The following is a 72,089-nucleotide window of genomic DNA, read 5'->3' as shown; positions in this document are numbered from 1 at the left end:
ACTTTGGTAATTGTAGTGAGTACGTCAGTATATCCCATCTCGTACATCATTGAGAATAGCTTATTCGTTGTGATAAAGTCCGGTGAGATTACAGAGGAATTGATGGCAAGATTCAAAATCGAACAAAACTTCACCTTCGAAATCAATGCCTTCTTATCATGGATGACAAAGTAGATGTGTTCTTTGTTTTTTCATAAGTCGTCGTAGAATAAACCTGTGATAATAGCGACAGTGGTACGGATTCAACCTGTGTTAGGGCTAAAACCAGGGGGAATACTTCAAACATTCCACTACATGCAGCATATATGAATCATACAAGAATGGATTAAGTTCGATGATCATATTTTGGTTAGGTTTAATGGTGAGGAAGGATGAGGATGCATTTTGATCATGTGCTGAAGAAGAGGTCGCCATTGATGAACGAAGAAGGAAGATGAACAGTGTAAACTTGTCGTAAAAGTTTGAGAGAATTTGGTGCTGGTAAAAGACAAATAAAACGAGAAACCCTTTATATACCATTGCCAGGAGAGAGAAAACCATGATGATAATGACGTGATCACTAAAACGTCGCCTGAAAAAGCGCGATGTGACAGTGTGGTTACTCCCAGGGATACGTCAGCATGCGTGGGTTTATAGACCGTTCAAATTCACACGCCTTAATCTTATCTTCAAAAGTCATTTGAAATTCCATTATAACCCCTTGTTTGGCTCTACTGGATAAACCAAAATACAAACCAATCAGTAACCAGAATGTGGGAAAATAGAAATTTCTGTGCATTAGTGTGACAAAGATAAAGAAATAAAGCAAATGAGTATGGGATGTGAGTGATGTCTCATTTTAGACAGAAAGCAGAGGATTCCGGGCAAGAATCACTTCCTTCAAAGTCAAGAGAAACTTGAAGTGCTTGTTTGTTTTCCCGAAAAATATGATCAACTGTTTGTTAATAAACATTGAAAGGCTTCTTTTAATCATAGGCTTAGGGTAGCTTATCTTCAACCGAACTTCGAGTCTTAACATAAAACCGAACATTGGAAGAAGTACATGTGAGACCGATGTGATCTATTGAACATGAAGGTTGGATATATTATTTAGTGACAAAAGAGAAAGCAGAAATCTCAAAAAAATAAATTGGATCTCTTTGGGAAGAAATGCCTTGGTAGTAGACAATTTCATAAAAGACCACTAAAAATAAAAAGAGATTTCATTAGGTACTTAGTAAGTGCTTGAATAAATAATTCACCGTCAATTCATTATTGGTGTTGGATTTTGGGTTTCACTCAGCACGTGGTATACGTATCTAAGATCATAAACACAGATGTTGTGTAACCATAAACCTCAGTGGTAAGAACCGAGAGTCTCAAGGGTTTCATTGATGAACCGAGAGTAAATGGAGAATATAAGGGAGGTGGGTAAAGAACGGAAAGTACCTTCTGCTAGATAGATGTGACAAAGAAGAAAAACTCTTAACTCATATGAGAAGAGTAAGGTAGCTCTAGACGGAGTAGTTGTCATCAGCCTGATTGGGAAGAAATGATAGGTATAGATCGAATCATTATGGCTTGCTCACGGTCATAGAGGCTTAGGTCAACATGCAGCAGGATGCTTCTAAGGACCCTTAACTAGTTCTTATGGAAATTAAATATACCTGCATTAGATCGATATTTTGTTGTACTGGTACTCATAACACCTAAGAAGAACAAGAAACACACCATACAGATTAAACAGACAAATAACGTGAAAAAAAAAAATATTTATGAATTTTTTGAATTTTTCTGAAAAAGAATAAAAACAGAAAGATAAAATATTTTTGGATTTTTGAAATTTTCTGAAAAAGAATAAAAACAGAAAGATAAAATATTTTTTTATTTTTGAATTTTTCTCAAAAAGAATAAAAACAGAAAGATAAAATATTTTTTTATTTTTGAATTTTTGTCAAAAAGAATAAAAACAGAAAGATAAAATAATTAAGTTTAAATAAAAGACATGAGAAAAGAATGTACAAGATATACAACTGAAACCTTGTTTAAATAAAAGACATGAGAAAAGAATGTACAAGATATACAACTGAAACCTTATCTTAAATGAGTGAAGCGAAATAGACCGAGCGTCTGGTTCATTTCAGTTTCCTAAAATTCCAAAGCTAAAATAGACCGAGCATTCGATTCATTTCGGTTCCTGAAAATTATGGAGTCGAGATAGACCGAGCGTTCGCTCCATTTCGCCTGTCTAATTTTCAGTGTGAGATTTGAGGATTCGGTACTGACTCTCCTTCCATCATGCCCACGCCTTGTAATATTTTGTTAAATGTAGCTTCAGGTAAGGATTTAGTAAAGATATCATCCAGTTGATCAGCAGATCGAACAAAGTGTACTTCCATGTTCCCGTCTTCTACATGATCATTGATAAAATGATATCGAAGTGCAATATGCTTGGTTTTTGAGTGTTGCACTGGATTGTGACAGATCCTAATTGCACTTTCAGAGTCATAATAGAGAGGAATCTTCTTCATGCTTAGCCCATAGTCTCTCAGTTGACTTTGAATCCATACCACTTGAGAAGTGCAAGATGTTGTAGCAATATATTCAGCTTCAGCTGTCGGTAAAGAAACAGATGTTTGTTTCTTTGAGTGCTAGATAACAAGCTTCTCGTCAAGAAATTGACATCCGCCTGTAGTACTCTTTATGTCCAGTCCACATCCTCCAAGATCAGCATCAGAAAAGGCTTGAATGAAGAATCCAGATCTTGCAGGATACCAGAGACCGAGAGATGAGGTTCTCCTCAGATAACGAAAAATGTTCTTTACAGCAACCATGTGAAGTTCTCTTGGATTGGCTTGAAACCTGGCACAATAACAGACAGAAAACATAATATATGGTCTACTAGCTGTTAAATACATAAGGGATCCTATCATTTGACGATATAGTGTTATGTCCACAGCAGGTTTATCTAGAGATGAGGTTAGCTTAGTGCCAAACGCCATATGAACCTTCACTTTTGGATCACCCTTCATACCGAATTTCGTCAGCAAGTTCTTTGTATAGGCCTCTTGGTTGATAAATATACCTTTTGGTCCCTGTCTAATATTCAAACCAAGGAAAAAATTAATTGGACCCATTGCACTCATTTCAAATTTAGTCTCCATCAACTTCCTGAATTCAGTTGTTAAGCTAGGATTCGTGGAGCCGAAGATGATATCATCAACATAAATCTGAACGATCATCAAATGTTCTCCTTTCTTCTTACGAAAGAAATTTGGGTCAACCGAACCTTGTTTAAATTTTGACATTTTCAAGAAGCGAGTTAGTGTTTCATACCAGGCCCTTGGTGCTTGTTTTAGACCATAGACAGCTTTATCTAGTACATAGCAATGATCAGGGTATTTTTGATTCACAAAACCAGGTGGTTGCTCAACGTAGACTGTTTCTTCTAATTCTCCATTCAAGAAAGCACGTTTGACATCCATTTGGAAAACTTCGAAGTTTTTATGAGTAGCATATGCTAGAAAGATTCTGATAGATTCTAACCTTGCTACTGGAGTGAAGGCTTCCTCATAATCTATGCCTTCCTCTTGACAATATCCTTTTACCACCAACCGAGCCTTGTTACGAATGACATTCCCCTCTTTATCTAGCTTATTTCTAAACACCCATTTTAGGCCGACAACAGAAGCATCTTTCGGTGTGGGAATCAATCTCCAAAATCGGTTACGTTCAAACTCATGGAGCTCATCCTGCATTACTTGAACCCAATCAGAATGATCAAGTGCAACATTAACAGTTTTCGGCTCAATTTTGGAAATAAACGAATTAAACATACAAAATTCAACTTTAGAGAATAATGCAGTTTGTTTCGCCTTCAGTTGAGATCGAGTAAGAACACTTTCTGAAGATTCACCAATAATTTGTTCTTTGGGATGGTCCTTCGTCCATTTCACTAATGGAGGATAGTTTGGATCATATGGTGGATTCAATTCAGCTTCTACTTCTATTTCAACTTCTGATAAATCACCTTCGCCTTCATCAGTAGAACTCTCACTCTCTTTCTCCCCCTCGACTAGCGAAGTGTGTCATGAGGCCGCATCAGAGTCTGCATCCTCTGTGGGAGTTGGATTTTCCCCCTCAATTGTACGACTACCCGATGGTTTTGAATCCGTATGTTTCTTTTCATCTGGACCTTTTTCCGTTGAGAAGGTAGTTGACTTCTCCCCCTCGACAGAGACTTCAGTTGTCTGTGGTGCTGTTTAGTTCTCCCCCTTAATTGTTGAATCTTTGTTTGGAGAGCCAGTTGACGACTAGTACCTGTAGGTTCACTTTCCATCTCTTTAGCAGCTTTGTCTATTACCTTTTTGAGATGATCGATTTTGTTATCTGCTACTTTCGCTTCTGACTGAATCGCCTTTTCTGGTTCATCAAACAGTCGAATGTACTCCTCGAACAGGTTGGATATTGGAACCGAGACTTGTCTAGATTCTGGAAATATGTCACCTAGGTTACCTTCGGTCCTATGAACTTTCTTCATATAATTGTCATCAAAGGTAACATAATAAGTCCCCTCAATCTTTTTGGAGCATTTATTCAACACTTTGTATGCCTTTGATGACATAGAATAACCCATAAATATTCACTCATCAGCTTTGACGTCAAACTTATTTTGGTTCTCTTTAGAGTTAAAAATAAAGCACCTTGAACCGAAGATGTGGAAGAATTTGACATTTGGTTTCCTATTGTTTAAGATCTCATATGGAGTTATAGAGAATCTCTTGTTGAGCATGGACCGATTTTGAGTATAGCAAGTCGTGGCAATTGCATATGCCCAGAAGTATAATGGTAGGGAAGCGAAACTGAACATGGTTCTGGATTCTTTGCATAAAGAACGATTTTGTCTTTCAACAATCCCATTATGCTGTGGTGTATAAGGGGCCGGAAAGTTGTGAGTTATCCCCTTATCCGCCAGAAAGTCCTCAAAATCTTTGTTCTTGAATTCCAGACCATTGTCACTTCTGATGTTTCTCACCGTCTTCCTTAGTTGTGCTTCCACTTGCTTGATGAATACCTTCAGCTTGGGAGTTGCATTAGATTTCTGCTTAAGAAAGAAAACCCAAGTAAAGCGTGTAAAACCATCTACAATGACAAGTATGTACCTACTTCCACCGATACTCACTATATCTGAAGGTCCACACAAGTCAATGTGTAATAGTTCAAGTGCTTCAAATATCTTCGTATTTATGCGTGTGGGGTTGCTTTTATAGCTCTGTTTGCCCATCTCACATGCAGCATATAGATGTTCTTTATCGAACTTGAGAAGAGGAAGGCCTTGAACGTGATCACCAAGCACCAATTTGTTGATGTCTTTGAAGTTTAGATTCGATAGATGTCGATGCCATAACCAGCTTTCATCTGTGTTTGCCTTTGACAGTAGACAAATTGTCGGTTTCCCTCTAATTGGGTTGAGATTCAGAGGGTACATCTCTCCCTTTCGTTCAGATTTCAGCAGAACCTTCTTGGATTGTTTTTCAATTATTTCAGATCCCTCATCATCAAATGATACCTTCAAACCTGTGCCCACAACTAATTGGGACACGCTGCTTGTGTTGCAAACCCTCTACATATGCCACCTTTCTGATAGAGAAGTCTACATTAGTTATCATGCCATATCCTTTGAGTGTTCCATAGGAATTGTTTCCATACTTCACACTCCCACCATCTTTCTGTTGGATTAATGTCTAAGTCCATAACTATAAATGGTAAGACTTGACCCGACCTGGCAAGGTCCATTTGGGTTGCATGGCATCATGCACTTGGATAGACTATAATGAGAGAAATAACACTTAACGTTGATTAATATATTATAAGTTCTAATATATTAATAGGATTATTTAATTAGTATTGATCAAGAATTAATCTAGAATTAATTAAGTGATCAAAAGAATACTAATTAAATATATGGGTTGATTGTGTAAATCATCCATACTTGTATAGTGGGCTAATGCTCCATGGATTATCAAGTTGGGCTAAAACCCATAGGATGCTCCATGGTGTATTTGAACCCATGGATCCAAGAAAAATGGAAAGTCATGACAATTAGGGTTTACACTAATTGCAACAACTATATAAAGATCATACTCTTGGAAAAATCGGCAACTATGTGTGAATAGAGAAGGGTTAGCCGTTTTTAGAAGTGTTCAAGTTTCCCTCAAGTTATTCCAAGTGTATTTGGTGTTGTGTGAGCCATTTGAGGTGTCACACTTGCGGCACTAGGCACTCAAGCTTCTTGAGAACATTCTACACCAAAGAGGTATGTATTCTATCTTGTTATATTCATTGTTTTGTATGCTAGATTAGGATAATACCTTGGATGTTCATATTTGCATGTATAGTAGATAAAACATAGATCCAAGGTATTTAGGGTTGCATGTACACTTAGGAGTGTTAGAATGCTCAAAAACCAATAGTGGCATCAGAGCCTAGGCTTGTTTTCTTGTTATACTTGCAAAACTACTAAAAAAATCGAAGCTGTTTGCTGTCTGATCATCAGTCTCGCGAGTCCATCAAGAGACTCGGCGAGTCCATGCCTAAAAGTGATCAAAACTATCCAACTCGCCGAGTTGGTTCATGCACTCGATGAGTAGGACCCCCAGACAACATAAATTCGACTTTTTTGGCTGGAATTGGACTAGGAACATTACCCTAAGATGTTTTTGGACTTATAAACTTGTTTTTGATGTGGTAATGTTCATACTAATCCAATTTCTAAGATAATTGTCATAATTTCAAGATTTGTATTAGTTTGTATGTTCATGCTAATTTCTTGAAGATTGATGATTTGAATTATCTTGTTCTTAGATTAATAGAAAAGTTGTGTGAAATAGTTGATTTCAATCCATTTCAATCTAAGAGTTGATTCCAAAATGTGTTTTTGTAACTTGTCTTCAATTTATATGAAAAGTCACATTTAAGAATCATAAAACTCATAAAAGTTGGCAAAGGTTACAAAATGAAGAGTCTAGTTCTAATTAAATGCTTTTATTACTCCATAACTTGTCCTCAAGTTATGGAGGTTCAAGAGTCTCTTCATTAAATAATAAATAATAAAAAACGTAACCTTAATTAGTTCCTTAAGTTACAATAAAAAAAATTATTATTTTTATTTATTAATTAGTTTAAAGTCTTCCATAACTTGTCCTCAAGTTATGGAACTTGAAGAGTTTTTAATTAAAATTACTTTAAACTCATAAGTTATGGAATTAATTAGTTTTGAATAGTTTCAAAACTTACCCTCAAGTTTTGGAATTTGAAAAGTTTCACTTATGAATACTTTAATTCCAAGTTAGCCCTTAGAATTTTAAAAGTTAAAATTCAACCCTTATACTTTATAATATTATAAGTTAATAATATATATATATATATATATATATATATATAAGAGTAAAAGTCAGTCTTACTATTAGTAGGCCTCATTCACGAAGCCGGTCTATAAGAGGCGTATAAGGTTACTGCCTATAAAATGACAGTTTAATGGGTGTCCACTCTCACCCACCGCTTCCTTGACTGGTGGAGGGTCGTTAGCCGAACGGGTAGGACAAAGACTATAAGTTCTCCCTTCATTAAAAGTATTAATGATAAATACTAAGTAACTAAACACTTATAATTCCCAATCTTAGTTACTTAGGAAAATGTGAATAAGGTGCTAATCCATGAAATTACACTTTGCACTTTGCTTAAGCCGGTTGGTGGAGCGTGTGTGGTTTACCGGCACACTAGCTTGATTTAACAAGGTAGGCAAAGGGTTTCTTAAAGTTTAATCATAGGCCGGTGGAGCGTGTGTGGTTTACCGGCACATCGTTTGGGTGATAAACATTTAATAGTACCAAGTAATTTGAATGGTTACTTCACACCTTGTTTTGTGATCCTCAGCATCCCAGTCACAAAACCTGAAGGGCACACTCGAGATTGAAACATGCCATTGAGAAGTTCAATGAATCTCAAAAGATCTAGGAGTTTCAAATCCAATTAAAACTTAATAAATTATTTCTTTTTTCCATGGTGGAAATTGATAAATCGTCATTTACCTACCTTCAAATATCTTATAGCTTTTATTACGGCATCCCTCTTCCGAGTTATAAAATAGTTTGTAGGGTCCTAGCCTTAATATTGGGTGTTATATTAAGGACTTTTAATCAACTAAACTTGAATATCTCCCAAAAGATGTCTAGTTCAGACATCTATGATCTTCCCAAATCTCTTAGAACTTCACTTCCTCCACCTCCTCCAATTATTCTCCCTAACCCACAAGTTTAAGGTCACTCAAGCCCTATTGGTAAGGCAAGGTCTAGGTGTGATCACATATTGGAGATGTAGTCACATATTGACTAGCCGGGAGAGTTAGGTGTCAAAGTCTTGAGAAAGTTGGTGGCTCAACTACTTTCGAAGTCACATAGTGAGATCTTTTGGGAATCCTATGAAACAGACTAAGACAAGACCCTTAATGATCTTATCTATTTGCTAAGATCAACTTCCTAAAACGCTGTGGATATTGACAATGATGACATTGGATATCCAATAAAGCTCTCTCTTCCCAATGGAAAGGGATCGGCCATAGTCAACTCGGTTGACCAAATGGTAAAGAGAGAGGCTACGTCTGAGATAGTCCCGTTATCAAGGGTCCATAGGTAACTATTGCCAAAGGAAGGGGCATTGGTTGCGAAGCTGCCAAATTTACCTAAGGATGTTAAAGTCAATAAGTTTGGCTCTACTTCAGGTAAAGTCCATTGTCTAACTCTATTAAGTACATGATGATTCTGATCGCGAAGCTGGATTTCAATCGCATGGTTTGGTGATCAGAATTTTGGGCTATTATTTAAGAGTTATGACATTTATATTGCTTAGGAATAGATAACAACAAGGTTTTCATATGGATTGTAAGGATAAGTTTTTCCGCAAAGTTTTAAAATAAAAGAAAAAGGTTTTGTTTTTATTTATTTTAAGTATCCTTACAATGGCATTTGTGAAAAGTTTTTGCTTATAAGATTCCATTGATAGCAATATTGGAAATATGAAATTGAATCTTTCATTTGTGGTAATGTCAAAATTTACCAAATAAGGAAAGATTCTCATCACCCAAGTTTCAATTGGACCGGAACTTGGAATCATGCAAGTTGTATACTATGATGAATGAGAACTTTCAAGCATTGGAAAATTAAGACTAATTAATTCTTCACATGGATGTGTGATTCAAGTGAAGGGCTAAGGGATCGAGTACACAGCCTTGTGCACTGATCAAGCCCACCACAAATAATCGTTAAGACTATTCTTCATGATTTACTAAAGTTGGAAGTATATTGTTAATATTGGAATGACCATATTGACATAGTTTGAAAAGAGGCAACTTTTGTTGAGAAGTAGTAGTCAAAATGGGAAATAGAGTTGTCTCTATAGATAGAAGCAATCTGTGTAAGATTAGAAAGAACTTAGTGCAAGAAGCATGTTCAAAGGAATACATACTTTGAACATAAGGCTTTGTGTCCATGGAGTAGGTCTTCATTGGAATACTCTGTAATGTTTGTTGTCAAGTCTTTGTGACTTTATGCATAATCATTACAAGAGAATCATTGCATATAAGTTTAGAATCTAACAGATTTTGGTAAAATGGCATGAATTTGGAATTCCTGCATTAAGAATTCGGGAGTGTGAAATTAGAATCATTGAAATTTTGGTCAATTGGTTTATTTCACAAAGTAAGGATCATAGATAAACATAGAGTGCATACTTGGTGTATGGCAAAGCTATTGTTTAGGAAAACATAGTGTACATGTTTGGAGCATGGGATACCTAGTGTTTTAATTCAAGTATAAAGTTGATAAAACTGAAACAATGAATAATGAGAAATCAGTATGGTGATAAATAGAAGTGGTCTATTTATATTCATAGGGTTTGATACCATATTTGATTCATTTATTCATGTGTTTCAATTTGCATGTTTTGACTTCCATAATAACTAGGTTATTCTTCCCGGAATGACAACGCTATTTAAACCATCCACAGTCGGTCATATGTTGGAAGTAGATATGAATCAAGACTGTCATGGGTTGGGTTGTAGAGGTCCAAGTTGGTGGACAAAGTTGTGCTACAACGCTCATGAGTGCTCATGAGTTCTGAGTATTGGATTCAATCCGCACTCATTGGAATCACTTCATGGATTTTATCACGAGTGATCATGAGATGATAATATCTTATATTCTTCAAACCTAGTGATATGAGTTGTTACTATGAGTTGGTTATACATTGATTGCGCGAAACCGCATTGGTAACTCGATGTTATAAAACGTGTCTTTGTGTATGATTCAACAAGTAGCAGAACAAGCAATATGAGTCGAAGTTTATCCATTCCTTTTACCTTCGGGATAAAAGCGATATTTGTGGGCCCCTCGATGATTTAATGATGATACATATGAGTGCTTGGCCAAGCCAGGACTGATTTGATTTGTTCAATCAGTCAGTCATCATAAATCAGAAATCGGGAAACAACAAATGGACAGAGAGAATGATTTACAATCCATTTCTCAGTCCATATGATATTTAGAATGGAGGAATATATGATCCTTTATCTAATGGACAAGTCATTGACAAAGGTCAGAGATCATCGGCAAGGTCAGAGTTCGACGGAAGCTTTTGAGAGCTACAATTTCCAGTCGGTTCTTGAAGTCATTCACAATAATAGTTTTAGACTTATCTAAGTGGGAGACTTTTGGATTAATGTCTAAGTCTATAAATATAATTGGTAAGACTTGACCCGACCTGGCATGGTCCATTTGGGTTGCATGACATCATGCACTTGCATAGACTATAATGAGAAAAATAACACTTAACGTTGATTAATATATTATAAGTTCTAATATATTAATAGGATTATTTAATTAGTATTGATCAAGAATTAATCTAGAATTAATTAAGTTATCAAAAGAAGACTAATTAAATATATGGGTTGATTGTGTAAATCATCCATACTTGTATAGTGGGCTAATACTCCATGGATTATCAAGTTGGGCTAAAACCCATAGGATGCTCCATGGTGTATTTGAACCCATGGATCCAAGGAAAATGGAAATTCATGACAATTAGGGTTTACACTAATTGTAACAACTATATAAAGATCATACTCTTGGAAAAATAGGCAATTATGTGTGAATAGAGAAGGGCTAGCCGTTTTTAGAAGTGTTCAAGTTTCTCTCAAGTTATTCCAAGTGTATTTGGTGTTGTGTGAGTCATTTGAGGTGTCACACTTGGGGCACTAGGAACTCAAGCTTCTTGAGAACATTCTACACCAAAGAGGTATGTATTCTATCTTGTTATATTCATTGTTTTGTATACTAGATTAGGATAATACCTTGAATGTTCATATTTGCATGTATACTAAAGAAAACATAGATCCAAGGTATTTAGGGTTGCATGTATACTTAGGAGTGTTAGAATGCTCAAAACCCAACACTTTCAGGGACCAAAACTCCCTTAGGTCTTCCTTCCTTCTTGTCATGTGACGCGAGCAACCATTATCTATATACCATTCGTCCTCAAACTGCTCATCACTGATTACCTGAAAATTCAAGCAGATTTAGGAACCCAAAGATTCTTGGGTCCTTGTGAGTTTTTTACAGAGAAAGCAATAATAGAAGAAATATCAACCAAATATGTTCTTTTTACTAAAGTGGTATGATCTTTTCTTTTAATGGTATACACATTGATTTTAGTTTTATCTTCTTTAAATTTTGGTGCATTTGTTGGTATGGTGTTAGATGGTTTAGGATTTTTCTTTTGATTCCTAGGGTTAGTTGGTGATTTCTTATTTTCCATCTCAAAGTCTGGTATTAGCTTTCCTTTTTCCTTTACTGTTATTTATAGAATTTGTTTCACCTTGGGACTTTGAGGAACCGAAACTACGTTTAAGACCGAAACTAGATTTAGGACCGAAACTGGATTTAGGACCAAAACTATGTTTAGGATCGAAACTGCGTTTAGGACCAAAACTGCATTGGGAACCGAAACTATGTTTAGGACCGAAACTGCGTTTAGGACCAAAACTGGATTGGGAATCGAAACTCGACTTTTGGTTCTGGGACTTGGAATAGTAGGAATTAGGAATGAAATTTTCCTTCAACTTTTCCTTTCCATTGTCCATTAATCCTTTCCTAGGAGGCTCATAGTTGGAGTTTTGAGAATTCCAGTGCCTTTTTCGTTCATTGAGATTCTTGGCATGTCTTTGATTTCTCAAGCATTTATGTTCGACTAGCTCCTTTAGAGATTTGTGAATATTGATGTTGGCCTTTGGTTGCTCCTTATTTTTTAGAACTTTCGGTTCTTCAATTGGCTCCTCAGGAATTTCTTTGGTTCCACTTGTGCTTGGTTTGTCGAAACCGGAGGGTGTGTCGATGGGTTCTGCAATGTATCTTCCTTTAACCCTCCATGTAGTCTGCTCAGATAGGCCAACGGTTTCATCTGCGTTGTCAATTGGAGCAGACCAGAAGTAGTCATCGCATCCTTCGGCATTATCTTTGTCGACCAAGATTCTTAATTCTGCCATTTGCCTTTGAGTGACCCCAGTAACAGCATAAACCTGATTTGGCACAGTCTGAACCTTTTGATAGATCATGGCCTATTCCTTGAGTTTCAGTTTCTGTTCTTTTGACAGACGAGCAAATTCAATCGAGTTTTCTGATATTAGTGGTTTTTCATTCTTGGTTTCATTTGTCATAAACTCGGAGCAGTCAACTTCGTCTTCTATGGAGATTTCACTCATCTCGCTTTCCATATCAAATTCGGACGTATTTTCTAAGTTTATTTTATGTTCATTGTCAACTTTGGCAGTTGAGAGATCGAATGATTGAATAGTTTCAGATTTAATTTTTAGCCTATCATTTTCATCTAGGATATCTTTTAGCATGCTTTTGTGTTCCTTAGAGTCCATGAAGGTTTCTATCTTTTCCAGACCTAGCCTATAAAACATAGATGTCTCTTCGGAGGACACTACTGATTCACATTCTGCTATGATCTCATCTTCCTTAAATTCAAGATAGGGCAATATCATTTTATGAATTTTCTTTCCAATTTCACAGCCTAAATGTAATTGAGCAATATTAGTATAAAGATGCCTAGCAATTAAACAGAAAACATTTCTTTGTTTTAAAAACTTTAAATTGTCTCTTTGCAAATAAATCCTTTCGTCCCTAGCTCTAAATAACTCTTCTTCCTTTAGCTCAATCTACATTCTTCTTTCCTCACTCTTTGAAGACACCCTGCTGAGTTGGTCAGTTAGGTTAGAATTCGCTAAGCGAGTTTGTATGAGGCTACTACTTAGGTTAGCAAATTTAAAGTTTAATTCATTTAATTCTTCATGATAATCTGTTTTTGGAATATTAAGAGTTTCAAGAAGAGATTGTACCTTTTTGATCAGCCGATCGCAGTCGTTGATCTTCTCACTCACTGGCTTGGCCGCAAAGCACTTATTTTCGGTCAGGTTCGGTTCCTTATTTGCACTTTTGGTTGATGGATCAGCAGTGACAATAAAACACCTTCCAGCCGAACCTTCTTCCTTTGCCACAAAAGCCTTTCCATGAGTGGGTCTTCTAACCTCTTCATCTTCAGATTTGGTTGACTAAACTTCTACGCCACTGAACTCATCTTCCCCAGCATTCTCCTGTACAATCAGGGCATTCATAGAGTTGTTAGTTTCCTTTTTCTTCTTGATTTCCTCTAACTTTCGCATATAATACGTCTCATCATCTTCACCCTCTCTCTTCTCATCCATTTTTCTCAACATGCAATCATTGGCAAAATGGTTCTTGCCATGACAATAGTTACAGTCGTATCCAGAATGTCCTGCAAGCATGCTCTCCTTTTTCTCTTCATCCTTTTGAGAGGAGACTTACGGTTCATCCTTTATCTTCTCAGAACTATAACTTCCCTGCCAATTTCGGTTCTTGTTGACAGGAAATTTTCTCCTTGCAAATTTCTTTGGATTTGTGACCATCATTGCGTACTCCTCACTTGTAAGGTCACATTCAGACATATATGACTCTTCTTCTTCTTCTGCAATACCTTTTCCTTTAGAGACAAGAGCCAACGATCCCACACCAGAAACCACTTTCGCTTCCTTGGTTACTACACTTTCATGGGACTTAAGTATCCCTACAAGTTTAGCCAGAGAATAAGACTTAAACTGTTCATGTGCCTTCATAGTGGAAACTACGGCCATCCATTCCGGTCTCAGTCCGTTCATGAACGTCACTTTCTGTTCGATCAACTTTCTCTCTATTCCATGCATGATCATCTTACTTAGGAGATGATTAAACCGATAAAAAGTCTGAATAAGCTTCTCTTCAGGTTTCTGTTCGAAGACTCCAAATTCAGACAGTAGTAGGGTTTGAATGGAGTGTTCCAAATCTTCATCTGTTGAGTAAATTTCCTTCAGCCTGTCCCAAATTTCTTTAGCCGTTGTGCATGAACCCACCAACCGAAAGGTGTTAGATTGTAGTGTGAATCTTATCATTCGCATGGTATTCACGTTACAAAAGAGCTTATCTTTCTCATCCTGTGGTATCTTCTCTACGTCTGTTACCAGCTTGTTGTAATCCTTTTGGGACTTAACAATCGTGTTTGTTCCTGAATGTACAAATGGTCCAAGAGTGATAGCTTCCCATATGAGATAGCCATTATCTTTAGATCCAACCAAGTAGTCTTCAAAGTGATGATCCCATACTTCGTAATCTTGAGTATAAAGTATGGGTACCCTTGTTGTAGATCCAATGTTGTTTGAGATGTTGATGGGGTTTGTATGCGAATCATCGTGAGACATGGTGAGCTGTTAAAATCGAACCTGTAATCTTAAGATTAGGTTTTTATCAGAAACTAAGTTACCGTCGATATAAAGAAGACGGCTTCTATTTATAAGATAAAAGCGGAAACCCTAAAGCAATCTGAATACAGAAGGAATGTGTATTGGTCACACAATCTCCTGCTATGATACCAATTGTTAGAACTAAGTTCTTTCAGGAGCGAATGATTCTAAACAAGTTAATAAATAATAACGTAATAAAGAACACAAGAATTGTACTGAATATGTTGAATGATTATAACTTCAACACCTCAGATGAGCTCGACGAAGAACTTCAACTGTAGAGGAGTTTAGGGTTACAATAATAAACGTAATGAATGACCGTATTTAATTATGCATACATGCATGCATATTTATACCAAAACCCTATTAGCTAATCTAGATAACTATCAAACTAATCTAGATAACCACGGATGGACAGGCCCAATCCGGGTACAAAACTTATGGCCCAAGACACAACACAAATGGATACAACACCACTCAACAAACAAATATGGAGATCTATAGATCACTACCGCATAACAACATCCTATATACCAGGATACATGATTAACAAATCACTACCGTATAACAACATACTATATACAAGGACATATAATCTATTGGGTCGAAATTGGTGCCTTTGACCTACAATTACAGCGAGGGAAAACTCATTTCTCAGACTGAAAGAATATATGAGCACAGCACAACTCCGTATACGAACTCTATAAGTCACATGTACAACAAATAGTGACCATGTATCAAACTCACCCACCTAGAAGAGGGTCATTTATGGTGTACGGGGACAAACATAGAGTTAATTATGGAATCGTTTCCCTTATGAAATCCATAAAATATTTGTCCAAAGGATGCACTGCATACTTGGCATAGGTAATCAATGCAAAGAAGGAGAATAAGGAGATACAAAGAATACCAGTAGTGTGTGACTACGCGGAAGTCTTTATCAAAGATCTTCTTGGATTGACCCCTGTTAAACAATTACAGTTTCAAATAGACTTGTTGTCAAGATCAACACCAATCACGAAAGCACCATACTGGTTAGCACCGAAAGAGATGAAGGAGCTGATGATGCAAATTCAGGAGTTGTTGGATAACAGTTTCATTAGACTTAGTTCATCACCCTGGGGAGCTTCGGTGTTATTCGTTAAAAGGAAGGATGGAAGCATGATGATGTGCATAGACTATAGTGAGCTGAACAAAGAAACGATAAAGAACAAGTACCCATTACCAAGGATTAACGACATGTTCGATCAGCTGGAAGGTTCAAGCTATTTCTCAAAGATCGACCTCAGGTCAGGATATCACCAGCTGAAGGTGAAAGAGCAAGATATTGAGAAAACCGTATTCAGAATGAGATACAGACACTAAGGATTCTTGGATATGTCGTTTGGACTAACCAATGCTCCAGCAACATTCATGGATTTGATGAGCAGGGTTTGTAAACCATTCCCTTATAAATCTGTGATAGTGTTCATAGATGACATTCTGATATATATTCAAAGAGTCAGCATGAGCACGACAAGCATCTGTGAGATGTATAAGAAGTTTTGAAGAAGGAGAAGTTGTATGCAAAGTTCTCCAAATGTGATTTTTTTATTCGACAAGTCCAATTCTTGAGTCATGTAGTTAACCAAGAAGGAATAATTGTTGACCCAACAAAGATTTAAGTTGTGATGAAGTGGGAACGACCAAAAAGTCCCACAGAGATTCGAAGCTTTCTAGGATTAGGTGGATATTACCGAAGGTTTATCCAAGGCTTTTCTTCAATAGCTACTCCATTGAAAACTGTTGACCCATAAAGAAGCTACATACACATGGAGTGAGAAACACGAAAAGTCATTCGGCAAATAAAAGAAGAAGTTGTGTGAAGCCCCAATTCTTTCTTTACCTGATGGGGTTGAAGACTGATGAATCAATGAATCGAGTATGAAATTAATCAGATTTGATATTGAAGAATGAATGAGTAATTGAACACAAGATGTAAATAAGATTTCGCTTCAGCTATATTACACTTTGAGTGTTTACAGAGAAAAATAGACAAGGCTATTCAAGTTATTTAACTCTAGTAAATGATCCTATTTATAGGATACATAAAGCGTTCAAAAAATATACTAAGGCATTAACACTTAAGCTTCGAATAAAAGCACCCTAGTAAAATAGATTACAATTCATACGAAGAGTACAAAGTAAGCTTCGACTAATTACAACAAAACAACCCTTACAATCTCCCCCTTTGTAATCATAGTCGAAGACTTCAGTTCGTAAGAAGTTGAATGGAATACAACATCACTCTTCGTATCTCGGTGTACCATGAGATAATCTTCTTAAGTTCCTTTTTATCTCCTTCATTATTCTTCTTACAATGATTCATACGAACGATTAAGTTCATATATTGAGAAGTTGAGTACCTTTCCACCTCACTAGCCTAGAACAAAAATAGTTTTGATTTTCCAGACTTGTCCTTCACTGAGAAGACTAAACCAAAAGGCTTCAAGCAAATTTCACCATCAACATACTTCTTTAAATCTACTTGAGTCTTCGAAGGAGCCATAGGAGCTGTAATTTCCAATCCTTTAGCTATAGCCAACTCCACATCAGTTAATGCTAAGCATTTGTAATAATTTTAATTAAAGATCTTGATGTGAGTAACTCCAAGCTTGTACCCATCTGGATCAGTATTCTGAAGATATGAGAAAGATCTTTCCTTCAACAGTAATGCAACTTGTATAAGGTCATACATGTTCATTAAAGGAAACTCAGCAATTGTAAGCTCGCAAACATTCCCATTCGCCCTAGCCACCACATACTTCATATTTTGGACTGTGTTTTCAAAAAAAAAACATCCTTCTTTATGCTGATTACTTTCTTTATTTTCACCAATGACCACACTTCTTCAGTTGGTTTCACAAGAACTGCATGAAACCTGATTTTCATATGAATTCTGTGACATCCCCATTTTCACGGCCAGAAAAGACCGATTTGTTTATGCTTTGTTTTATAAAATCAGAGTAATCTTTTAAAGAAAACGGTTGCGGAATTTGTTCCCAAAACAAGATATGATAATAACTTATCAAAACATTTTCTCAAATAGAATGTATTTTCATTTAATAACAAAACCTCGGGATGTCATGTTCCGATACATACATATAAGCATAAACAGAACTTACATTCAATTACACTAAAGATTTACATCTCCTTTAATCTCTCAGTGCAAAGCAACTTCGTATCGATACCTGTGATACAATTAAACTGAGTGGGTCAGGTTTGGGAGCATGGTGAGCATATAGGGTTTTCAACCCACAATAATATAATTATTATATTCAATCATCAAACAATCAACCTAATTACCCATCCCCATTATCTTCTTTTAATCTTCCCTAAAGATATTATCCTAAGGGTCATCTCCTATATCATATTTACCGCTCATCTCCTTACATCTTATATCCTTATATGCTTGTTCCTAAGAACTTTTCCTAAGGATCATCGCCTGTATCATATATACAATGCTAATTCGGGGATCACTCCCTCAATATATGTCTAGTAAGGGTTAGGGTATCATTGCATGATTACACAGCCACAACATCGTCTGGACTCGTAAATCATAACAAGGGTTACACTATCATCGCATGAATACGCAGCCACAACATCGCATGAATACGCAGCCACAACATCGCCTGGACTCGTAATTCATAATAAGGGATAGACTATCATCACATGAATACGTAGCCACAACATCGCCTGGACTCGTAATTCATCACCTATCTATCATCACCTAATTATCATCACAATTATATCCTCACCTTTCTCTTATCACATTCTTTCAACACACATCAACTATTTCATCTACCCATGTTCTACCCAACATATTTGTAGATATAAATTACATATACAACTTATTTAAAAACTTGTATAAAACATTCATTCAGCATCCATCTCAAGTAAACAAACAATGTATAAACACATAGCATGGATTTCATAGCAAATACTTCATATCTATGTGTAAGATGAAAGTGACTATACACTCACACATATTAACAACTTTATATTATACACATAACACGTATTTCGTATAAAATACTTCATAATTATGCGTTAGAAGAAAGTAACTACACACTCACTTGATCAGAAGATGATCGGACAACACTACGACTTGTAGAAGTAGTATTCTTCGGTAGATCTGGAAGATCTTCACAAAAACCGGACTTCTCGCGGACAGAGCTTCGGCTCGGGAATTGCACTTCTCGGGATCTTTGGTGCCTTAGGACTTGCTTCGGGGCTCGGGAATGATACCGGGGCTTCGGGATATTTCTTGCACGAAAAACGATGCAAAAACGCGAGAGAAGGGGAAGAAATGAGCAAAGAAGTCGGTTGCCCTCGACACCCTTTTATAGGGGGTTGGAAACCCATTTACACTGGGCGTAAATCTACATTACGCTGGGCGTAATGTGGATCAGATCGCTCACTCCCCCCATGGATAATATCGGTTAATTTATAATTAATTTAAATATCAAAAATATTTAATAAATTTCAAAAGTTCATATCTTCCTCATACGAACTCCGTTTTCGACGTTCTTTATATCCCCGCGTAGGTGAGATTATGCTCTACAACTTTCATTTAGACTATGTCGGCTAATTTTGAATTTATTTTTATTATTTATTTTTAGTAGGCCGGGACAGGAAAATTTCGTTATAAAATCATAACTTCTTCATCCGAAGTCCGTTTTCGCCTATCTTTTTATCGTTTTTGTCACACCCCCAAACCAAGGATGGCGGAAACGTCCGGGGGTGGAGGACTTCATGTATAGTATCATAACCACAAATTCAATAGTAATTTAAGCGAAAACAACCAACATATATATAATTGAAAAAGTTACATCACTTGTATGAATTACATGTTTCAAAATCAATTACAATATGTTGACAAAATATGGAAAGTTTGACGTCTTAACGTCCCATCCTCAAAAGCACTTGATTTCCTGTTTAGTGATTTCCTGAGAATACAAGTTGTTTGAAAAGTGTCAACACAAAGGTCGGTGAGTTCATAAATTTTTGTTATGAAACTTAGTAGAAGTCTTTCTCATGTAAATGTCGCGTTTGTTTCAGAAAAATCCGATATTTTCCTTAAAATCCGTATAATGTAGCCTTATGACCAAAGACCAAAATGTATAAGAAATAATTGTTACTTAGTAGAAATGTCATGAGTTTGAATTTATATAAAAAAAAATTTAATTTAAATCAACCTAAAACCTACTTAGGTTTTATGAAATCCCGTAAACTTTATGAATCGTTATTTCCCTACGTGAGTCGCTATAATCATACTATGACTATGTGAACCTGCCACGACGTTTCTCAGGCGTCGCGAAAATGAAATGACATTTGTCACCCGTAGACCTGCAGGTCCCACTGTAGCTAGCAGCAAGGTGTGGGGTGTCAAACCCAATATAGATCTATATACAAGTATCACGTTCTCCTTCCGGGAGACTCTGATTATAACTACCAGGAATTATATTCCGCACTCGGACGTACGGAAAGAGAGAATGTCTCACAATATAGGTTAACAAGTTTACGTGAAATGTGTGTGAATATAAATCTTTTCTGTATGAATGTACCCTTTATGTACGAGTGTGTTGTGTGATGTATCATAAACTATACCTATTATAGTTTATCTAAAACGTATGTAATATGTATGAACTCTTTTATGGAAATGTATTAGTGTTATGAATTTTTAAAACTATACTTTTTATAGTTTATTATACTTGTTCTAAAATGAATGTATACTATTTATTATGAATGACTTAGTTTCAGTTCATGATGATAAACTAACAAAGAAACACATTCAATAATTAGAACTTATGATTATACACTTTGCTCAACATAATACAAAGTGTTATGATATTTGTATGTTGTTGGCTAACTTTAGCCATTCTGCACTATTTTGGAAAAATCATAGAAAAATAATACGAAGTTGAAAACTAGATCCGTAAATTCTGAGAGTTCACAAAATGTGTCTAGTTTACTCATAATTTTTATCACGATATTTAATGACCTCCAACTTGGGTGAAAAAGTCCAAAATCACAGACTGGTCCGGATCATTGTTTGAAATGATAGGCAGTTTTGTAAAAATCACCATAAATTGTAGAAAAATCGTATGGAGATGTGCAAGTAGTCATTTTAAAGCTAGAAACTTGAACTATTTACATCTTGTACAGTTTTGAAAACAAATATGTTTAAGATGCCCAAAACAATCCGTGAATGGAGTTGAACTTTTCTGATGAAGGCTGTTAGAAAAATTTAGTTATGTTCTTGGTGTTTTAACTTGTATTCCTCCCCCCCCCCCCCCCCCTGAAAACTTGAGAAAACATGAAAATGTAGGGGTATGAATTCACCTTGAGTGATTTCAGTAGATGATTGTTGAAGAATGGAAGTGTTTAACTCAAGAACACTTGGAGATGCCTTGAAGATTTTCGAGAATCTAACATCATAGATATGGAGTTTGTGTAAGAAATCAATGATTTGAGTAGAATGAACTGAAATAATCATAAGGAGGATGAATTATACTTACTAAGAGTTGAAGAACACTTGAAAATCAGCCTTGAATCTCGAATTTGGTGGAGAAAAAGTTTGAGAGAAAAGTGGTGTTTGATACTTAGTGAAAGGAGAGCAAATGAGAGAAATGAGGAGAGAGGATGTTTGTTGCAGCTCTAAAAACGTGGGAATGAGTGGAAATTGAGTGTAAGGGACATTGAATTGACCTAGGTAAGGTGGGGAGGTATGGCTGGTCATAGAGTGGGTGTGAGAGTGGTTGCTTGTGTCATAAGGTAAAGCAAAGTCAACACTCCACCTCTTTGTACTTTACCCACATGCTTTTATTATTTAAATAAAGATTTTTATGAAAATATGATTAAATTGTGAATATTTAGAGTTTATTATGTTAAAATATGATTTTGGGTGAAAATCCCACGTTAAAATAATTAGAAACGGGCCTTAAACGCAAAACTACGCGAAAACTGGGAAGAAAAGCATTCCCAGCGAGACCTCTCGGTCCCTAGGCCGAGGTTCGGTCCTTGCTGGGGGCTGTAGCCGGAAACAAAATGAACAGAGGGAAACGAAGGGGGCGTGGAAGCGAAAGGAGGCGAACTGGAAGCGAGAGGCGAAGGCGAGAGGGTTCGGTCCGGAGATAAGAGGCGAACGTGTCCAACCGAAATGAGCCGAATGAACAGTGGTGAACAGTGCCTTCGGGTTCGAGTGGTGCACGAGGTTCGGTTCCTCCTGGCTCGGGTTCGGTTCTTCCTTGCTCGGGTTCGGTTCCTCCTTGCTCTCGGGTTCGGCCCTTCTTGCTCTCGGTCCCTAAGAGGACCTTCAGGTCCTAAGAGGCTTCTCTTCTTATAATGAGGTTTCGGTTCCTAAGGTCCATTTTTCTCGTTTTTACCCCGTTTTAAGCCGTTTTTAACCCGGTTAAGGGTTGGAATGACCCGAATGACTCTAAAAAGTTATGGGAAACTTTTGAGAGAGATTTGGGAGAGATTTCACATACTTGGAGAGATTTGGGAGAGATTTAACATTCTTAGAGAGATTTCTCATACAAAGAGATATTTGAGAGATATTTCACATGCTTGGAGAGATTTCTCATACTAAGAGATATTTGGGAGAGATTTGACATTCTTAGAGAGATTTGGGAGAGATTTGAAATTCTTAGAGAGATTTGGGAGAGATTTCACACACTTGGAGAGATCTTTCATACAAAGAGATATTTGAGAGATATTTCACATGCTTGGAGAGATTTCTCATACGAAGAGATATTTGGGAGAGATTTGACATTCTTAGAGAGATTTGGGAGAGATTTGAAATTCTTAGAGAGATTTGGGAGATATTTAACATTCTTGGAGAGATTTCTCATACAAAGAGATATTTGGGAGAGATTCTTGATAAGAAGAGATAGAGTGAAAACGATTGAGAGAGGTTTCGTGTGTGACAAATGTGAGTGTCCGGCTTCGCAATGAAAGGTTTGTAAACCCTGTTAAGCCTATTTAAGGATCTTACACACCCCCGATGATTATGCAACATGGTTTTATCAGTTTAGTTCATTGATTTGCACTAAGGCTCAGGACATTTTAACACAAGATTTTTCCCAAGTGATGTTTTCCCATTAATATATAAAGTTATACAGTATGAACATAACACAAACCCTAATACACAAGGTTTAATCGAGTTGACCGGTTTGACTTGATGACTCGACTTGACTCAAGATTGACGATTGTCACATCATCCCCCTGTCAGAGGGAATTTCGTCCCGAAATTTAAATTCGGCTGAGACTTCAAGGGTTTGGGAAAAGATGCGGATACTTTTGCTTCATTTGATCTTCACGTTCCCAGGTAAACTCAGGCCCTCGTTTCGCGTTCCAACGAACCTTCACTATGGGAATGCGACTATGTTTCGTTCTCTTGATATCTCGATCCATGATCTCAACGGGTTCCTCCACAAAGTGGAGATTTCCATTAACTTCGATTTCGTCGAGCGGTATTACGAGTGTCTCGTCAGATAGACACTTCTTTAAGTTGGATACGTGGAAGGTAGGGTGTACGTTACTAAGTTCTTGTGGTAGTCGGAGTTTGTATGCCACAGGACCAATCCTAGCAAGGATTTCGAACGGTCTGATGTACCTTGGGTTTAGTTTCCCACATTTACCGAAACGTATCATTCCTTTCCAGGGGGAAACTTTTAGTAGTACTCGGTCTTCGACCTGGAATTCTAAAGGTTTGCGTCGCTAATCCGCGTAACTCTTTTGTCGATCACGAGACGCCTTCAGTCTTTCCCGAATTTGAATGATCTTTACTATGGTTTCCCTTATGATTTCAGGCCCAGTAAGGGTGCTATCAGGGATTTTCCCTCTGGCTAGCTGAGTATCCCCGACTTCGGCCCAACATAGAGGTGATCTACACTTGCAACCATAGAGAGCTTCGAATGGAGCGACTCCAATGTTAGTGTGATAGCTGTTATTATAACAGAATTCGATAAGCGGCAGATGGGTATCCCATGCCCTACCAAAATCTATCACACAGGCTCTCAGCATGTCTTCCAATGTCTGGATGGTTCTCTCGCTTTGTCCGTCGGTTTGTGGATGGTAGGCCGTACTCATGTCAAGCCTAGTTCCCAGAGACTTCTGTAGGGACTGCCAGAACCGCGAGGTGAATCTACTATCTCGGTCAGAGATAGTGGATGTTGGTACACCATGCAGTCGCACGATCTCTTTAATGTACATCCTAGTTAACTTCTCCATCTTGTCTGTTTCCTTTATTGGCAGAAAGTGCGCGGACTTGGTCAATCTGTCCACGATAACCCATATGGTATCCATCCCACCTGATGTCTTAGGCAGTTTGGTTATGAAGTCCATGGTTATTCACTCCCACTTCCACTCGGGTATATCTGGTTGTTGAAGTAGTCCTGATGGCTTTTGATATTCTACCTTGACCTTAGCGCAAGTGAGGCACTTGCTCACATAAGTAGCAATTTCAGCCTTCATGTTTGGCCACCAGTATAACCTTTTGAGGTCTAGATACATCTTATCTGACCCAGGGTGAATGGAGTATCGAGTCTTGTGGGCCTCGTTCATTACAACGTCTCGGTACCCACCAAACTTTGGTGTCCAGATTCGATTCATGAGATAACGAGTTCCATCCTCTTTGACTTCCAAGTTCTTGTCCATCCCTCTTAGTGTTTCGTTTGCCACGTTTTTTGGTCTCAAGGCTTCTAACTAGGCATCCTTGATCTGCGTGGCCAGTTGGGAGTGGATGGTCATGGCTAGGGATTTTACTCGGCGACCCGAGTATTCTTTCCTGCTTAAGGCATCAGCTACTACATTGGCCTTGCCCGGGTGGTAGCGAATTTCACATTCGTAGTCATTCAGCAATTCCACCCATCTTCTTTGGCGCATGTTAAGTTCTTTCTGATTGAGAATGTGCTGAAGACTTTTTTGATCAGTGAAGATGGTGCACTTGGTGCCGTAGAGGTAGTGCCTCCAGATCTTCAGGGCGAACACCACTGCTCCCAGTTCAAGGTCGTTGGTGGTATAATTAACTTCGTGAGTCTTAAGTTGCCTTGATGCGTAAGCGATGGCTTTTCCCCTTTGCATCAGCACACAGCCGAGGCCTTGATTCGAAGCATCACAATACACCACAAAATCATCGGTTCCTTCTGGAAGAGACAAGACTGGTGCGCTGCATAGGGCTTGCTTTAGTTTCTGGAAGGCGACTTCTTTTTTATCTTCCCATTTGAACACCATGCCTTTCTGAGTCAAGGTGGTGAGGGGCTTAGCGATCTTGGAGAAGTTTTGTATGAATCTTCAATAATAGCCTGCGAGTCCTAAGAATTGTCGGATTTCTGTTGGCGTTGTAGGTGCTGACCAATCTTCGATTGCTTTGATCTTTGAGGGATCCACATGTATTCCTTCCTTGCTTACCACGTGGCCAAGGAATCCTACTTCACGGAGCCAAAATTCACACTTTAAGAACTTGGCGTAAAGCTTCTCAGTTCTTAAAATCTCTAGAACTAGTCGTAGGTGTTGTCTGTGGTCTTCTTCGCTTCTCGAATAGACCAAGATATCGTCGATGAATACGATCACGAATTTATCCAAGAAGGGTCGACACACTCGGTTCATCAAATCCATGAACACCGCAGGCGCGTTTGTTAATCCGAATGGCATCACTACAAATTCGTAGTACCCATAGCGAGTTCTGAATGCCGTCTTGGGGATATCCTCTTCCTGAACTCGTAGTTGATGATAGCCCGACCTCAGGTCGATTTTTGAAAAGTAGCTGGCTCCTTGGAGCTAGTCGAAGAGGTCATCGATTCGGGGTAGGGGATAACGGTTCTTGATAGTGAGTTTGTTTAGTTCTCGGTAATCTATGCACATGTGAAAAGATCCATCCTTCTTCTTTACAAATAAGACTGGTGCTCCCCAGGGTGAGAAGCTTGGCCTGATGAACCCTTTGCTCAACAGTTCATTCAACTGGCTGGACAGTTCTTGCATTTCTGCCGGTGCCAAGCGGTATAGAGCCCTGGCGACGGGGGTAGCTCCTGGGATTAAGTCGATCCGAAATTCGACTTGTCGTGTGAGTGGTACACCTGGCAGATCGTCTGGGAATACATCATGGAAGTTGCATACTTATGGAATTTCTTTGATGTCCTTTACCTCTTGTTTCTTGTCTACGATGTGGGCTAAGAATGCATGGTATTGCTTCCGGAGGTACTTTTGGGTGTTAACATAAGAGATGATTTGTAGGTTCGCACTAGGTTTATTGCCATAAACGGTGAGAATGTTGCCATTCGGCAGATTGAGGCAGACGGCCCTTTCGTAACATATAATGTCGACATGATGAAGGCTTAACCAATCCATACCAATGATTATGTGGAAACTTTTTATGGTGACCGGCATAAGGTCAATTTTGAACAAATGGTTGTCTAAAGTGAGAGTACACCCTATGTAAATATCGTTAGCGCGCTCAACCTTTCCATTTGCCATTTCTACAACGTAAGAATCTTCAAGTGGTTGGGAATTTCGCTTAAGTATATGTTTGAATTGGTGACTTACGAAACTTCTTTCTGCCCCACTATCGAAAAGTACGCATGCATAAGAGTTATTGAGGAGGAACGTACCAGTAACCACAGAGGGATCCTTGACAGCTTCTCCCTGCCCTAAAGTTAGGACTCTCCCTACACCCCCAGTATTAAGGGCTCGTGCCTTGGGGTAGTTCCTCCTGAAGTGTCCCGTTTCACCACATCCATAGCAGGTTTGGCTTGCTCCGGTGTTGGCGGTCGTAGCGGCTTGAGCGGCGGGTTGGGTAGTCGCTCTACAGAATTGTGCGGTGTGTCCCTTCTTGTTGCAGTTATTGCAGTGTAACTCTCGACAAGCACCGTTATGGTGGTAGTTACACTTGTTGCACTTGGGAAGAGTTCCCGTGTACTGTTTCGGCAGCGCTGGAGTGACAACAGTAGTGGCGGCACGGACAGCAACAATCTGTTGCTTTTTGGCGGGGTCCTGCATTGGTTGTTTCTTTTTATTGCCCCAGAACCCCCTCTTGTTGTTCCCTCCTTTTGTTCGGTCGGTGGTGGTTATCACGGTACCACGGCTAGCCCTGTGATCTATGAGTTGTTATGCCAATTCCTTGGCACTCTCAAAGGTAGTGGATTTCGAGGCCAATACACTATCTTGAATCTGGGATGACAACCCCCAGAGGTATCGTTCCACCTTCTTCTCTTCTGGAGTGACCATTGTTGGACAGAGGAGTGCTAGGTCATTGAAACGGGCAGTATAAGTTTCAAGATCAGTGCCTGTCATTCTGAGGTTCCAAAGTTCTTCTTCAAGTTTTTGTATTTCACCCCTCGGGCAGTATTCCTTTAACATTAAGGCTTTCAAATCCTCCCAGCTGATAGCGTTAGCTACTGCAGGAGTAAGTGATTTAACTTGGCCATTCCACCAAGTAAGTGCTTTTCCAGTGAAAGTGAATGCCGCATACTTGACCTTGCTCGCTTCGGGACAAGCGCAGATTTCGAAAACTGCCTCGGTCCTTTCGAACCGTTGCACCAGCGTGATGACACCCCCGCTTCCATTGAAAGGGTCGGGTTTGCCATTCGTGAAGTCTTTGTAATAGCACTCCCTCGTACGCCTCGTGATGTCCCCATGAATGGAATTGGTAGCTCCAGATCCAGAACCGCCAGAACCATTGGTACCCATTTGCGACATTGCTGCCGCCACGGCTGCCATTACTGCAGTCTGAAACATCGCAGGATCAAACTGCGGAGGTGGTGGTGGAGGCGGCACTGTGTTGTCGGAAGGTCTTGGTCTTTTCCTTAGTGGCATGGTTCTGTCATAAAAAAAATGACCAATCGGTAAGACTTCAATAGTGATAACGAGTCGAGTGTTACTGGTTTCATCCCTCTTGTATTTTATCAAAACTTTATTATTCATAAATTGTTTGTGTGATCAGGTTATGTTGTCTAGTGCCAAACATTCAATAAATAAAACGCATGCCAAATTTCATTGATAACTTTTAGTACATAACGTTTAGAGGGAAAAGTTTGACCACATAAGGGTCTACATTACATCGTTACCAAAGATAGCCTTGGCATTACAAAAGCCCTTTGAATAGTGTAATCACTTAGTCGTAGGGTCGAACTACATACAAAGAGTAGCACCAACGTGTACTCATAAAATTTTACTACCAAGACGTGAGAATAGTAACGAGTTCTAATCACTGCGACCCTTCTTTGACGGAGGCTGCGATGATGTCGATGCGCCCTGTAGTTCCGCCAATCTCCGTTCGGCTGCAACCATTCTCTCTTCGAGTGCCATGTATCTTTCCCGATACTCTCTTGTTTCTGCTTGAGCAGCGAGAAGGTCTTGAATGAGTTGGTCTCTGTGGTGGGAGTCTCGTTCCAGGTCTCTGGTACGATCAGTAGTAGACTGTACGATGGCGCTTAGCTCCCGGACCTGATCGGTCGTCGTCCTACCACGATCATCCATACTTGCTATTCGCTGTATCGTGACGGGGAGAGCTTTGTCAGCTGGTCCACCATGAGTGAGATCATAGTAACCTCGTTGGTAGCCATATGGTGACCGCTGGCGTTGTTGTCAGCTCCACCTTTCGATCGTTGTTACCCAAGGGGGTTCAGGTCCGTTGTATCCAAAACGGTGCGCGGGTACCCTCGCGATGTAAGGAGGGTTGAATACTTCCGGTGGTTCCTCCATTTCGTTCCCAAACATGACTATCTCATCATCTTCCTCTTCTTCTTCTTCGTCTTCCTCCTCTTCTTCTTGGTCGTCTTCCTCTTCTTCTTCTTGTTCGTCTTCCTCCTCGGGCTCCTCTTCGGGATCCTCTTCGGGATCCTCTTCGGGATCCTCCTCGGGCTCATCATCGATCCACCCCGCGTTTCCCTGATTGGGAAAATATGGGTCCCCGGGTATGTGAAATCCTGCCATGTCGTCTGCACGAGAAACGGGGGGGTTAAGAAGCACATATCGGAAAATAATAATCTGGCGCTATAGAAACGTACAAATACTCCTATAGTATTTTTAAATGTTTATATTTGGTTCTTAGTGTGTTCTTTATAGAGTATAGTTAGGTTATCAGATTTGTCGCTCATTACGACTATTCCTTAGTGTGCGTAAGTTACTTTTCGGACGGATATAGTTGATCAGGCTATATCCCTCCCAGAACTGATTACACATGCTAAGGCGTACTAATAATGTTCGACTCCTCCTCTTTCAATTTGTGTTCTCCTAAGTTATGACACCATGCGAGTATATAATGCATGTAAGTATACTTTAAAACAAGAAATTATTTGTTTTCTAAAAGTACAACTCGTTAAAGCGTTTTAAGAATCAGAGACTTTTAGTCCAAAATGTGTTTATAGTTTGTATATCTTATGTGGTTTGACATACTTAATTCACTATAAACCGTGCTCTGATACCAATCTGTCACACCCCCAAACCAAGGATGTCGGAAACGTCCGAGGGTGGAGGACTTCATGTATAGTATCATAACCACAAATTCAATAGTAATTTAAGCAAACACAACCAACATATATATATATATATATATATATATATATATATATATAATTGAAAAAGTTACATCACTTGTATGAATTACATGTTTCAAAATCAATTACAATATGTTGACAAAATATGGAAAGTTTGACGCCTTAACGTCCCATCCTCAAAAGCACTTGATTTCCTGTTTAGTGATTTCCTGAGAATACAAGTTGTTTGAAAAGTGTCAACACAAAGGTTGGTGAGTTCATAAATTTTTGTTATGAAACTTAGTAGAAGTCTTTCTCATGTAAATGTCGCGTTTGTTTTAGAAAAATTCGCTATTTTCCTTAAAATCCGTATAATGTAGCCTTATGACCAAAGACCAAAATGTATAAGAAATAATTGTTACTTAGTAGAAATGTCATGAGTTTGAATTTATATAAAAAAAATTAATTTAAATCAACCTAAAACCTACTTAGGTTTTATGAAATCCCGTAAACTTTATGAATTGTTATTTCCCTACGTGAGTCGCTATAATCATACTATGACTATGTGAACCTACCACGACGTTTCTCAGGCGTCGCGAAAATGAAATGACATTTGTCACCCGTTGACCTGCAGGTCCCACTGTAGCTAGCAGCAAGGTGTGGGGTGTCAAACCCAATATAGATCTATATACAAGTATCACGTTCTCCTTCCGGGAGACTCTGATTATAACTACCAGGAATTATATTCCGCACTCGGACGTACGGAAAGAGAGAATGTCTCACAATATAGGTTAACAAGTTTACGTGAAATGTGTGTGAATATAAATCTTTTCTGTATGAATGTACCCTTTATGTACGAGTGTGTTGTGTGATGTATCATAAACTATACCTATTATAGTTTATCTAAAACGTATGTAATATGTATGAACTCTTTTATGGAAATGCATTAGTGTTATGAATTTATTAAACTATACTTTTTATAGTTTATTATACTTGTTCTAAAATGAATGTATAATATTTATTACGAATGACTTAGTTTCAGTTCATGATGATAAACTAACAAAGAAACACATTCAATAATTAGAACTTATGATTATACACTTTGCTCAACATAATACAAAGTGTTATGATATTTATATGCTGTTGGCTAACTTTAGCCATTCTGCACTGTTTTGGAAAAATCATAGAAAAATAATACGAAGTTGAAAACTAGATCCGTATATTCTGAGAGTTCACAAAATGTGTCTAGTTTACTCATAATTTTTATCACGATTTTTAATGACCTCCAACTTGGGTGAAAAAGTCCAAAATCACAGACTGGTCCGGATCATTGTTTGAAATGATAGGCAGTTTTGTAAAAATCACCATAAATTGTAGAAAAATCGTATGGAGATGTGCAAGTAGTCATTTTAAAGCTAGAAACTTGAACTATTTGCATCGTGTACAGTTTTGAAAACAAATATGTTTAAGATGCCCAAAACAATCCGTGAATGGAGTTGAACTTTTCTGATGAAGGCTGTTAGAAAAATTTAGTTATGTTCTTGGTGTTTTAACTTGTATTCCCCCCCCCCCCCCCCCCCTGAAAACTTGAGAAAACATGAAAATGTAGGGGTATGAAATCACCTTGAGTGATTTCAGTAGATGATTGTTGAAGAATGGAAGTGTTTAACTCAAGAACACTTGGAGATGCCTTGAAGATTTTCGAAAATCTAACATCATAGATATGGAGTTTGTGTAAGAAATCAATGATTTGAGTAGAATGAAGTGAAATAATCTTAAGGAGGATGAATTATACTTACTAAGAGTTGAAGAACACTTGAAAATCAGCCTTGAATCTCGAATTTGGTGGAGAAAAAGTTTGAGAGAAAAGTGGTGTTTGATACTTAGTGAAAGGAGAGCAAATGAGAGAAATGAGGAGAGAGGATGTTTGTTCCAGCTCTAAAAACGTGGGAATGAGTGGAAATTGAGTGTAAGGGACATTGAATTGACCTAGGTAAGGTGGGGAGGTATGGCTGGTCATAGAGTGGGTGTGAGAGTGGTTGCTTGTGTCATAAGGTAAAGCAAAGTCAACACTCCACCTCTTTGTACTTTACCCACATGCTTTTATTATTTAAATAAAGATTTTTATGAAAATATGATTAAATTGTGAATATTTAGAGTTTATTATGTTAAAATATGATTTTGGGTGAAAATCCCACGTTAAAATAATTAGAAACGGGCCTTAAACGCAAAACTACGCGAAAACTGGGAAGAAAAGCATTCCCAGCGAGACCTCTCGGTCCCTAGGCCGAGGTTCGGTCCTTGCTGGGGGCTGTAGCCGGAAACGAAACGAACATAGGGAAACGAAGGGGGTGTGGAAGCGAAAGGAGGCGAACTGGAAGCGAGAGGCGAAGGCGAGAGGGTTCGGTCCGGAGATAAGAGGCGAACGTGTCCAACCGAAATGAGCCGAATGAACAGTGGTGAATAGTGCCTTCGGGTTCGGGTGGTGCGCAAGGTTCGGTTCCTCCTGGCTCGGGTTCGGTTCTTCCTTGCTCGGGTTCGGTTCCTCCTTGCTCTCGGGTTCGGCCCTTCTTGCTCTCGGTCCCTAAGAGGACCTTCAGGTCCTAAGAGGCTTCTCTTCTTATAATGAGGTTTCGGTTCCTAAGGTTCATTTTTCTCGTTTTTACCCCGTTTTAAGCCGTTTTTAACCCGGTTAAGGGTTGGAATGACCCGAATGACTCTAAAAAGTTACGGGAAACTTTTGAGAGAGATTTGGGAGAGATTTCACATACTTGGAGAGATTTGGGAGAGATTTAACATTCTTGGAGAGATTTCTCATACAAAGAGATATTTGAGAGATATTTCACATGCTTGGAGAGATTTCTCATGCGAAGAGATATTTGGGAGAGATTTGACATTCTTAGAGAGATTTGGGAGAGATTTCACACACTTGAAGATCTTTCATACAAAGAGATATTTGAGAGATATTTCACATGCTTGGAGAGATTTCTCATACGAAGAGATAGTTGGGAGAGATTTGACATTCTTAGAGAGATTTAGGAGAGATTTGACATTCTTAGAGAGATTTGGGAGAGATTTAACATTCTTGGAGAGATTTCTCATACAAAGAGATATTTGGGAGAGATTCTTGATAAGAAGAGATAGAGTGAAAACGATTGAGAGAGGTTTCGTGTGTGACAAATGTGAGTGTCCGGCTTTGCAATGCAAGGTTTGTAAACCCTGTTAAGCCTATTTAAGGATCTTACACACCCCCGATGATTATGCAACATGGTTTTATCAGTTTAGTTCATTGATTTGCACTAAGGCTCAGGAAATTTTAACACAAGATTTTTCCCAAGTGATGTTTTCCCATTAATATAGCAAGTTATACAGTATGAACATAACACAAACCCTAATACACAAGGTTTAATCGAGTTGACCGGTTTGACTTGATGACTCGACTTGACTCAAGATTGACGATTGTCACAGTTTTACTACAATTAATGAGATCTTTGATTCTCATTTAGATTGTTTCGACTAAAAACCGCTCGGTCTCAAATCGAGTATCCGGGTTGCATACCGCTAAGTCGAAACTTTGAAAAATCATAACTTCCTCATACGAAGTTAGATTTGGGCGTTCTTTTTATGCACGCTCACGGTTTAACGTATTCTATGACTTTCATTTAGATGTCTAAGGCTAAATATCTCTCTAACGTAAATTCACTTTTTACGTCGCGTTGTGTCGTGCCGATTCTGTCGCAAAACTTCGATAGGTCATAACTTCTTCGTTATAACTCGGATTTCGGCGTTCTTTATATGTACATAATCCTTGTCACATATACTACAACTTAGTTAAGATTATTCATTCTAAATAATCTTTCATCAAAAAATTCATTTTTGACGCCTATCGTCTCTAAATTGACTAGGCCTGATCTACGGGCGTTACAAATTCCTTCATCCTTCTCTTTGAATTTGCTTTCGGCTTTGAACTGGGGCATAATGAACATCATCTCATTGATTGGAAAGTCCAATTGACTTGCATCAGTATGCGTGCCAATATAACTCCGTTTTGGCTTCTTTTCGAATGAATACATGTGATTAAATGCAACCTTGGCTTCAATTGTTTCATACTTGTAATGCTTTGATGGATCACCTTTGTTCATGCCTAGAGGATCACTTGCTCTTTGAGTCATTATACTCTGTACTAATTTCATCCTCTCCAGTTCAACCTCATCCTCAACCTTCTTTTCTTCCTTTAAATTTTCTATCAAAATAGATTTTCCTCTTGCCTTCGAAGCTGAGTCTTCTATTACTTCTTTTACCTTTGAATCACTCCCACCAATATCAGCAGATTTACCAACTACAATTCCTTTCGAAATTGGTCTTGTAATTGGCACAGTCATTTCTACTATCGAAGAAATTGAACCAACAGATGCTATAATTGGTTTTGTAGTTGTAATCTCCGAAGGAAATACCTTTCCTACCACCTTCGCATCATCACCTCCAACCTTAGAAACTTCACCCTTTCTTTCTCCCCCTTGCACCCCTGTAAAAACAGGTAGGGTATTTTTTGTTGGAAGAAGACTGGATATATAGGAAAGAGGAGTCAATTGTTGGGGAAGAAGTGCTTCGAATTGAGAAAATTTCTGGAAGAGAGCATCCGAAGATAGTTGAGAAGACGAAGCTGGTTTTGAAGATAAGGCTTTGAGCTTCTTTAACAGTATGAGGAATTCCATAAAATTTTTGTTTTCAGTTGTAGAAAGTTGAGCTATTTGAGGACTCAAACTTTCATACAACTTAGCAAACTTTGTCACACCATCACAAATTATGTCCACCTTCTGATTTAGAGATGCAAATTATATGCGAACAACTGAAATCTCTTTTTCCATGTCTTGGTGAAGCTCTTGAAGTTTAAAATTAACATCCTCTCCTACCTTCTTAACATCTTGAACGAACAATACATGACGTTCCTTTGTCACCATTCTCAATTCATTCAAATCACCTTCAAATGTACATTTCTGAGAATTCACCCTCATCTCATTGTTTTGATCACAAATATCAACTTTCTACAAAAGACGAGACTCAGAGTCTTTAATCATGCTCTTAACTTTTGAGGTGATCCTTCCTTCTAGTAGTTTTAACAAACCATCAACTTCTAAACTCGTCACAGAATTGCCTCCCCCAAGATCTTCTTGTGATTGAAGAATTGAATTCAGCTTTGTATTTAAGATCTTAAACTGCTTCATTGTCATAAGCATGTGATCGGGGAAATCAGGTTCTTCTTCATCAAATTCCAAGTTCTCAAAAGTTCCTCCAAAACCTTCCGATTCATGTTTAGTTTCCATAAAAATAGACTCTTGAATTGGTGAAGTGGTTGTGAGTGGATCATTGGATTGTGAAGAAAAAAGAGAAGTAATTGGTTGTTTGATAATGTTTTCGAAAGTAGGAGAATCATTGGTGGAAGTAGTAGGTATGACAGGTGTGATTTGTGGAGGAAAAGATAAAAAGGTTTCTAAGGTAACAATCGAAGGTTTACCTTGGTTTTCATTCTTTGAATCATCCTCACCCATGATGACATTTGCATCCGTATTAGATATGTTTACAAGAATGTTAGAAATTCGGGCCTCCTCATATAATGACTTGGCAACCGAATCTTTGAGTGGTATAACAGTTTTCTGTGCAGGAGTAGAAGTATCTTTGTTAAGATTGGCTTCAGGAGTTTCTGGAATTGTTTCATCTTCTCCAGCTGTAGACTCAGAAGAGATGATCATCTTGATTTTCTTCTTCTTCTTCTTGGAAATGTGTTTAGCCATATCAGCAGCCCTTCGTTTCTTTGATGATGGTGAAGCAGGCGCTGGAATTTCACAAAATAGAAGTCCTTGATGAGTAACTTGTAGCTTTCGGACAACATTCATGAGTGGAGATCGGCTCTTGTGCATTGATTTTATTTTGATTATTCTAAAAACACTGGTCTTCGAAGGAATAATTTCTTTTTGAGTTAAGGGTGTATCAGCAACTGAAACTTCGTGTAAATTTGGTTCTCTTTAGTAACTGGTAACTTCTTTGGAACCTTCGTAGATTTAGACTCCTTGATTTGTTTCTCAGAAGAACCAGCATCAGTCTTCTTTGTACGTTTTGACTTTGTCTCTTCTCTTTCCAATAGAATTCTAGTCTCAACAGTTGTATCAATCGTTTGTAAATAAGTAACTAAGACTGTGTTCGTAGGATCGACTCGTTTGAGTATTGCATCTGGAATACGAGCTACAACAGGAAACTCATCAACATCATCAGTTGCAACCTTCGGACAACTGTAAACAAGAAAAGCATCTTTTTCTTCATCATTAGGGAGCATAATCCCCTCCTTCTCATAGAAATACTACAAGATCAAGCTCTAGTATCTCGCACACGAAATGCCATGAAAAGTATTCATGTTTTCAATACTCTTCAAAAATTCTTTCCATAATTGAGTAGAGTAATCCACTTGAAGATCATAATAAAGCCCTGCTACCATGGCATAAACCTCCATTCTCCCCTTGTCCAAACCAACTGTTCTTCCAGTCAAACATCTCAAGAAAATACAAAACAAGAAATTCCAAACACTAGGAAGACCATACTTCTTGAAGTCACTTACCTTTGACAGTTGAGGTTGATGACCCATTTCATTAAAAATATGTACAATTTGAGGAAAGGTAAAATTGATATATGGTGGGGAATTAGAGATGTCGAGAATCTGATAGAAAACCTTCTTGGAACATCTGACCTTTTTATCAGCCACCAAATTGAAAGTAACTGCATCCAAAGTTGATCCAGCTTGAGAGAGCCATGAAAGAGGAACAAAAAATGATTTGAACATAGCTTTTGATAAAATAGAACTCTTCAAAGCAACGATTAGCATCTTGAGTTCTGTAGTGTATTGAGAAACATTTGCCTCCACTTGATAATTCGTACCCTGAATCTTCATAATCGGCAATGAAATAACATCATCAGTGGTGTGAGAAAGATTTGCATCAGGATTAGCAGCAGTCTCCATTGTTAGGGTTTGAAAGCTTGATGTTTATTAGAGAGTATTTGGGAATTATTAAGTTTGAAAGCGTAAACTGATAATGAACCCTTGAATCCCCTTTTATATGTAACCCTTGATTTTGAAATAAAAGCAGGATGTGCATTTAATAAAATTTGATGTGTCAATGAGAAAACTATGTCATGATGATGATAAAGTAACCATGTGTGATAAAGTAACAGTCACGTCTCCTCAAAACCCGAACATAATACAAAACGTCCCCTTAAACAGGCTGGTTTGCTTGCCCCAATGGAATATTAACCGTTGGAACACTTCGTATGGAAGTAAGGCTCCTTTACTTTAGGGTTTCAAAGTAAAGTCATTTTCCAGAGTTTTGAAATCATCATCCTGATGTAACACCGTAAATTTCAAAACAAAATTTTCAAATTTTTATAAAACATAATTCATTTAATATTCAGAAAACAACCACATTTAATTATCCAATTCAAGAAAATACAAAATCCCAAGATCTCAAATCATAACTCCCATGCGTGTGTACTGATCAAGCCGGCGCCTTCCCGCGATCATCTAAAGTACCTGAAACAAATAACATCAAACACTGTAAGCACAAAGCTTAGTGAGTTCCCCAAAATACCACATATAACACATATTAGCCACTCGAGGCTATAACTCTGTGGGTCCGTGCACCCAAACTCTGTAAACCCTCAGGTTCTAACTCTGTAAACATGCACAGCATAAATCACATAGAAATAATGCAGTACAACACATAACATACATAGCATACAAATACTCTATCACATAACTCTGGTTACCTACTCAAGGTAGAGTATAGTGAGAAGACTCACCTCACGTGTCTCGGTAATTCGTAAGTCCTGAAATCACTAGTTCTCGATCTCCTAAGCTATAGTCCTCCTATAGCACAATACATCTCTAATTAACACTTTCCCAACTAAGGTTACTACCCTTTAACAAGTTAACTTAGGTCAACGCTGGTCAACGGTCAACGGTCAACTTTGACCGGACTCGGCTAGTGCACTATAGCGACTCGGCGAGTCTGAGCGTATACACTGACTTCCCTGGAATCCTCCCTTGACACGTCGAGTATTCTCCTAACTCGACGAGTTCCACCTGGCATGAGTTGTGGGGCCACCACGACTCAACTCGCCGAGTCTCAAGAACAACTCAGCGAGTCCAGCTTGATTCAGTCCACCTGTCCACTCTGATTCTCTCCTGACTCACTGAGTCAACCCTCTCCAACTCGGCAAGACCACACGTTGTGTGATCGGGGCAATATTCATACTACTCGCCGAGTCTGTTCTTTGGACTCGGCGAGTCCGTGCCATGCAATGACTCAAACTTGCTCATAAAGTCAGATCCAATCCATTAATCCATAGATCCAGTCCTTCCAAGCTTATTTAGCACGTAAAGTCACTATCTTGATGCACATACAATATCTATATGACCATATATGATGCTTTTGACCCATCTACTACAACTCAAGGTCATAAACTCCATTGCTATACATAAAGCTTGATGAGTGAGGCTCTTTGGACCTCTATGGATCCAGATCCAGAGCCTCAACACAAGAAGGGAACTAATTGGCATCAAATCAACCCAATAATGACCATAAGAAACCCTAAATCCCATTATACTTCACAAAACAGAAGATGAGCCGAAATCATACCTCTAGATCGATGATATAAGCTTCAAATCCACAGTATAGCAACCTCCTTTGCTTCCTCTTGCTTAGAATCTCCTCCTTTGCTAAATGCACACACAAGGTCAAGAAATGCTTCCTTTCTCTCTCAAAACGTTCAAGCACTCAAGGGTTTCTCTCTAAGGGTTGGGTGAGCACAAATGACGGCCATAAGGCCCTTTAAATAGGTCTCAAACCCTGGAAATTAGGGTTTCACCACACAGCGTGGACTCGCCGAATCCGGACGCGAACCCGTGCCCAAAACCGCGATCCTACTCGGCGAGTTTGGGCTCCAACTCGCCGAGTCCACTCACAATTTCCAAAAATAACCCAATAATAAATACCTAAAAATTCCGGGCTGTTACACCTGAGTTGGTATTACTCGGAGCCTCAAGGATTTTGTGTCTGTAATGTTTCAAAGAATATAGATAAGAAGCAATAACAATTTTTTTTGGTATTTAGTGATGTCAAAAATTCAATTTGACACGAAGGCAATTAAAACCTCGGGCAAAGATTGCTTCGTTAATCATCAAGAAAGATAATCAACAGCTTGTGTATGTTCTCGTGAATTACAATCAAATACTTGTAAAGAAGTATCGAAGGGCTTCTTTTAAAAGGCTTTTGAGGTGGCTTAATGAATTTCGTTACATATCAACCTAAACATAAGGTGAGTAAGTGTAACAGAAATTACTTGTTTGACCAGTGTAGTCAGTGACAAGTTTGCTTTGGAAAACTTTTAACTGACATTGAATTTCGGATAAAACTCACACTTAAATCATATTAAAAAAAATTGTGTACTGGATCATGTTGGGTAACAAACATCGTGGGTTTCGAATGTTTGACCAAGACCACTCATAAGAAATGAATATGATTTTTACTTTCGAATGTGGATACAGAAACAAATGTTTCGTTAAAACCTAGAACATAGTTCCCCATCAATTCCTTAAATGTTGAGAGATTTGGGTTTCACTTTCATCACGGTCTCATGATGTCTGATCATAAACACAGATTTGTGATATATCTATGTTTCGATTGGTTTGATCAGAAACCTCTTGGGCATATGTCTTCGTGTGTGATTGTGTAAGAATTTTGAGATGAAAAAGATTGGTATAAGAATCAACATGTAACTCTATTATTTTTGGATCAAACAGTAAACTCTTAACTCATGTGAGAAGAATTAGGTAGCTCAGAAGACTAACGTAAATACAAGCCTGATTGGGAAGAAATCTTCGTATGAAAATTTTCATTAAGGCTTTCGAACATACACATTGAGTCAATTAGAGGCTTTGGTCAACATGTTGCAGCATGCTTCTAGGGACATCTTAACTAGTTCAAAGTGTGAAAAATACCTGACCGTAGAACTGCAAGCACAACACCAGGTAATTCAGCATGAACATCTGCAATAATCAACGAAAAAGAAAGAAGAAACAAAATATTTTTGTTGTTTTTTGAATTTTTGAAAAACAAAAAAAAAAAGCTTTTTGGAATTTTTGATTTTTCGGAAAAAAAAAATAGAAATGTAGTTGTTGCAAACTTAGGAAATTTAGACGCTCATTAAAAAATGACAAATATACGAATTCGAAGGATTCGAAGAGTTGACAATGAACAATAACCTTTGAATACTGAATGACATTCCTTTTTATTTGATGACATGTCTATGAACCATTCCTTTTTACCCATCAATCTTCTTTTTCGCATGGAACAGAATTTCCATCGATCATTCCAAGTCCTTCCAAAATTCTTACAAAAGACTTTTCATCTAATTTTTTGTGAAAATATCAGCTAACTGATGTGTTGTTTTCACAAAATGCACTTCAATATTTCCATCTTCCACATGATCCTTGATGAAATGATAACGAAGATCAATAATGTGCCTTCCACAACATCTATCGAATTCTAGTCTAATGAAAAATCAACCATTGGATAAGTGATCGACTAATCCTTTGTTTCTACAAGATATCGTTGTGAAATGAGTCATGGATTATGAATCAACCTAACAGTTCGACATTATGTTATTCAATTTCCGATTTCTAATGATCAAATCAGACTACTAATTGAACAAATAAATTTAGTCCGAGCTTGGCTTAACACATGAATGCCAACATCAAATCATCAAGGGGCATACAATATCGTTTTTCCTACTATGGTAAAAGGAACACATATACTTTGACTACATAGCTTTTCTTTACTCGCCAAATCATGTATAGACTTACTCATTATGACCACCATTTACAGATAACTTTAGAGTAAGACTAATACACAACCAACTTGTAGGCAAAGAACTCAAGATCTCTCATTTTTCAGAATAAAAGATATTATCATCTCAGAATTACTTGTGTTTGAATCCATGAAATCCAATATTTAAATATCCATTAAATACTCCTAAACACTAGTCATAATCTCCATGTTATGTCTAATCGCTATAGACAATAATTACACTTCAGAATTTTCACCCATAACAATTGCCCCTTTAAAATCTGGGCTTTTAAAGGTAAAAGCAGATTTTAAATAACATTCAAAATTAAGAAACATGGTCAGTAGGATACTAAACACGCATTCATTATCCCTATAGCCAAAACACAGTCGTTTTTATCTTTTAAATTTATAATATTTTTATGATGGCACGCTATAAACTAGAGATGTGACTTCAAATGAAAATAGCATAAATTTTGTATACTCAGGTACATCTTCCACAAAAACAAACCACCATTGTTTATGGAAGAGATCAAGAAGAAGAAGAAGAAGAATAGAGACGTTAGGGAAGGTTGTTACCGGTGGAGGGGAAGAATTTAAAAGGGATATATAATTTGTATTCTTTGTAAAAATGGTCCATCAAATGAAAAAAAAAGGATTTGCCCTCAGGTGGGAGGGGGCATGTAAGGGAGGTAACATCAATAATTTAAGACAAAATTGCAAAAATGGTCCCTGTGGTATGTAATTTTTTGGGGTTTTAGTCCAAACCACGACTTTTTTGGATTGATGTTCCTTTTGAGGTAGTTTGATTGTGATTTTGGTCCTTCAATAAACTGAAAAGACTAAATTGCCCTTATTATATTTATTTTTTACTTTTCTTTTTTTCCTATAAGTATATATATATATATATATATATATATATAATAAAAATAGGGGCCCACATACTCTCTCTCTCACACACACACTTAAACTTACACATAACTCACACAAACACATATTGAAGAGTATACGTATAACAAACCCATCTCCATCTACATGAAACCAACACCACTGATCATAAAATTTAAAGCCACCATCTACACATCTCGTTCATCACAAAAAATATCATGCGTCCATCATCTTCTTCACAAAATTATTGAGGGCCTAATGTTTCTTCTCTCTACTACTTGATTGTTTGTTGCTCAAGGAAGATTAGGAAGCAGGAATGCAATTGAAAACTGCAATTGGAAGTTTATCCACCATTATCTACACCTCATGTTAAGAGATTGTTGGCCACCACACATCTGACTTCTCTTTTTATCTTTGTTTTGAGTTAGGTAAAAAAACCCCAAATCGGGTTCATTGAGAAACGCAAGCAGAAAAGCCTAAGTTGGTGGTGTGTAGTTTAACTTTAACCGTCACCCAACTACAATCCTACCAACATTCACTTCAACTACCATATCTCCCTTCTCCTTTCTCTCTGTTTTGATGTAGTTTTTTTTTCTTATGATTTTGGCTTTTTCCAGTCAGGAAAAGGCAGAGAAGATTTGATTGATAAAGAGGTTAAACAATGAAAGGAGTGGTGACGTTAATGGGGAAGTCGTTGGGGAAGGGGAGGAGGGGAGAGATGGCGGTGGAGGCGATTAGGAAGGGTTTTTCAAGTTTTAGGTTTCGAAAGCTGAGTTTTTATCAGGTTATCCGTGATTCAAATTCTTCCTCATGCGTATGATTACATTCAAACCCCAATCTCAAACCCGTAGTTTTCTTAGGATTATGAGTTTTTGAACCTACATCTTGATTTTTATTTAAAGTTTGGGGGGATTAGGATTCTTGTAACTGTAATTTTTCTTGTTGTTGTAGTATATGTTCAAAAAAAGTTTAGATATGAGAAGCTTGTGTTGGTTCTTGATTTTGGGAAGTTTAGGCTTTTGCTATGATAGATAATGGCGGATGAGCGGTGGCAAAGGCTGAGATTACTTTCGGTGGCAATGGGGTTGTGGGTTTATTTGAAGAACAAAACGATCAGGTGTGTGTGAGTGTGTGTGTGTGTGTGTGTGTGAGAGAGAGAGAGAGAGAGAGCGAAAGAGAGAAAGAGAAAGAGAGAGAGAGAGAGATGTGGGCCAAACTAATTAATTATTTTCTTTTTTATTTAAATTAAATTGAAAAAACATAAAAAAAATATTAGAAGGGCATTACAGTTATTTCAATTTTACGAGGGACCAAATTTACGAGAAAACATGGCCAAAACGACCACAAAGCCAAAAAGCTTGGGGTTTGAACTAAAACCCTAAAAAAATGCATACCACGGGGACCATTTTTGTAGCTTTGTCATAATTTAATGGGTGTTAAGTTGGTAGACCTTTTCCATATAGAAGCAAGTTCAAAAGTACAAACAATCTAATTTTATCATGGTTTTCACTTTTTTCTTAAAAAAAACCATAGGAACCGTTTTTGCAGTTTTGTCTCTTAAATATAATAAATGCAATGTCTAAACAAACCATATTCAAATAAAACTTAATGCATAGAAAATACTTAGTGAATTCACACAAGTATTGATTAGATACAAAACTACATGTAAAAATCACTTGCAAGACATTTGGAATATGTAATTGTTGGTTTTTTTTTTAATTGCAAGATGTTAATTGTAAAATGGAGATTGTTTTCTTAAAATAAAGATGACATTACTTACAGGGGCGGAATTTTAGGAAATTTTTTGGTGTGGTGTAAATTTTCCGCGGTGATACATGTGATGCACCATAAAAAAAATTTCCGAGTTCCACTATTGCATGCACTGATAAGTCTATTTTATAAATGTGTTAAATTGTCACAAATCTGTTGAATTGATGTATAATTGTCGAAGAATGACACTACTTTGATAAGTTGTTGGAATTCATATGCAGGTCAATATATTGTACTAAAAGTGTGCGGAACCCGCAAGAAAAAACGAGCAAACTGAAGTTAACAAGCGTGGGAGACCAATTGCTAAAGCAATGAAGAAAATGGTGCCGAGAAATTTGACCACTCTTCAATGTTTTGATCATATCTCAAGATCTAGAGCTCCGATTGACATGAGTGAAACAGTTCTGGAAACTACACAAAATTTCCTACAACTTTCATTTTTTGCATTTTTACTGATTCTACGGTTTTCATCACCAAAAAAGAGCGACAAAGATGATGGACATCCTAGAACGCGTTTAAGGCGCCCCCTAGGACGCCTACCCATTTTAGGCCATTTTCAAGTGCAAATCAAGGACGGCAGAAGGCATGTAAAACACCCCAAAGGACGTCTAAACGTCCTATATGACGTCTAAGACGTCTACTAGGATGCCGACGCGGAAAACAGCTCCGAAAATCAGTTTTTCAGCACCTATTTAAATAAGATTTAACCCTAATCGACTTTGGACTCCTCCCCTGCGATTTTCACCAGTTTTCGAGTGTTCCAAACACTTCCAAACATTCTCCAAATGCGGTTTTGATCATCAATCCGTATCCGAGGCTACAAATCACCAAGTTCATCATCATTCAACAATTGAACTTGTTCAACCGGTGGATCTTCATCAAACTCTAGATTTGGTTACTTCTTCTCCAAGATTTCATTGTTCAATGATTGATTGATCATTACATTTTATTAGTTTTATGATTTAAAGTTGGTTTATGAATTTTAATATGAATTACATTGTTTTTATTCAAGTTTTGTGTTTTGTGAATTCTATGGAAGGCTAAACCAACTAGGTTACTTTCGGGAATGTTTAGGATGATTTGATGAATGTGTTTTGATTATTACTTCTATTCCAATCAACTTTGGTTATTATATGTTTTTAAATTTATGATTTCTATTAATGATAATTGAAGTTGGGTGTTATTCATGTGTTTAATTTTACAATTAAGATAGTTTATTATCAATTCACTAATCGTGCCGAATTCATATAGTTTAGGAACTAAGACGATTGGTTGAATCAACATATACTATTCCAAACTTGTGATTTTAAATGCTAAACATTGTAATTGGTAATCATAAGACACAATATTGCCAAGCCACTCATTGTTCCCAATCTATTTAGACATAGGGAGTAAGACAATTAGTAGGAATAACATATTGTGTGCCCAAAGTTATTTATTGCATGTTAATTGACCTTAATTATGTCTAGGTAATTAAATTGGAATTTAAGGGAAGATAAACACGTGAGTCTTAATGATCCGACATTGAACCTGAAGTAACCTTGTTTTTCTCATTGGTAATCGTTTGCAATATAAAGTTTCTAGTTTTTTTTATTTAAATCTTAGTTTAAATATTTTTTGTGACAACTGCAAGTATTAGTTCTTTTTCATTGACTACTATAGCACAAAGTTTGACCACAAACTCCTCGTGGATTCGACCCTTACTTACCCTAGCTATCTAGTGGTTTTGAGGTTATTTTTTATTGAGACAACGACCTCGATCAAAATTTGGCGCCGTTGCCTGGGAGATTGTGCACTTGAATTATTGTGTTGAAGTAGTCTTTATATTTTTTTTGTTTTATTTTTAGTTTAGAATCTTCACTTGTTTACTGTTATTTTTTTGTAGGCACAGTGGTGAATGGAAGAATTGAATCAAGATATGTGGTGGGAGAGAGAAAATTCAAGCCAATATCAATGTTATAATGATCTCTACTATGAGTCATATAATGATGATACATGTGATGATCCATATCATGATGATTGTTGGTGGACTGACGATTCAACTCAAAGCCAACACCATGAATCACCTTGTTTTCTGGAGGACCATGAATCAGATGAATCTTCATTTAGCAAAAAGTTGGATCAAATGTTGGACATATTGACTGAAACCTTCAACAAAGAAGAAGACAACTCCAAGTCAATTTCAGTTATTGAAAAACAGTTAGAACATATAGCTAAGAACCTCAATCAACAACCTTCAGACAATCTTTCAAACACTACGCTGGTTAATGAGGTAACTTTTCCATGTAGTGATAAATTATTTGATAACAAAGTGCATAAACTTACACAACCTGAATTAGAGCTTGTGGTGGAGGATTATGTATCTTTAAATGATCAGAAGACTGAGAGTATTTCTGAAATCAAAGAAGTTGAAATTGAATTGGATAAGTATAATGAAGATTTTCATGAGTTGGAAGAGTCCAAAGTTGGGGAGGGGTTTGTGGAGGCTAATACCATCCCCTACACAATAATTTTGAAAAAACATGAAGCACAACTTTTTGTTCTAACGGATTCTAAAATAAATTCCAAATACAAACAAACAAATTTAATCATTGACCGCCCCTTATTAGCAACCATCTATGCTCAGATTGGTTGTCACGAAGGTGCAATTGATATGTTATTTGGAAACCATAAGGTGAGATGTCTTGTGTTTGGACCTACTAATGATTCTCTAATCAGTGGTGATTACTGTGTAATCAATACTATTCATGATTATGTCTATGAGCATACAACAAATATGCTCTCCGACACCACCCTCGATTTGGAGAAAGTTTTCTCATGTAACAGGTCAAAATCATTGGATAATAGTGGGATTCAACACATGGAAAGAAAGTTGTGGAACAAAAAACATGATGCAACACATGCCTACAAATCAAAAATGAAAGCGTTACATGATATCAAGCATCGATTAAAGAAGTTTACTAGATGGAAAGATGCATGACTCTTCAAAAAAGGTTTAAGCATCATTGTGGAAGGATTAAATGCAAAATAGTTGATTTTCACAAGGCCAAAAAAGGTTTTCTACATGATCAGGTTCCTCAAAGTAAGGTGAGCAACCTCATGGTTGACTTTCAAAAAAGCCCCGAATATATGAGCCTCCATAGACATCACTCAAGGTAACTCGTCCCGCTAATGACATTAAACTTGGCAATTTTGAAACTTTGTGGGTGTGTTCATTGCAAACCCTCACAAGACTTCACTCGCCCACTAAGGTTAACCTAGGGGTTTAAAAGGCTTGTTGCACGTGCCAAGTGCAATCGTGGACCCCGACGAAATTGAGGGCTAGTTAGTGTAGTTTATTTTCTATTTTATTTGATTTGTGTGCTTGTAGTTGTTTTTTTATTATTTTAGGAATTTATCTTTAATGCATCGAGGACGATGCAATACTTAAAGTTGGGGAGGGGGTGTACACAAGAAAAAGATGGAGGATTGAAGAAAAAGTGATTTTTTTTTAAAAAAGTGAAGTTTTTTGGAAATCAAAACCACCTCTACTAGCAGTACCATCAAGTGGGTCGTCCTCCATATTTTTAATTTCTTTTACATTAACTTTGAGGATTTTTTTTTTTTGGAGAATCAACTTAGGATGAATGTACTGCCATCTTGAACCTATTATTATTATTATTATTATTCTCTCTTGGGTTGGTTCCATGAAATATTTGATGAGTTAGTAGCATCTCTATATCTTGAATGCAACTCATTAAAATGGAAAATGATAGGAGTTTCGTACATTGAGTCACAATATTTATTTAATATTGATCTTGTGGATTGCTCAGCTGGTGTGGTAATATCTATATTTATTTAAAAAAAATTGTTATGTGAAATACCCAAGTGTTTGAAAAATGAAGGTTTTTGGCTCGAGCCCACGATCTTTCAATTGAGGACCCAACCGAACAATATGTGTCATCACGCTCTGAGTACTTGGTCTTACTTACTCCTGCGCCTTTGGGGTTGGTAGGGGACTATTATTGTTTTCACACAACCAAAAAGCATCAAAAGATATTGAAGAACTTCAAAGTATATATAATCAAGCTCAAGTCAAATACAAAAATGATCAAATCCGATGAAGCCATCAAAGAACTTGAAAAATCCACAATCAAGATAAATGTGAAGAAAAGTTCAAGTTTTAGACATTGTGTGAAACAATATGTGACCCCTCGATAGCGGGAGTGTATGGGTTGGTCCATTAAGTGTTACCGACCGCGTTAACTATGTTAGTGAACCTTGAAATGGGGACTTTGGCAATGAGTTCAACTGATTACTCATGAGGTTGATTATTGGAAAGGGTTCAAAAAGTTAAGGGTTTCAACCAACAAAGTAAAATAAGCATAACATGTGTTTTGAGTTTAAAGGTCGGCATATGAAACTAATAATCCCCAAAATCAATATATTGTGCTTATTGAAAGTATTGTGATAAAATGTACGGAATTCGTGATTCCATTGAGTTTTTCTTAGGATAAGAAAGTAAGAATACACTGATTATTTCAGGCCAATCTCGGGACGAGTTTGGAATAAAGTTGGCGAGGTTTGATAAGTCTATTTTATGAATGTGTTAAATTGTCACAAATCTATTGAATTGATGTATAATTGTCGAAGAATGACACTACTTTGATAAGTTGTTGGAATTCATATGCAGGTCAATATATTATACTAAAAGTGTGCGGAACCCGCAAGAAAAAATTGAGCAAACTGAAGTTAACAAGCGTGGGAGACGAATTGCTAAAGGAATGAAGAAAAATGGTGTTGAGAAATTTAACCACTCTTCAATGTTTTGATCATATCTCAATATCTAGAGCTCCGATTGACATGAATGAAGAAGTTCTGGAAACTAGAAAGAAATTCCTGCAATTTTCATGTTTTGCGTTTTTACTGATTCTACGGTTTTCATCACCAAAAAGGAGTGACAAAGATGACAGACGTCCTAGAACGCATCTAAGACGCCCCCCTAGGACGCCTATCGGTTTTAGGCCATTTTCAAGTGCAAATCAAGGATGGCAGAAGGCATGTAAAATGCCCCGAAGGACACTTGGACGTCCTATATGACGTCTAAGATGCCTACTAGGACGCCGACGCGGAAAACAGCTCCGAAAATCAGTTTTTCAGCACCTATTTAAAGGAGATTTAACCCTAATCGACTTTGGACTCCTCCCCTGCGATTTTCACCAGTTTTGGAGGGTTCCAAACACTTCCAAACATTCTCCAAACGAGGTTTTGATCATCAATTTCCGAATCCAAGGCTACAAATCACCAAGTTCATCATCATTCAACAATTGAACTCGTTCAACCGGTGGATCTTCATCAAACTCCAGATTTGTTTACTTCTTCTCCAAGATTTCATCGTTCAATGATTGATTGATCATTAGATTTTATTAGTTTTATGATTTAAAGTTGGTTTATGAATTTTAATATGAATTACATTGTTTTTATTCAAGTTTTGTGTTTTGTGAATTCTATGGAAGGCTAAACCAACTAGGTTACTTTCGGGAATGTTTAGGATGATTTGATGAATGTGTTTTGATTATTACTTCTATTCCAATCAACTTTGGTTATTATATGTTTTTAAATTTATGATTTCTATTAATGATAATTGAAGTTGGGTGTTATTCATGTGTTTAATTTTACAATTAAGATAGTTTATTGTCAATTCACTAATCGTGCCGAATTCATATAGTTTAGGAACTAAGACGATTGGTTGAATCAACATATACTATTCCAAACTTGTGATTTTAAATGCTAAACATTGTAATTGGTAATCATAAGACACAATATTGCCAAGCCACTCATTGTTCCCAATCTATTTAGACATAGGGAGTAAGACAATTAGTAGGAATAACATATTGTGTGCCCAAAGTTATTTATTGCATGTTAATTGACCTTAATTATGTCTAGGTAATTAAATTGGAATTTAGGGGAAGATAAACACGTAAGTCTTAATCATCCGACATTGAACCTGAAGTAACATTGTTTTTCTCATTGGTAATAGTTTTCAATATAAAGTTTCTAGTTTTTTTTATTTAAATCTTAGTTTAAATATTTTTCGTGACAACTGCAAGTATTATAATATTTCCAACAACTTTCCATAGTAATCACCAAATGGGCTACTTATACACACTCCGCTATTCATTGTTGATTTGTTTGCACCGTGTGATTCCGTGTGAAACTTGTACCCATTTACAAAGTATACATTATATAATTTCACAGTCCTCAATGGTCTTCTAGAAAGATCATGTATGTACTTGTTCTTTATTTCATTTTGGTGTGCCTATATGAAAAAGAATGAAATACATTAGAAGTTTCTCAAAAGAAAAGAAAACAACTTAAAAACTCACATAGTTTTGAAACCATGTAGCAAAGTTTTCATCCACTTCAACAGCAAGATCATCTTCACTTATATCCGGATTTAGGTCTTTTAATGACTCTTCATACTTCCTGTACATTACCATTTAAATTGTGTAAACTTATGAGATTAAATAAAAACCAACTTAAATGTTGTTCATAATACTACCTAACGTAAGGTTGCATCTTCTCTTCATTAACCAATATGTAAGAATGTGCTGCATTGAATTCCTCATCAGTCAGACTTCTACTTTTGAGTTTCCCATATGGGCGGCCAGGATATGAAAATATAGTTAATTTGTCGTTGTCATCATCATCTTCAACTCCCCCATCATCATTTCGAGGCACCTTTCTGTTACGTGTATGAAGGCTAGGCTCAAAATAGTGAGAGCAAAAGTTTGATGCTTCACGAACTAAGTATGCATTGCAAATCGACCCTTCCACTCTAGCTTTATTTTTCACATCTTTTTTCAACTGGTGAAGAAATCTAAAGTATAACATTTGATACATTAGCCAAGAGTGAAAACTTACAATTTTGAAATACAATGTGATCTACAAAACAAACCTCTCAAATGGATACATCCATCGATATTGCACGGGACCGGCTATCATTGCTTCGTACGGCAAATGTATCGGCAAATGCTCCATCGAGTCAAAGAAACTAGGGACAAAGATGGTCTCTAATTTACAAAGAATTACTGGGATCTTAGCTTCAATCCTTTTCATGTCTTCTGTTGTAATTACTGTTGAAGTTAAGCTTTTGAAGAAAAGACTTATCTCGGTAACTGCTTCCCACACATTTTTTGGCAACATCTCGCGGAATGCAATCGGCAACAATCTTTGCATAAAAACATGGCAATCATGACTTTTCATTCTAAACAGTCTACATGCACTCAAATCTACACACCTCCCCAAATTTGAAACATAACCATCGGGGAAACTCAAACTCTCTACCTATTCACATACGACTTTCTTTTGCCTCTTCTCTAATGCATAATATGCTCTTTGATTTTGATCAACTCCTTTTCTCTTCTTACAATAGAGTTTCAGATCATCTCTTGCATTTGCGTTGTCCTTTGTCTTCTTCTTAACATCCATTATAGTGTAAAACATATTCTCAAAAAAATTCTTCTCAATATGCATAACATCAAAATTATGTCTAATGAGGTTTGTTTTCCAATATGGTAAATCCCAGAATATGCTTCTCTTTTTCCAACCACATTTGCCACGTGATTTATTTACTACGTCGGCATTAAGTTCAATCACTTTTAACAAACCAAGTTCTTCAATTTGCCTTATGGTTTCTTCACCATTCATACTTGGAGGAGGACCTTTTGTCTCTACACGATTCTTTTTGAACTTATTTTTATCTTTTCTATATGGATGATCAATGGTGAGGAATCTTCTATGACAATCAAACCATGATATCTTCTTACCATTTTCAAACCTAAAAGCTTGTGTATGTTTCCCACAATATGGACATGCTAGCTTCCCTGCGGTTGCCCATCCTGATAACATTCCATACGTCGGAAAATCGCTAATTGTCCACATCAATGCAGCTCTTAATTGAAAATTTTGTTTCAAAGAAACATCATAAGTTAAAACACCTTCTTCCCATAATTGTTTGAGTTCTGCAATAACTGGTTGAAGGAAGACATCTAGTTTTTTCTTAGGGTTTGTAAGTCCGGGAACAATTGCAGTCAAAAACATGTAAGGCTCTTTCATACACATAAACGGTGGCAAATTATAAGGTGTTATAATGACAGGCCAAGATGAATATTGTTTTCCTGAAGCACCATGGGGTTGAAACCCATCTGTACATAGGCCTAATCTAACATTACGTTTTTCGGCTGCAAATGAAGGATGGTTAATATCAAACTGCTTCCATGCTTTAGAATCAGATGGATGACACATTACACCGACATGGTGGCCATGATTATCTGCATGCCATCGCATGGAAGCGGCTATTGTTTGTGAAGCGTATAGTCTCTTCAACCTTGGAGTCAAGGGGAAATAATGCATCCTCTTGAAAGGTATACGCGAACGTGTGGACGAATTTCTAGACTTTTTGTACCTCTGTGCATTGCAAAATTTGCACCGATCAAGATCTTTGTCACCCCTCCAATATATCATACATCCAGACCTGCAGCAGTCAATCAATTCCACAGGTAAACCCAATGCTTGTATTAACTTTTTGCTCTCGTATAAACTATCAACCATGTTATTCTCCTCTGGTAACCCATCTTTTATCAATTGACAAATGGCATCAAAACATAACTCAGGGATGCGATATTCTGATTTGATATTCAATAGTCGAGCTACAACAGATAGTTGTGTCGCCTTTTTACAACCAGGCCACAACTCTCTATCGGCTGCCTCTAGCATATCAAAAAACTTCTTATCTTTTGGATTTGGATCTTCATCAAGAGTTCTAGTCATGAAATCAGGACCCGCTGCATCCATAACCATTTCTCTATAAGTAGGATCATGGTGTTCATTTAAACTCGTGTATGTATCATTCATCCCTAAGGAAATATTATCCAATGATGTTTCTCCATGTTTATCCCAAAACCCATAATTTGGAATAAAACCAAACTTGTATAAGTGATATTTTGCCTCATCAACTGCTTTATATGCTTTGTTATTGCATTTTGTGCATGGGCATTTAATTTTATCTCCATCCATATAACTTTGCTTAGTAGAAGCAAACTCGATGAATGTTTTCACACCATTAATGAAAACATGAGAGACATGACCACGATCATCAAGTCGTTCATACATCTAATTTCTATTTCTATTGCTCATTTTATTATATATGCACACAAATATAGAATATCTATAAAAGTTACTTGTTGCTGCCCTTAAGAGATTAGCTATTACAGACAACTTCATTTGATCATCATTTGTACTATAAACAAATATTTAAAAACATAAAGATTACAAATATATGTCATTAGTCATATCCAAGCAAAAACCACGTAAAAGCAAGAAAGATATCAATAATAACACCATTGAATCTTCTTAAAATAACTATATGTTTCACAAGGGTAAAGTAGTTGCAAGAATCTACAATACGAAAAAATAACAATAATAATAATTAATTGTCGTTTCAATGACGATGAATTTAATTGTTCACTCCTAAATTCATCCCATGATGTTGGCTTCAATTATAAAGCCTTTTATTGCAGCAAGACTTTTATGTTTTGAAAAGTAAGAATAATAAAGTAGGCTATAAATTTGTGTCTATTACCAAATTTAGCCCAGAGTATGCCATCCACGATTTTACTTTTCATGGAGAATTTTAAAGTAAGTCCACAAATTTGGTGATTTTAATCTATATCTTTTACCAAATTTGTGTCTATTGAGGATTTTTGTTGTACATATCATTCTTTCAGTACTTTAATCCACATTTTTTATTAAAGAAAATTAAAACTGAATGTTATGCTATATCTACTAACAGCATAATAAACACTTGTCAAACTTGTATTTTGATAAGTATGGACTTCAAAATGATTAATGTGGGAGCCGAACTAGCCTTGGGGGCATGGTTTTATCACATTGACAAAATGATTCTGCTTTCTATAAATTAACATAAAAATATTCCTTCTTTGTTTATTGCGTGTATAAATTAACAGAGCAGTCAATCATGGAGACTTCGTTTCTAAACAGAATAGTGCTTTAGCTATGGAATTTTCTTCCTAATTAGGATGAAAGAACAGAATAGTGATACAAGTAATACCAATGAAATCGTTTAGGGCTTGGGGCAATACTTGAAATCGGAATGTTGTGAGCAGCGACGACGTGGCTAAGCAACGGTCGATAGCGGCAGCAGGTTGAGAGAGAGAGAGAGAGGAAGAGATCCGATCTTGACTATTGTCCGGCGATGGATTTGAACTCAACAAAAATACCCTTAATTTGTGAGGAAGTAAATTGGGGTTATTGAATTTACTAATTTGCCCCTAATGAATCATTATTGAAACAAACTCAAACATTATTGAAAAAAACTTTATGCGGCAATTACTTGACCATTTTTTTTAACTAAAAAGTTAAAATAAAACATTTTAATTCTTTTTTTTAGAACAGCTAGTACAATAGAGGATAAATAAATTTTGATTTAGAGGTAATAATTTTCAAAGTCGGAATAATATTATTATAAGAAAATTAGCAAATGTATGTCATCAAAATCTAAAAATTGAAGCTAAAATATTTATAATGTAAAAATCATATTATAATTAAAATTTCAAAACAATTAAAAATAATATTTTATTTTTGTTGTTGAGTTTTCAAAAATAATTGTGCATTTTTAATATATCTTTTCAAAAATCTTCTATATTTTGCTACGGAAACATATTCCGTAACTATTTCACTACGAAATTTTCCGTAGCCAAATACCTATGGATTTTGATTTCGTAGCTATTTTGCAAATTCACCTTTTTTTGTAACAGATTCCATAATAGATTAGCTACAAAATTTTATTTTGTAGCAAATTTCCTAGCAAAATAGCTACGGATCCTAATTCCATAGCTAACATGCTACGGATTTTTATTTTGTAGCCATTTATGTAGCCAACTAGCTACATACATCATAGAGAACTAGCTACAACCAAAAAACTTGTAGCATTATTTGTAGTAAACTAGCTACGGATTTTAATTCTGTAGCAACTATTCAAGATTTAGCTACGGAATGAAAATTACGTAGCCATTTCCGTAGCAAATTAGTTACAACCAACCATTTTGTAACATATTCCGTATTAAAGTAGCTATGAATTTAAATTCTGTAACAACTTTACGTAGCTATTTAAGATTTAGCTACGTAATGCAATTCCGTAACCATTTATGTAGCAAAATAGCTACGACAAGTCGTTCCGTAGCATATTCGGTAGTAAAATAGCAACGAATTTTGATTCCATAGTAACTTTCCGTAGCTATTTAGCATTTTTCTTGTAGTGTTAGTTCTTTTTCATTGACTACTATAGCATAAAGTTTGACCACAAACTCCTCGTAGATTCGATCCTTACTTACCTTAGCTATCTAGTGGTTTTGAGGTTATTTTTGATTGAGGCAACGAACTCGATCATACACCTCAATGTAGATTTGGCGATGCTCAATCTGTGTATTATTGAACAATAATAATTCTTTAAAAGTCTTTCATTTTATAAGAATCCAAAGTGAAAGATGACATGAAAGTAACTACAATAACATTCTAACACGATTACAAACATACATATATAAAAGAAGCTGACTTCTTCCATATCATCAATAATTGAACACTCATACTGAATGACCAAAATATTGTATCTTTATTACACGCACTATTATAAGATAGGCATATCGTACATCATCGTACAATATTATATGTCATTATCTAATAAAATAATAGGATAAATCGTCTTCACGAGAAAAAACCAATAAAAATAAAAGTTTTTCACTAAAATTAAAAAAATATCTTCGGCTCATACGTTATCCTCTAACCCAATTTTCATCTTGTAGAATAAAATGATTATTCTCACTATGAATTTCATACTACGACTTGTGAGCGGGATAAAAATGCTCCCTGCATTAAAAAGATCGTTCTCGTTTGTATTATGTAGTTTTACCGTTGAACAACATTCGAAGGTCATCGTAAATTTTTTATAAAAGGACTAATGGTATTCATGCAAGTGATCATCGTAAATGTTTGACATAAAGAGTAAATGAGTAAACATTATTTGCAAGTAGCTCAATAAACTCCAAATCTTAAGTTCAAAACATTCAAAACATTTTTAGTTGCGCACAAATGTTACAAAACTTATAAACCATAAGGTTTTAAGATGTGCGTAAGGCTGTAAACGAACTGAACATTCGAATGTTCGTGAACAGTTAAACGAGAAGTTCATTTATATTCGCTTATTTAATAAATAAATGAACGTGAACACAAATTCTCGTTTGTTTAGTTAAAAGAACGGTGGTCTCATTCATTTAGTTATATTCATGAACGTCTATTTATGTTCGTTCATACAAGTTTATTTTATGTTCATATATAATTAATTGTATTCGATTACATTACTATATAACATGTTGATATATGTTCAATTGGGTTTGTTTATCTTTGTTCATTTTTGTTCATTTGTTTATGTTTGTTTAGCATGTTCACGAATATAAACGAACGAATATTAACAACGTAAATTGTTAAACGAATGAGCATGAACAAAAAAGTTTGTTCGTTTATTCGTTCGTGTTCGTTCATTTGTTTAGCTAACTTAAACGGACGAACATAAACAAGTCTCCGTTCGTGTTCGTTCGGTATGTTTTCATCCCTAGATGTGCTAGGTTGAACTAATTCATACAAAAGCAATGGTATCAATTATCATCAGTTAGCAAATGTACTTTTGTAATGAGTTTGCATTTTAAAAATGATAAAGCATTAAACTCGTTTATTTTATTTTCTTATTATGGGTAGTAATCTTTGGCATTGAGAAAGTTAAAACGTTTATTTCTTTCTCTATCCCAACCCCTCTCATCACCTCTATATTCTTTAGTTTTTGCAACCCAAGCTTCCCTCTAATTAGGCTTTAATGAAAAAGCGAAAACATTCGGACAATTAGGTTTAGTGCACATGTATGCCATATTTAAATTAAGTAACATATGGTTGGATATATATATATATATATATATATATATATATATATATATATATATATATATATATATATATATATATATATATATATATATATATATATATATATATAGGGTTAGATTCATTTGAGACCACCTATATTTTGTGAGACCGTGAGATGTATTTTTTATTATTTTTTTATTTTTTTATTTTTTTTAATTTTTTTTAGTTAATTCAAGTTCCAAAAATAATATTTAAAAAAAGAATTTTTGGATTTTTCCATTTATTTTGCATTTTAAAATTATTTTTTAGAATATGTACAGTATAATATTCTATTAGAATATTTCACGTATTTTTTTCAAAAAAAACACAGGATTTTTTTTTTACTTTTTTTTTTTTAGTTAATTCAAGTTCCGAAAATAATATTTAAAAAAGAATTTTTAGATTTTTCCATTTAAAATTTGGAGGCTAATTTTTAAAGAATTTGAAGGTATAGTGCTAGTCTTTCGCCTTTAACTACATATAATCCATCAATGTGGTTAGTTATTAATAACGAATCTACGTATACCTGAAGATTCTTGATCTCAAGACCCTTGGCCAGTTGTATCCCCATGACCAGTGCTTCATTCTCTGCTTCATTGTTAGTTGCATTGAATTCACAACTAACTGTCTAGGGTAGTGATGAGTTTAAAAACTCTTAGATCGATTAGATCTTTCACAAGTACGATTAAAGAAATCAAACAATTCAAGACAATATGAGAATCAACACATATCTGAATCAAATGTATGCTTATGATTTAAAACAGAGTCACGCCTCAGCAGAGCTCGATGAAGAACTTCCGCTGTAGAGGCGAGCTAGGGTTTACAAAACAGTAAAATAAAATAAACAATGAAAAGCGTAACTCCTAAGTCTGCATGCATGCAACTTATATACTAAACCCTAGTACAAAAATATGCACGGTTGGACAAGCCCAATAACGGCATTCAAACTGGGCTAAGGACCGAGCCCATGACACAATCTAACAGACCCAACAATCTCCCCCTTTGCGTCAAATGAGGCGAGAGATTACTTCTTTTGTGTGGGCTTCACCCTCTTTACTACTTTAAACAAAAGAGGAATTATGTTGAGAAAAGTCTGTCTAAATTGTATGTACCACGTCAGCATGTCAATAAATAGTTTCTTATCAGCAGCACTATTCTGCTCGCACCTCTGAATGATCTCCAAAATATGCTCAAGACAAGTCGTTAAGAATAGGTGTTTGTCGACAAGATCGAACAGACATTTTTGACCTTCGCCCCTGTGGAACATAACTGTGTGGTATGTTTAGTCGATTTTCCCCTTGATCATGGAATTGACATTGCCAGCTCTGCCCATAATCTTGATCGTTGTTCTCTTGTGTATGGCAGTCGCAATCTCCTGGTCCATCTTCGCTACCTCATGTATGTAGCAAACAATCATAAGCTTGATATGATCAATTATTGGCTGATACTCTTGAGGATTTGACAGAAGAATGTTAATGAGGAGTATCCAGTCATGAGGATTAAGATTTGGTAGATCAGCAAGGGTAAAATGGTAGACTGAGCCTTCGGTTCCTCGAGTCACCCTGAACTTGACATTAATAAATTTCCCTGCTGAATAGGGCTTCATTACCTTGACTGTGGTTATTTTCTTTGAGCGCCAAGTCAGGTATTGGGGTTGAGCAAACTCCAAATAAAATTCCAAAAGATCCCTATCTACCTTCGGGTCTGGAGAAGGAATAGCAGCAGTTGAGTTAAAGCAGTGGAAGATAAATGCCTTTCGAGTGATTGGCATATCGAACTGTGCATCCTTGGAATTGTCAAGACTAAAGGACATGATCAGATCAAGCCAGAGAATGCTCGGCTCATCAATTTCAATCTATCATTTTCGTCTAACAGATTTTTAAGCATGTCCTTGTGGTCCTTGGACTTTATGTAGGATTCAATTTTGTACATACCTATTTTATATGCTGGAGACACTTTGTCAGAAGATACAACACTTTCACAGTTGTAGGCTTTAGCATCGATTTCATCCTCCTTTGATTCAAGGAAGGGTAAAATCATACTATGTATCTTCTTCCCTATTTCACAATCAAGATGCAACTAAGTGATGTTAAAATAGAGTCTTTCAGCAAATAAACAAAACACATTTTGCTGTTTAAGAAGTTTAAGATTGTCTCTTTGCAAATAAATATAATCATCTTTAGATCTAATTAACTCCTTTTCCTTTTGCTTGATCCACATCCTTCGTTCCTCACTCTTGAGAATTTTGATTTTAAGTTATTTAATTCCTTTTCATAATTGTTAACAGGTATTTTTAGAGAAGCAAGAATATTTTGTACCTTTTTGATCAACTCATCACATTCGTTGATCTGAACACTGACGGGCTTGGCAGCAAAACATTTGTCCTCTCGCTCCCTTTCCTCTTCAATTCCCCTATCAGTTGTGTATCCTCTCATTTTTTTAATGATTTCTTGCATAACAATTTATCAATTTACTCAAAATAATTAATCAATTATCTTATAAGGAAACAATTATCTTATTAATTGATAAATATCTTCATTTAGATCGAAAATATAGTCAAATATATCATATAATCGGATTAATATTGATCTAACATGATAAGGTAACTATCCATATGCAAAAACAGCAAGAAATCCCGAGATAAGCATTATCTGACGAGTTGACTCGTCGAGTCAAGCCTGGACTCGGCGAGTTCAGCTATGGACTCGGCGAGTCCAGCCTCTAAAACATCAAAAATCGATTTTTTTTTAGGTACACAATGCATCAATACAATTGAAACCATCCTAGGCTCTGATACCACTTGGATAAGTCTAATAACTATTATGCGTATGACTTCAGATCCTGATCTGTAATCGTAGCTTTCCAAAGCCGCTGTCAACTCTGATCCTATCAGATACGCGTGTCCTTAGATAAGGGATCATATATTCCTCCATTCTAGAAATCATATGAGATATGATTTCAAACCATTCTCTTTGTACTATATCTCGATTTCCGATTTATGACGACTGACTAATTGAACGAATCAAATTAGCCCTAGCCCGGCTGAGCATTTACGTTTGTCATCACTAAACCATCGAGGGGCCCAAAGATATCGCTTTTATCCTACTTTGAATAAAAGGAATGGATAAACTTTGATAAAATGCTTGCTTGCACTCACTCACCGAATTACACACACCAATAGGTTTTATAACACCAAGTTACTAGTGCGTTTACATATTATCAATGTGCAACCGATTCGCAAGATACAACTCACACATCTCAGTTTCAAGAATATAAGATGTTATCGTCTCACCAATCACTCGTAATACAATTCATGGAGTGATCCAAGTGAGCGTGGGTTTAATCCAATGCTCAAATCATATTCATAAGCACTCATGAACGTTGCAGCAAACATTTGCTTATGTCTAATACTCTTCTAGACAATCCACACACCAATTCACGACAGTCTTCATTCATATCTACTTCCAACATATGAATGACTGTGGCCCGTTCGAATAATTCGATTATTCTTAATAAACTCAATTATTCTGGAAGTCAAAACATGCAAATTGAAACACCAGAATAATACTAATCCCATATGGCCTCAACCCTTTGAGTATAAATAAAACTCCTTTTATTTATCACCATATCGATTACTCATTATTTGTCGTTTCGGGTAATCAACTTATTACTTGAATTATTACACTTTTCCCATGCTCCTAGCATGCACACAATGTTTACCTATGGTTCTTACTTTTGTGAAATAGACAAATTGAACACATTTCCAATCATTCTCATTTTACAACTCCAAATCCTTTTTCATAAGTGTAAGAATATCAAATTCTTGCTACTTATAGAATATGCTAGATTCTAACACTTTATGCAATGATTCTTTCGTAATGTCATTGCACCAAAGTCACAAAGACTATTGCCAATGAAATTACAAAGTCCTTTAACGGAGATTGTTACAAGACAATTCCTTAGATATGATGTCTCTCTCTCAAAGTACATTCCTTTGAACATCCTCTTGCATAAAAGTTTCTAATCTAGTCATAGATTTTCAATATTTACTTCCCAATATGGATACGCTTCCATTATTTCCATATCACAACTCATTTCTTAATAGAATCTTATCTATTCATAATAATGTCGATATGGTCGATTCAATACCATGCTTCCAACTACTCACAAGCAACCAATCCTCGTCGAACTTTGGATTGTCCTTTGATAGTTGTTTAATTATTTTAGTCAAAACCGATTCTAGTCCCTTTTCCCTCTAAATGCGCTAGACATTTGGAAAATTTTAGAATGGTCAAACATTAAAGCATTTGCAATCGATCCTATACCCGAAGCGTATTGGACACGATGCACAATGTTTTATTTGCTATGTTCTCAAAATTCGAATTGTGAAGAGGAATGTCGTAATCATAATCGAAATTTTAAGAACATACTATGTACCTTTGACTAAATCTATTAACGTTTCACAACCTAATCCTTTAGATTTGAAATGAAGCATAATATTCTCTCCCTTAATTATAGCAAAACAACTTTACAACCCTTACGACTTTGCAAGGTATAACTCTTGTTTTTCTATAATTAATATTGCCAACTTGCAATACTTTCCATAATAATCATACAATCATAACTTTTATGCTCCCACTATCATGATGATTACTATAAAACATAACACTTATGCTCCCACTAGCTTCGACATGTATTCATAAACATCTTAACTTTCAGAAAAACAATACCTATTGAATTTCTTAAGTCCATATTTCTAATACTTAATGCTTTGATAATCTTTTATCAAGGCTTCTTAAACTTATACACCTTTGCCTTAGATAGTTCATATGTGTGTCTTAAACAATTAAGACTAATTGCCAAACCTCACAATTCAAATCATGGAAAGGGATACCGTAACCATGATCGAATTTGAGAATGCAATTTTACAATCACTATCTTCTTAAAATCTTTCTTAGTGAAAGCATTTCCTCACAATCATTTTCATAAAGAAGGAAATCTTATGACACTTAGATTTGTATTTGTTCCTATCCATGTGAATTTGTTAAAACCAAAGTTTACGACAAATTCAAACTCATATGGACCAAGCCTTTTTTAGTCTTGATTTCTTGCCTTATGGTAGCATAGCTGCCCACCACGTCTTCCAAGTAGTTAAGCATCTCACCTTTTTCCTATCAATGTACCTTTCATTGATCAAGGTCCTTTGCCTTTTATGCGTTCAAAATGAGAACTCACAGAACTCACATGCATAATTAACTCAATTGGAAACAACACAGAAACAAAAAAATGTCAACACGATAGGTTGTAAACCTCAACTCGTGTGCTAGTGATGATCAATAAGGTTTATTTGACTTGTTCTTGAAACCTTTCAAGACCATTAAGGCTCCCACTGACTCCTTGACTTATAAGATTCTTTTGTTAATAACCATTTCTTGACAAACAAATATTCAAGAGTTAGTGTAGTTATTATCAAAACACTTCATAAATTGGTCCTAGTCAGTCTTTGTCTTATTCAAGACATCACAACTTTCCACATTTGATGAATGTTATAAACCTTTAATACTTTTCACTCATTGTCACAATCTTAACTTTAAGACTTGTTATTGGAACGAAGTATGATAGACTTCTTGATTTAACCATTTCTTCAATCCTTGATTCCTCTTCTTAAACATACAATTGTACTAAGACTCACTTAGAGGATCAATTGAGATATGGTTCTTAATCATTAAGATCTATCATAAAGCATAAAAGCTACTCTCCCTTCTTCTTAGAATGGAGAAACTTTTATTTTTCTGCCTACTTGATTCTTCTTATTCGTTCTACTATTGATCTAAACCCTTTAATCAATTCAGAATTACACTTAATCCTGAAAGTATAATCATATTTACTAAACCTTTAGTAAATCATGACGAATATCTTTGTTACTCTTATGGTGAACTTGATCAACACACAACTTTGTGTACTCGATCTCCTAGTCCTTCACTTGACACTTTGTCAACGAATTAGTCTAATTATCAAATATGAAATTTCTCATTCATCATGCAACCAAGTTGCGTGATTCCAAATTTCAGTCCAATTGAAACTTTGGGCGATGAGAAACTATCCCTATTTGGTAAATTCTCGACATTTCCATAAATAATATAACTAAGAATCATATCCATTCGTTGTAGAAATATGCAAATATCAATTTTCATAACGATTTCATTGCAAGGAACTAAACAAATAAATAAATAAGTCAAAATTTATTTTATTTATAGAAGCAGCGGAAAAACATTTGTCCTTACAATGCAAAATCTACTGAAAACTATGTAAAAGGAAAACATTCGTCTCCAATGCCCCTTCTCTTGGCAATAAAAGCAAATTGACTCTTTTGGAACAACACATGGAACTACTTCAGACATCGCCTTTCTCTTATGATCAAACTTTTCGATCATTGCATGTCTTTCATTGCCATTGTCTATATCCATAGAGGTTTTGAAGGCAGATTCACCAATCAACTTTGATTTTCTATTGCGCCAAACCATTGCTGATTCAGCAGCAATAAGCCTATAGGTGAGATCAATAAGGGTCACGTCGTGGTTCATCATATAGTACTCTCTTACGAACTCACTATACGAGTTAGGAAGTGACTGAAGAACCCAATCAACAACTATCTCTTCACCGACAACGGATCCCATCATTCTTAACTTATCAATGTGTGACTTCATACTTAAGACGTGTGCACACACCGACTTTCCTTCTTTATGTTTACTTGCCAAAAGGGCTTGAGTGATATTGAACCTTTCAATTTTACAATCTTGTGGGTTAGGGAGAATAATTGGAGGAGGAGGAGGAAGAAGTGAAGCATGATTTCTTGTTCCTCGATCGAATCGTGGAATATCATCTTCATGTGGAATGCTTGTTTCATGGGATTTGGGAAGACCATAGTTGTCGAACTTTGACATCTACAAAACGGGAGAAAAACGAATTCAAGTTAGTTGATAGATTGAGTCCTTAGTAAATCACCCAAATGAAATACTAAGGCTAGGACCCAACATAATATTCTACAACTAGGGAGAGGGATGTCGTAACCCTAATTGCAGAATATTTGAAGGTAAGTGAATGACGATTCACTAATTTCCACCACGAAAAACGAAAAAGAAATTTAAGTTTTAAATCTATGAAAACTCCTAGATCCTTTGAGATTCATTGAACTTTCAATGGCATGTTTAAATCTCGATATGCCCCTCTTGTTTGTGACTGGGATGCCGAGGATCACAAAGTGGGTGTGAATAACCATGCAAACTACATGGTGCCGTCACATGTTACAGTCACCTATTCGATGTGCCGGTAAACCACACACGCTCCACCGAACTATGACAAACATTGAGTCACCCTTTGCTACCTTTCCTTAGAACCATTTAGTGTGCTGGTAAACCACACACGCTCCACTAACGTCTTCGCAAGGGCACAAAGTGTAATTTCATGGAATTGCATCAATTCACTTTTGCCTAAGTAACTAAGATTGGGAATTAGAAAAACATTTAGTTACTTTGTATTTCATTATACTTATAATGGAAGGTTTCGTCCTATCCTACCCGTTCGGCTAACGACCCTCCACTAGTCAAGAGTGCGGTGGGTAAGAGTGGATACCCATTCAATCGCCATTTTATAGGAAATTTCCTTAAACACCCCTTATAGACCAGCTTCGTGAATGAGGCCTACTAACGGTAAGACTGACTTTTACTCATACATATATATAATGTTAGACTTTTAATGTTACATATATAGTATAGGGTGCATTTTATACTTTTAAAATAGTATGTGGTTAACTTTAACAATTACCCTTTTTAATTCAATTAAATGGTTAACCTAAACTTTTATGGATTTATTAAATCTCTTTTAATTATACTCCTTAATTAATTAATAAAACCATAAGGGTGTATTTGAACTTTTCAAAACATTTCTAGGGTTTTAGAATTTAACATTCCTAATTAACTTTTAATCAACTTTTAAATTCCAAAACTTGAGGGCAAGTTTTGAAACCTTTTTCAAAACATTAGGGTTTTAACTATTTAAATTTCAAAACAACAAAACTTTTGGGTTCAAATTTAAACTATAAAACCTAAAAGGTAAAATATGAAACTTTTCATAACAACAAGGATCAAATAACAAATAATCTAAATTAACATTTAATCACATAATTATCTATATTTGATTTATTTAATGATTTCTTGCAAAACAATTTATCAATTTAATCAAAATAATCAATCAATTATCATATAAGGAAACAAATATTTGATTAATTGATAACTATCTTTAATTAGATCAAGGATATAGTCATATATATCATAAAATCGGATTTATATTGATCTAACATGATAAGGTAACTATCCTAATGCAAAAACAGCAAGAAATCCCGAGATAAGCATTATCTGACGAGTTGACTCGTCGAGTCAGGCTTGGACTCGTCGAGTCACCCTGGACTCGGCGAGTCCAACCTCTAATACACCAAAAAACGAATTTTTCAGATATACAATGCATCAATACAATTGAAACCATCCTAGTCTCTGATACCACTTATGGGTTTTGGCTATAAGACATCCTATGTGCTCATACAAACCCTAATGCTTGGATCTAGGTTTCTCTATTGTACATGCTTTGAATCCAAGACTATAAACCCTAATTCTAGCATTCAAGTAATCATGTTAATATGTAATTAGGTTTAAGATCATACCTTGATTGTTATAGAGTAATAACAATCCTAATTCCTCCTTGAATTGACTTTGGAATGCTTAGAGTCACAAGTGTCACTCCTCTAATGGCTTACAAACACCAAGAGCAAATGGAGAAGGTATAAAGAGAGAGGAGAGAGGTAGGAATTCGTCCTTAGGACTTCTTGGGAAGGGATACACGAATTCATGAGCCAAGGGGTGTTTATATAGGTGTAGAGATAGGGTTTCAGTCATTATCCTTATCTAGTTGCTTATCCACAAAGCAACCAATAAGATAATCTTTGAATCCTTATCATAGTCGAATTCTAAGGCCTTATCACCTCAAATTCGTTCACCCTATATTTAAGATGATCCTTACCTTATTTTGTAACTATCACATAATTACAAACCAGCCCCTCTAGTTTAATTAATTACACTTGATCACAAAATTAATTCCTAATTAATTATTGACCAATATTAATTAAACAAATATGATTTCTCCTTTAATATATTATTCTTATAACATATTAATAAATCATAATATCCTCTCTCTCTTTATTTATTTCTCCAATCAATTTGTTTTGGTGAAGGCAACCCAAAAGGACCATGCACCATCGGGTCAAGTACATACCAAAATAGTTATGGACTTAGACACTAATCCAACAGTCTCCTACTTGGATAAGTCTAATAACTATTCTGCGTATGACTTCAGATCCTGATCTGCAATCGTAGCTTTCCAAAGCCGCTGTCAACTCTGATCCTATCAGATACGCGTGTCCTTATATAAGGGATCATATATTCCTCCATTCTAGAAATCATATGAGATATGATTTCAAACCATTCTCTTTGTACTATATCTCGATTTCCGATTTATGACGACTGACTAATTGAACGAATCAAATTAGCCCTAGCTCGGCCGAGCATTTACGTTTGTCATCACTAAACCATCGAGGGGCCCAAAGATATCGCTTTTATCCTACTTTGAATAAAAGGAATGGATAAACTTTGATACAATGCTTGCTTGCACTCACTCACCGAATTACACACACCAATAGGTTTTATAACACCAAGTTACTAGTGCGTTTACATATTATCAATGTGCAAACGATTCGCAAGATACAACTCACACATCTCAGTTTCAAGAATATAAGATGTTATCGTCTCACCAATCACTCGTAATACAATTCATGGAGTGATCCAAGTGAGCGTGGGTTTAATCCAATGCTCAAATCATATTCATAAGCACTCATGAACGTTGCAGCAAACATTTGCTTATGTCTAATACTCTTCTAGACAATCCACACACCAATTCACGACAGTCTTCATTCATATCTACTTCCAACATATGAATGACTGTGGCCCGTTCGAATAATTCGATTATTCTTAATAAACTCAATTATTCTGGAAGTCAAAACATGCAAAGTGAAACACAAGAATAATACTAATCTCATATGGCCTCAACCCTTTGAGCATAAATAAAACACGTTTTATTTATCACCATATCGATTACTCATTATTTGTCGTTTTGGGTAATCAACTTCTTACTTGAATTATTACACTTGTCCCATGCTCCTAGCATGCACACAATGTTTACCTATGGTTTTTACTTTGTGAAATAGATCAAATTGAACACATTTCCAATCATTCTCATTTTACAACTCCAAATCCTTTTTCATAAGTGTAAGAATATCAAATTCTTGCTACTTATAGAATATGCTAGATTCTAACACTTTATGCAATGATTCTTTCGTAATGTCATTGCACCAAAGTCACAAAGACTATTGCCAATGAAATTACAAAGTCCTTTAACGGAGATTGTTACAAGACAATTCCTTAGATATGATGTCTCTCTCTCAAAGTACATTCCTTTGAACATCCTCTTGCATAAAAGTTTCTAATCTAGTCATAGATTTTCAATATTTACTTCCCAATATGGATACGCTTCCATATTTTCCATATGACAACTTATTCTTAATAGAATCTTATCTATTCATAATAATGTCAATATGGTCCATCCAATACCATGCTTCCAACTACTCACAAGCAACCAATCCTCGTCGAACTTTGGATTGTTCTTTGATAGTTGTTTAATTATTTTAGTCAAAACCGATTCTAGTCCCTTTTCCCTCTAAATGCGCTAGACATTTGGAAAATTTTAGAATGGTCAAATATTAAAGCATTTGCAATCGATCCTATCCCCGAAGCGTATGGGACACGACGCATAATGTTTTATTCGCTATGTTCTCAAACTTCAAATTGTGAAGAGGAATGCCGTAATCATAATCGAAATTTTAAGAACACACCATGTACCTTTGACTAAATTTATTAACATTTCTCAACCTAATCCTTTAGATTTGAAATGAAGCATAATATTCTCTCCCTTAATTATAGCAAAACAACCATACAACCCTTACGACTTTGCAAGGTATAACTCTTGTTTTCTATAATTAATATTGCCAACTTGAAAAACTTTCCATAATAATCATACAATCATAACTTTTATGCTCCCACTATCATGATGATTATTATAAAACATAACACTTATGCTCCCACTAGCTTCGACATGTATTCATAAACATCTTAACTTTCAGAAAACAATACATATCGAATTTCTTAAGTCCATGTTTCCAATACTTAATGCTTTGATAATATTTTATCAAGGCTTCTCGACCTTATACACCTTTGCCTTAGATAGTTCAGATGTTTGTCTAAACAATTAAGACTAATTGCCAAACCTCACAATTCAAATTATGGAAAGGGATACCGTGACCATAATTGAATTCGAGAATGCAACTTTACAATCACTATCTTCTTAAAATCTTTCTTAGTGAAAGCATTTCCTCACAATCATTTTCATGAAGGAGGAAATCTTATGACACTTAGATTTAAAGCGGTGTATTTGTTCCTATCCATGTGAATTTGTCAAAACCAAAGTTTACGACAAATTCAAACTCATATGGACTGAACTTTCTTAATCTTGATTTCTTGCCTTATGGTAGCACAGCTGCCCACCACGTCTTCCAAGTAGTTAAGCAGCTCACCTTTTCCTATCAATGTACCTTTCATTAATTAAGGTGCCTTGCCTTTTATGCGTTCAAAATGAGAAATCATAGGACTCACATGCATAATCAACTCAATTGGAACAGCACAGAATCAAAATATTGTTAACACGATAGGTTGTAAACCTCAACTCGTGTGCTAGTGATGATCGATAAGGTTTATTTGATTTGTTCTTGAAACTTTTCGAGACCATTAAGACTCCCACTGACTCCTTGACATATAAGATTCTTTTGTCAATAAACATTTCTTGACAAACAAAATTTCAAGAGTTAGTGTAGCTTGTATCAAAACACTTCATAAATTGGTCCTAGTTGGTCTTTGTCTTATCCAAGACATCACAACTTTCCACATTTGATGAATGTTATAAACCTTTAATACTTTTCACTCATTGTCACAATCCTAACTTTAAGACTTGTTATTGGAACGAAGTATGATAGACTTCTTGATTTAACCATTTCTTCAATCCTTGATTCCTCTTATTAAACATACAATTGTACTAAGACTCACTTAGAGGATCAATTGAGATATGGTTCTTAATCATTAAGATCTATCATAAAGCATAAAAGCTACTCTCCCATCTTCTTAGAATGGAGAAACTTTTATTTTTCTGCCTACTTGATTCTTCTTATTCGTTCTACTATTGATCTAAACCCTTTAATCAATTCAGAATTACACTTAATCCTGTAAGTATAATCATATTTACTAAACCCTTAGTAAATCATGACGAATATCTTTGTTACTCTTATGGTGAACTTAATCAACACACAACTTTGTGTACTCGATCTCCTAGTCCTTCACTTGACACTTTGTCAACGAATTTGTCTAATTTCCAAATATGAAATTTCTCATTCATCATGCAACCAAGTTGCGTGATTCCAAATTTCAGTCCAATTGAAATTTGGGCGATGAGAAACTCTCCCTATTTGGTAAATTCTCAACATTTCCATAAATAACATAACTAAGAATCATATCCATTCGTTGTAGAAATATGCAAACATCAATTTTCATAACGATTTCATTGCAAGGAGGTAAACAAATAAATAAATAAGTCAAACAAAATTTATTTTATTTATAAAAGCAGCGGAAAAACATTTGTCCTTACAATGCAAAATCTATTGAAAACTATGTAAAGGGAAAATTTCTAACAACTCTATCATAACTATCTAAGCTCAAAATCCAAATATCAAGTCCATGCGATCAAGATCCATCTCTTGTGATTAGATTCATCTTGCTCTCTTATCAAGCTTCCTTTCTTTTCATCGATCCTTCAAAACATTCAAACGCAATCTTATCACATCATGTATTAAGAATCAATGAATAGGAACTTAACGGAGTTAGATAGTGGATTTTACCTAAAGCGTAGTCATACTTTTGACTCTCCCATCTCTTAGATCACTTAGGTAAATAGGGTAACTTCGTCTCCAATGCCCCTTCTCTTGGCAATAAAAGCAAATTGACTCTTTTGGAACAACACATGGAACTACTTCAGACATTGCCTTTATCTTATGATCAAACTTTTCAATCATTGCATGTCTTTCATTGCCATTGTCTATATCCATAGAGGTCTTGAAGGCAGATTCACCAATCAACTTTGCTTTTCTATTGCGCCAAACCATTGCTAATTCAGCAGCAATAAGCATATAGGTGAGATTAATAAGGGTTATGTCGTGGTTCATCATATAGTACTCTCTTACGAACTCACTATACGAGTTAGGAAGTGACTGAAGAACCCAATCAACAGCCATCTCTTCACCGACAATGGATCCCATCATTCTTAACCTATCAATGTGTGACTTCATCTCTAAGACGTGTGCACACACTGACTTTCCTTCTTTATGTTTACTTGCCAAAAGGGCTTGAGTGATATTGAACCTTTCAATTTTACAATCTTGTGGGTTAGGGAGAATAATCGGAGGAGGAGGAGGAAGTGAAGCATGATTTCTTGTTCCTCGATCGAATCGTGGAATATCATCTTCATGTGGAATGCTTGTTCCACGGGATTTGGGAAGACCATAGTTGTTAAATTTTGACATCTACAAAACGGGAGAAAACAAATTCAAGTTAGTTGGTCGATTGAGTCCTTAGTAAATCACCCAAATGAGATACCAAGGCTAGGACCAAACACAATACGCTACAACCTAGAAAAGGGATGCAATAATCTAGTTGCAGAATATTTAAAGGTAAGTAAATGACGATTCAGTAATTGCCACCACGAAAAACGAAAAAGAAATTTAAGTTTTAAATCTATGAAAACTCCTAGATCCTTTGAGATTCATTGAACTTTCAATGGCATGTTTAAATATCGATATGCCCCTCTTGTTTGTGACTGGGATGCCGAGGATCACAAAGTGGGTATGAATAACCATGCAAACTACATGGTGCCCTCACATGTTACAGTCACCTATTCGATGTGCCGGTAAACCACACACGCTCCACCGAACTATGACAAACATTGAGTCACCCTTTGCTACCTTTCCTTAGAACCATTTAGTGTGCTGGTAAACCACACACGCTCCACTAACGTCTTCGCAAGGGCACAAAGTGTAATTTCATGGAATTGCATCAATTCACTTTTGCCTAAGTAAATAAGATTGGGAATTAGAAAAACATTTAGTTACTTTGTATTTCATTATACTTATAATGGAAGGTTTCGTCCTATCCTACCCGTTCGGCTAACGACCCTCCACTAGTCAAGAGTGCGGTGGGTAAGAGTGGATACCCATTCAATCGCCATTTTATAGGAAATTTCCTTAAACACCCCTTATAGACCAGCTTCGTGAATGAGGCCTACTAACGGTAAGACTGACTTTTACTCATACATATATATAATGTTAGACTTTTAATGTTACATATATAGTATAGGGTGCATTTTATACTTTTAAAATAGTATGTGGTTAACTTTAACAATTACCCTTTTTAATTCAATTAAATGGTTAACCTAAACTTTTATGGATTTATTAAATCTCTTTTAATTATACTCCTTAATTAATTAATAAAACCATAAGGGTGTATTTGAACTTTTCAAAACATTTCTAGGGTTTTAGAATTTAACATTCCTAATTAACTTTTAATCAACTTTTAAATTCCAAAACTTGAGGGCAAGTTTTGAAACCTTTTTCAAAACATTAGGGTTTTAACTATTTAAATTTCAAAACTTCAAAACTTTTGGGTTCAAATTTAAACTATAAAACCTAAAGGGGAAAATATGAAACTTTTCATAACAACAAGGATCAAATAAAAAATAATTTTAGATTAACATTTAATCACATAATTATCCATATTTGATTTATTTAATGATTTCTTGCAACACAATTTATCAATTTACTCAAAATAATTAATCAATTATCTTATAAGGAAACAATTATCTTATTAATTGATAAATATCTTTATTTAGATCAAAAGTGTAGTCAAATATATCATATAATCAGACTAATATTGATCTAACATGATAAGGTAACTATCCATACGCAAAAACAGCAAGAAATCCCGAGATAAACATTATGTGACGAGTTTACTCGTCGAGTCAAGCCTGGACTCGTCGAGTCACCCTGGACTCGGCAAGTTCAGCTATGGACTCGGCGAGTCCGGCCTCTAGAACACCAAAAATCGAATTTTTCAGATATATAATGCATCAATACAATTGAAGCCAATCTAGGCTCTGATACCACTGATGGGTTTTGGTCATAAGACATCCTATGTGCTTATACAAACCCTAATGCTTGGATCTAGGTTTCTCTATTGTACATGCTTTTAATCCAAGACTTCAAAGCCTAATTCTAGTATATGAAATTGATATTAACATATGAATGGGTTTAAGAACATACCTTGATTGTTATAGAGTAATAACAATCCTAATTCCTCCTTGAATTGACTTTGGAATGCTTAGAGTCACAAGTGTCACTCCTCTAATGGCTTACAAACACCAAGAGCAAATGGAGAAGGTATAAAGAGAGAGGAGAGAGGTAGGAATTCGTCCTTAGGACTTCTTGGGAAGGGATACACGAATTCATGAGCCAAGGGGTGTTTATATAGGTGTAGAGATAGGGTTTCAGTCATTATCCTTATCTAGTTGCTTATCCACAAAGCAACCAATAAGATAATCTTTGAATCCTTATCATAGTCGAATTCTAAGGCCTTATCACCTCAAATTCGTTCACCCTATATTTAAGATGATCCTTACCTTATTTTGTAACTATCACATAATTACAAACCAGCCCCTCTAGTTTAATTAATTACACTTGATCACAAAATTAATTCCTAATTAATTATTGACCAATATTAATTAAACAAATATGATTTCTCCTTTAATATATTATTCTTATAACATATTAATAAATCATAATATCCTCTCTCTCTTTATTTATTTCTCCAATCA

General features: G+C 36.1%; 2 protein-coding genes across 2 annotated transcripts; both read right to left on the bottom strand.

Moving 5' to 3' along the window:
* Window positions 1–13,645: 13,645 nt before the first annotated feature.
* Window positions 13,646–14,845, bottom strand: LOC145039595 (uncharacterized). Its single transcript, XM_078987631.1, has 2 exons — window positions 14,105–14,845; window positions 13,646–13,786 (listed from the first exon to the last, which is right to left on the bottom strand). The coding sequence occupies exons 1-2, from the start codon at window positions 14,843–14,845 to the stop codon at window positions 13,646–13,648; spliced, it is 882 nt and encodes a 293-aa protein (XP_078843757.1).
* A 34,138-nt stretch (window positions 14,846–48,983) lies between these two features.
* Window positions 48,984–52,284, bottom strand: LOC145041821 (uncharacterized). Its single transcript, XM_078990013.1, has 4 exons — window positions 49,888–52,284; window positions 49,492–49,809; window positions 49,316–49,415; window positions 48,984–49,248 (listed from the first exon to the last, which is right to left on the bottom strand). Exon 1 carries the CDS (start codon window positions 52,101–52,103, stop codon window positions 50,277–50,279), a length of 1,827 nt encoding a protein of 608 aa, XP_078846139.1. The 5' UTR covers window positions 52,104–52,284; the 3' UTR covers window positions 48,984–49,248; window positions 49,316–49,415; window positions 49,492–49,809; window positions 49,888–50,276.
* Window positions 52,285–72,089: the final 19,805 nt, after the last annotated feature.

Source organism: Lactuca saligna, chromosome 4, assembly GCF_052625555.1.
Source record: "Lactuca saligna cultivar CGN05327 chromosome 4, ASM5262555v1, whole genome shotgun sequence".
Lineage (NCBI taxonomy): Eukaryota > Viridiplantae > Streptophyta > Magnoliopsida > Asterales > Asteraceae > Lactuca > Lactuca saligna.
The sequence above is the reverse complement of the archived record's forward strand: the minus strand, read 5'-3'. Positions and strand labels throughout refer to the sequence as shown.

What these genes read in the sequence shown, in the direction of transcription:
- LOC145039595 (XM_078987631.1), bottom strand. Translation starts at nt 14,845, where the DNA reads ATGTCTCACGATGATTCGCATACAAACCCCATCAACATCTCAAACAAC. An exon ending in GTGTGGGATCGTTGGCTCTT is followed by an intron (nt 13,787 to 14,104) that starts GTCTCTAAAGGA and finishes ATGGATGAGAAG; the next exon opens with AGAGAGGGTGAAGATGATGA.
- LOC145041821 (XM_078990013.1), bottom strand. Translation starts at nt 52,103, where the DNA reads ATGTATGAACGACTTGATGATCGTGGTCATGTCTCTCATGTTTTCATT.